Source organism: Melanerpes formicivorus, unplaced genomic scaffold, assembly GCF_026170545.1.
Source record: "Melanerpes formicivorus ecotype bairdi unplaced genomic scaffold, bMelFor1.0.p_v2 SCAF_5, whole genome shotgun sequence".
In the NCBI taxonomy this organism is placed as follows: Eukaryota; Metazoa; Chordata; class Aves; order Piciformes; family Picidae; genus Melanerpes; species Melanerpes formicivorus.
Window position 1 is genome coordinate 17,123,094 of NW_027142357.1, and position 63,383 is coordinate 17,186,476.

General features: G+C 37.8%; 1 protein-coding gene across 1 annotated transcript; it reads left to right on the top strand.

The window, feature by feature from the left end:
* The first annotated feature begins 28,464 nt into the window (after positions 1-28,464).
* Positions 28,465-60,681, top strand: CWC22 (CWC22 spliceosome associated protein homolog). The gene is made up of 20 exons (XM_068138442.1): positions 28,465-28,549; positions 29,052-29,161; positions 32,724-32,791; positions 33,643-33,759; positions 33,871-34,128; positions 34,565-34,693; positions 35,385-35,553; positions 35,915-35,968; positions 36,750-36,885; positions 36,976-37,182; positions 37,289-37,351; positions 37,690-37,788; positions 38,926-39,007; positions 39,834-39,894; positions 50,308-50,385; positions 51,912-52,064; positions 52,996-53,123; positions 54,086-54,187; positions 54,288-54,487; positions 57,604-60,681. The coding sequence occupies exons 2-20, from the start codon at positions 29,135-29,137 to the stop codon at positions 58,182-58,184; spliced, it is 2,712 nt and encodes a 903-aa protein (XP_067994543.1). The 5' UTR covers positions 28,465-28,549; positions 29,052-29,134; the 3' UTR covers positions 58,185-60,681.
* Positions 60,682-63,383: the final 2,702 nt, after the last annotated feature.

Sequence of the window (63,383 nt, forward strand, 5' to 3'; positions counted from 1 at the left end):
TTAGAGATGTGGAAAGCAACACTGACTTTCAAACACTTCTCCCATTCTCTGCCTTTTCCTGCTGAATAATAGAAGTATATTAATATGGGAGTGGTCAACAAATCAAGGGAGGTTTTCCTCCACCTCTACTCTGCCCCAGTGAGCCCTCATCCCCGGTATTGTGTCCAGTTCTGGGCTCCCCAGTTCACAGACAGGAAAGTACAGAGGGACATGAGGATGATAAAGGGACTGGAGCATCTCTCTTAGAGGAGAGGCTGAGAGACCTGGGGCTCTTTAGCCTGGAGAAGATTGAGAGGGGATCTTAGCAATGCATACAAATGCATAAAGGGTAGAGGTCATGAAGATGGGGTTGGGCTTTTCCTAGTGGTGGCCACTGATAGGCCAAGTGGCAATGGCTACAAACTAGAACAGAGGTTTCACTTGCATTTAAAGAGAAACTTTATTTTGGTGACAGGGCACTGGACCAGGCTGTCCAGAGAAGTTGTGGAGTCTCCTTCTCTGGAGACTTTCAAAACCCATCTGAACACGTTCTTGTGCAACCTGCATATTGAGTTAGTGGATGGGAAGTTTGGACTAGATGATCTTGGGAGGTCCCTTCCAACCCTTACCATTCTGTGATTCTATGACTCCAGATGGAACGGGGTGGGGGGGGAAGTTAGAATCTCAGTTCTGTGTACTTTCTTTCATTTCATGCAGAGACAGTATTATTGATATTAGTTGTACTTCCATTTAAAATAATGTTTGCCTGCTAAATTCAACTTCAAATATTTTATTCCAACCCTTTATTTTAAAATATCATATAAATAAAATTACTAAGAGTTATGCATACATGTAGAAAATTATTGCTCACCTTAATTGAAAGGGTGCTCTCAGTAAAACATTTTATACAGCTGGAATAATGGGTTTGTTCTCCTACCTCTCCTCTCTCTTCTCTTCAGAACACAGATCTCAGAGTTACTAACCAAACCAAACGACAGCATGCTCATTGCTAACCCTTTTCTTTGCACTGTCTCCTACCCAAACTGCCTAACAGCCTGCCTCTGCTGTTCTTCCCACCCCACCCCTGCACTTAGGATGATACCTGATAGGTACAGGTTGGTAGAAAGCCACAACTGTTATTAACAAAAGGTATTTTTCCCATGACAAGGAAGACAGAAATAAAAGTTAACAGCAAAAGCTTTCCTAGAACTGGGAGGTTGAGAGCAATTGAAAGTAGTTAGGGCAACCAGCTGTAAATCCATACCTTTGTGGTGCAAAAACATCTGGACTTTGGCATGGATGGTACCAGGCAGGTTCTGCAGGGAAGCTGTAGAACACTTCAGGACAATACTCTGGGATTTTATCCTTAGGATAAGAGTCCAAGTTTAAACACATACTGGAGCTGCTGATTGTTGTTTATCATGTAGGGTGTTCAAAGGTTAAATTGGGCTCTGGCAATGTAGGTCCTCAGTTCATATGGCTCTGAAGACTTGTCTTTATTGCCTCTGCAGCTTTGCCAGACTAGTCTGGCTGGTAGAGGGCCCCATACAGATTCAAGACATGCTGACAGAAGGAATTTTTGGTTGGCGTAGCTGCACCACATTCATGACTGACTTAAGCAAAAGCAGCATTTTTCTGCTGACGTAGCTGAGCATACAGAGGAGGCCTGCAAGTATAGCCAAGCGTGCATTTATTTTTAAATTTAAAATATAATTATCTGTCATGATTGTTCCAGAAATCTTGAAAATCTGAAGCCAAAGGCTCTACAATTCTAAAACAAATTTTTAAAAATTATAACTAAAAATAGAATCTCATTATTTGTAGCAATGTAGAAGCACAACCATCATTTTACATTTGCTTGCAATGGGGAACACTGCTGTTTGATTTGTGTGAGCCCTTCCCTTGTGCCCTGAAACCACTGCGGACAGTGCAGTCATGTGTTGATATCAGCCTCTGTTCTTTGGACAGAAGTAGGGTGTAAGTAGCATATAAGGATAGCTTAAAGTTTCAAACACTTTTATTTTATTTTATTTTATTTTATTTTATTTTATTTTATTTTATTTTATTTTATTTTATTTTATTTTATTTTTCCTTCTTTTTTATTCCCAGAACTTTGCGAAAATAAAAAAGGGTACATAATTTCTTAAGTACCTTTAGTGCTGTTTTATCAAGCAACAAATTTAAGTGTTGTTTGGGTTTTTTTTAGTTAAAATTTATGGTATAGAAAATAGCACGCTGTTGGTAGAAAAACACAGAAGAAAATTCTCTGTATAAAGCCACAAAACATAATCAGAAGCAACAATCTTAATAAAAGTTTTCTCAAGATTAAGAGGTTTTTAGCAATACAGAAACAAAGAGGAAATGTAGCCCCTTATGTCAGCCATTTATATAAGTAAATATATTCTTTAATTTATTAATGAAGATCAGAATCCTGTTTAATTGTTTATTAAACAGAGCTTCAGTATCTTTTGTGTCTGTAGCTGAATGTGTTTAAGAGTTAGGAAGTTAATGCATGAAAGATTAAAATAGCATTATTCACTAGTGTATCACAGCAGGGTGACCAAGTTGTTTCCATTAAAGCTATCATTACCACGTCACCTAAATACCTAAATTCAGAGACTGAGATAAATGTGCACATTAAATATTTTAACATTATCAACCAATGAAAATAAAAGTAGCAATTAATAATCTTGTGCATCAATGTTCTCCTGACAAACATCAGTCTTCTAATTCAGTACATTTCAAACTTCCTGTTCATAGATATCAAAGAATTTATGCCTGTCAGGTGTGCCACTAATGCAAACACATCTTTAAACAAGTTAACACTATTACCACATTGTGTGCCCACTTCACTTTAATGTACAGAGATTGATCAACATATTGCTGGTAAGGCACTCAGAGCCAGCTATATGTTAGACTACATAAAAAATATTTAAGCCCAGCACTGTTTCTTTCTGGATGAAGTTTTACTAGAGAGATCTTTTCCTTTTTGCACATTGTGTTTTGGCAATAAGTATTTCAGCCATTTTAAAGAAAGACTGAAATGCCATTTTAAAAAATAGAGACAAAGTATAAACAATTACAGCACTGAAGTAGTTATGCACAACTGGCACTGCAAACAGATCAAGTTCTCCCTTGCAGTTCTGTATTCATAACTTTGTTTTATATCTTTTATATAGAAATGTTGCATATGGAGGCCTCTTTACAAGGAAAACTTTGCCATGGCAGTAATTCCTTTATAGTACTTTAGTAGAATTTATAGTGAGGTGTCAAGTGAATGCATAGGTTAAACCATCACAGCATTTAATAGTATGTTGTTCGCCATTGGAATGGGCTGCCCAGGGAGGTGGTGGAGTCACCATCCCTGGAGGGGATTGGACGTGGCACTTGGTGCCATGGTTTAGTCATGGGGTCTGTGGTGACAGGTTAGATTTGATGATCTTTGAGGTCTCTTCCAACCTTGGTGATTCTGTGATTCTGTGATTTTGTATCTGTGTATTCCAGTTTGTGAATCTGTGTGAGTGTGTCTAATACATGGTGTACTTTAATATCTAGTTACCTGTTCAAATTCCTACATCTAACTGGCAATGGAGCATGATAAATCCTCGCATTTAACAACATTATGCATAAGTTCCAAGCAAGCAAGCAAGCACGGTGTCTGTTGTACCACGAGGGACTAAAAACATTAATATTGACATTACATGATGTGCCATAGCCGTAGGCACATTAGAGGAAATAACTAGCCAACAGCTTCCAAAACTTTTGAATAGAAGAACCACCTGTTTTCAAATTTTTCACAGACCACTGTGGCTCCGTATCATAAATCTTGACGAAACACAAGAGCTGTAAATTCATGAACATGTAATGTGTTCAAGTAATTCACACAAATTTATGAGCATATTGGCGTGTTTTTGTACTTAGAGCTCCATCTAGTGGGAAGTCGGGATAAATGAACATAGCGTTCCTGATTTCCAAGCGTCGAAGTAACACTGTAAAAAGTACGGTAGCGAAGATAGCTATGAAGTGAGGAAAAAAAAATTAAAAAATCTTTCCTCATCAAATATAAAAGGGAAACTGGAGTGTTGGAGTGAAATTAAAATCTTGTAGGTATTTAAAAAATTATTAGCCACAAATAACTATCATTAAATTACGTAACCACACATCTCATAACAAATCTTTACATATACAGTTTTTAAAATCTTTTTAGTAAAGTCATGGTAGCCATACATTGGAAAAAAAACTCTTACACTCCAAAGTAAGATGAAAGTTTATTCTTGACTGGGCTTTTTACTATATACAGTGAAACAATAATCCAATGTTATGATGTAACAATTCTCTGGGTTTTTAGGATTCAGAGTTTGAATGCACTTTTGTGTAAGGAAACCTTCAGAAAAGGAATTCAATGCAAGTCATAAAATGGCAAAATTCAACAAGTATAGAATAAACCCTTTGCAATATGCCTGTAATTCACAAGAATGATTACATGGACCTTACCTGTGAGTTAGTTTGCCATCTACATGCCCTTTTTGTTGTTTTTCTAGGACAGCAGAAGGTGGCAGGAGATTGACCATATTAAACATTTGTTAATTTATGCTCAGTTTATGTAAGGGTTGTGTTGTATGAAAGAACTCAAAAGTTAGATGAAGAGGGAAGGGTGTGTAGAAATTGACTTGCAAGAACTCTAAAAACTGCTGTGTGACATGCTAACAAACTGAAGGAGATAAAGAAGATAAGAATTATTCCATTTTATAGTTATTGAGTTGCCCACATACCTTTACCTACTGTTTCCTACAAGATCACACCTGGGCACTCTTTTCTTTCTGATTCATGCAGGTCAACTTCTCTAAAATCAGCTTTTTGATTCAGTAATGGTTGACTAAGTAGATGCTGCTGTCTCTCAATAGCCGTAGTTATTGTTGCCTTTATTAATTTGTGACTTGCTTTAAAAGCTTAAAAATTGCTAGCTTTCTGAAGGGAGTAATGTTCAGTTTAAACAGAATACAGCATAGTAAACAAACTCAGATGCTAGACCATTTCTGCTGCGCTTTTCAGCTGTGATGCTGCTTTTAATGACTTGTAGCATAGCTCATGATACCATTAATTTAGAAAGGATACAATACTGAATTGCTGAATCTAAATACAATTCTTTATAGAGTGCCTTTTTTTTTTTTTTTTTCCGGTCCTTCTGAAAATAAAACTGGAAATTCTTTTGTGAGTACAATGGGATGAATTGATTCAGGTAAAGGAAGCCAGTTGAAACATTTGACAAAACTGCAAAAGCATTATAAAGATTAAAAGGATTAAAATACCTACTGAAAAAAATTCAAATAGATCAAGTAATTTTGGGTTGGTTTGTTGTTGTTTTCTTCTGTTAGTAGTCTGTGTCGTATTGGTTGTGTGTTGGTGGGATTTTTTGTGTTTTTATAAACTTATTTTAGTGATACTTTCAGACATATTTGCCCAGGTTTTATAGAAAAATCTATCTGCAGAAATTTTGACCACTGAGGACATTGTCTGGACTGATACTGCTTGTACAGCTTGGGACACAGAAATCAATGGTTCCTCTATCTGGAAGGCTAGATATAGGTTAAGTTGTCTTACTGTAACTAAAAATAAAATGTATAGGAAGAAATCAGCAAGGGAAGAGTTAGCAAGAGATCAGGAAACACAAAGGAAAAGTCCAATAAATAGAAAATGTCATGATAATGAATAGATAGACAGTAGGAGAGAAAAAGGGGAATCTATAAAATGAGAGAAAACAGGGACTGAGAAAAGTTCAAAGAAAATACTAGCTTAACCTCAGTAACCCACTCACACTGGAAGGGCAAAGAATCTCATTTAACATTTCTTAGGTTTCAGAATTCATTGTACTTTGAAAGAATACTTGATAAATTATTTAGACAGTTTCAAGTGAGATTGGAAAAATCCCAGCCTGTCAGAAGCTAGGTTAAAAAAGGTTGGTGCTGTATAAATAATTTACTTCTCTGGGGAGATAAAAAACATACAAATGCTAGAGTCTGAAGCAGAGAAGCACTAAACCTGCTGAAGCTCTCTAGTCATATGGTGAATGTAAGGCAGCACTACAGAGTGCTGTCATTTAAAAGCAAAGGCTATGCCAAATGTATCTAAAGAAGGTCAACATTAAGGATTCTACAATTTGCTGCTTTTATACATTCAGCCTTTTTAACACCATAAGCATACTCCACTTAAAAAAAAAAACAAAAACAAACAAACAAAAAAGTTAAAGCCCCTTCTTTTCAGTGATTCTCAGAGCAATTTAAGTACAGCAAGCTTATCATAATTGTGTTGGGTTTTTTCTCAATTCATTAGTTCTCTTTCTATAAAGCTTCATCATAACAATCCACTGTTCTTAGCAGGTAGTTGCCATTCCAGTCATAACTGCTTGACATTTCAGGGGAACTAAAGAATGGAGTGAGTTTGTTTGGGTTTGTAAGGAACAGTTATTACATTTTATTATATATTATACATAGGTACATACTTTTTAAAAATTATTATTATGGCTTTTATTTCAGTAAGTACAAGTGCAGAATTTGGTCACAGAAAAGCACTTCTACTCCATCATACAAACACTGTAATATTCCGAGTAGCACCACTTGAGTAACAACAGACATAAAGTGAGTACAGGGGCTGTCCTCACTGCCAGCTTAGCTTTGCTGACTGTTGTGAGGCAACCCAAAGACACCGTTCCATGAAGGGGCTTTTGTCTTCCATTCCCCACTGAAGCCTACAGAAAATGAGGTGACTTGGCAGCTTAGAAAAGGTAAGGCTTTAAGTCAAGTCCTTATTTCTTTCTTCTGACCACTACAAAAGCACTTGAATAAATAACCGATCAACCTATTGCTTAATTCTGTGTATGGTCAGTACACTCAGTGGCAAGGACAATGAATGGTATTCTAGAAGTTTGACTGACACGTATCAGGACTCTCAGATTTGTGGAGTAGCAAGAGAAAATAAATGTGAGAGATCTGGTACATGATCTGCAGAAAAAAGTTTACCTACAAAATATTTAGTGTGTGCCCATATATTCCACTTGTCTGCCTCCTACACAGACCAGTCAGATCGCTAGTCACAGCTAGGATATTTGCATCTCAAAGTTTGTCTTGATACTTGTCAGCAGAATTACTGTGTCTTTCCTGTGAGAAGAAGACTTAATTTTCAAAATATTACCACAGTGAGAAAGCATGCCAGGGCAGCACACCCTGTAATTTGGCTGACCTGGGCAGGGAAGTTAGAGGAAGCAAAGTCATGGCTTTTTTAATTCCTGAGAAACTTCAAAGCGTATGGCCCACAGCACGACAACATTTACTGCAGGCATGGCTGTGATGCAGCCTTTTGCACCCCATAACTAAAAACATAATATTTTCCATCTATCTTCAGTGCCCTCAGCATGTTTTTTTACTAATTTATATAATTTCATTCTGTAATACTGATGTGAAGAAAATTACTTTGTTTTGATCTCTTAGCCCCAACCACCTTTCAGTTCTCAGAGGTTCTAGAGATGATCCTCCTTCTTACATCTAGGGCTTTAGCCTAGTAGCATGGCAAATCTCTGCCTTCCTCAGCTTTTTGTCAGGGATCCCTCTGGATTTTTCAGGGACTTTGGGGTGGAGCAGAAACAATCATTTGTTATCCTGATTCTTGTCAGCTCTGAGACCTGTATTCAGCAAAGACACACAATTCTCGCCCAAATGGGATGTGCCTGAAACGTGGGCTTTAACTGGGTATCTTTGTATTCCATAATAAATCTTTTAACTGCAAGAGCTTAATGATAGATGTGATAATAAAGGAGTTGGCAGCTTTCTCTCTTGCAGTTATCATGAATATGTTTTACATAACTAGTGGGCAGATCACAGATACCTCTTCCAGGTTGTCTAGAAGTGCTATGCATTATGACAGGTACAATCATCCTCGAAAACACAAAGGGCCTGATAGACACCAGACAAAGCGCTCAGTCTTGCTAGAAGCTGATGAAGATCAACTTGATGCCTAAAGATGTTAATTGGCACCTCTGGGCCCAGAATTTCCTTTGTGTAGCTTGGAGGACTCAGCCCTCCAACTAATTAAGAAATTGACCACTGCACACACTCACCAGGGTGTAAATGGAGTCCTGATATGGAGAGAGGGGTTCTCCACACATCAAGCAGCCTGGCAGTCAGCTCCTCTCCCCTTAGACTGTGACCTCATCCCAGAAGTCCACACACCCCCCCTTAGATAGTTTAACTGGTTATGCAGCAGTGTATTACCAACTGACATCTGAACCTGTAACTTTATTGTGTCAGAAGGAGTGCAGAGTAATTGCAGTAAATCCACAGTTTTCAGGTGGCTGTTGCTGTCTGTTTTGTGGGCACCTCTGTGACATGGATGAAGAAAATTACCACCCTCAGTTTTAGTAGCAGCATATTGATATGGCATGCGACAGCAGCTTGTAAAGTCATACGGAACTTGCAGTAGGGTGTTAAATGGGGAACAAGGAACTTTCCCTATTAGAGAGATTCTCCTAACTAAAGCAGCACATTTAGTGAAGAAAATAATGTGCAAAACAGAATTCCTCCATTTTCAAAGAATAAGCTAAGTTAGTTTGAACTTAATGCAAATCAGAATTAATATTTTGAATTTTGGGGGGTGGGGTGGGTTGGTTTGTTTGTTTAAAGCAAACTTCAGAAAAATCAAGTAATTCCCTAATATTTGTTTATTAATTCTTTTCCTTCCAAATGAAGCTTTATCCTCTGCTTGTCATAGGTCAGCATTTATCAAGGTTTTCTGTATTTATTTATTATTTTTGTCAGTTTTGCCAATAGTAGGATAACAAATGGAGAAAGGTAAATAGCACTACATAACTGCAACAAAAACTGAACAAAAAAATGGAAGATTAGTTTGCTTGTTAAATTTAATGTCATATTTACTTTCAGAATTAGGTGTCTTACCAATATTTCTGCTCTTCACATTTACTTGCATCAGCTACTGGCAGGGAAATAAATCACTAGTGGTTAAGTATCATCAAGGATTAAGGAAATCTACTTCAGAACAATTTTGTCTTATATAATAGTCACCATATGGCAAAACTCTTTAAGTACCTCAGCCTTTTATTAAACTTAATGCAAGCTGGAGAGCAGGCTCCTTGGGGAAGGGGTTTCAAGAGCCTCTGCAGATCCCTACCTTGAATAATATTCCATTAAGCTACTGGGGTGCTTATATGAGAATAATTGAGGCTCAGCTACTAAGAGGAGATGTGCAGCTTTGGGTTAAATTCTCTGAGTAAAAAGTGATGTAATGTCACATAGGGTAAAAGTGTAATTTTTTAACTGGTACAGTATATTACTTCATGTTCTTAATTGCTCATTGGTTGACAGTAGGAGGTAGGACACAGGAAGGAGATGGAATGGGACTTTGTGGTATGTTTGCAGCCTGTTCCTACAAGGTGGCTCTCAGAGGGTGGGTGTCACGAAGCATCAGTTTATCTGAACTGATGTAGCCCATCACTAACCTGGCACAGCACTGCCTTCCAGGCATCCCTCTGGGGCCTGCTTCAGTGCCAGTGCTCACTGTTGCCAAAGACTGAAATGGAAAAATGGGTACCACAGCTACCGCTGTGGTTATCAGAGGCATAATCATGGGGGCTGGGCTGGGGGAGGAGTATTTAAGCTGCATTTTGTTTCTGTTCTTGCATGGCTGCATAACAATTACTGCCTTCTATTGAATCTCTCCCTGTTTGCTCCTTGGCCGTGTAGCTACATGCAGTGCAGCACCCAGGCACGCCCCAGCATTGTTGCTTGCCTGTTCTGCACAAGCTGGGCCAAGGAGCAACTGCGTGGCCGAGGCTGCCACCAAGATGCCTGGCCAATGCTCCGATGTCACCGTGGTTGCAATTTGCATCTCAATGCCAGAACGGGGCCAATGTGCTGGGTTCTAGCTCGCTTACACCAGAGTAATAATTGATTTCAGGCCTGAGTAAGTCCATTGAGCTCAGCTGAGTTTCTCCAGTTTTACACTGATGTAGCTGAGATCAGTTTGTGACCTCTGTGTAATGTAAGATGAAACATTATCATTAAGCATTTGTCTTTTGTGTTCGTGAAGAGCCAAGGACACACTACCAGTAGTCATATGCATTAGCATTAGACAAGAGAGAAATAGTTTTGAGTGCAAATCTTTTATAGTTTCGAGACAAAGATGAACAGTGTTTAGAGAGAGATGGATCTGACAAACATTCTATATAGAGATCTAAACTTTCATTCCCAGGATTTCAGAATAGTTCTTTTCATCAAGTTCAAGAAAAGGAGTTATCCAATACTCATTTTTCTGTTTTTCTCATTGAACTTCATGCTTTCGTTTGACCATGTTCACCTTACTTCACTTTGTGGTCTTATTTGGAAAAAAAAAATCTTTTAATATTGTATAGTAACTTTGAAAATTCAAATGCAAAACTTTGGTAAGCATATATTGATTTGTGCTTCCATTTACTTTTGCAAAAATATCTGAATTTGCGATAAACCCAAAATTCTGGAATTTCTCTGTGAAAGAAACAAGCAGTTCTTTACCTGCTGACCTCCTTCCTTTGGCAGTACATATGTCTGTCCCGTCCAGAATTATTCCTCTGTCTTTCACTGCCTTCAACTGCCATTGGATGGCAGGAAGCCCCAGGTCTTCCTGTGAATGGCACACCACATCTACCTGAAACTCAAGAGCTTGCTATGTTTTCACTTTCCAATGTAGAAAAGAGCAGGAAGAATATCAGAAAAACAAGGATAATCTTTGTTTTGGAAAGACTGACTGTAGTAAGCACAGTTCAGACCCAATGACATACTAAGATCTAACACCTTTATCCTTCCACCAGGAGAAGGAGGTGAAGTCCTACATCATATCACTCCAATATTAGACGTTGCCTGTATCTGAAACAGGAGATGGGCAGGTGAGCCATGCTTGCAGGCACACAGGCTGCTGTCCCTTTTTTAGTTATTCTATCATCTTTTCACATACCTGTTCCTATCATTACCCAGTTCTGTGACAACCTTTTATATAGATGCTGGCAAGTGACATGACTAGGAAATACAATGTGAAGCATTTACAAATTATGTGTGTATAGGTGTAAAATGAGTATCTAAGAAGAAAGCACATTTCTTGGCAAAGTATGTTTAAAGCAAATCCTACAAAGTTAAAGTCTGTCATACAAAGTTCTGTCCTGCTGCCTGTAACTCATGATTTTTATTTTTTCTGCTTCATCATAAAGCAATTTGGTCAGCACAGCAAGCACAGCTCTCTAGGCACTAGTTACTAGCTGAAGCTATGATCTTGGGGGTGGGATCTGATTTACTATATATTACACTGATGGCATTTTAAGGTACCATACTTTTTCAGCTAGTGGGAAAAAAAGAGATAATCCATGCTTTTCAAAGGATGGACATGTTTTCCACACTAAAGAGTGGCTCTTAATAGCTGACTGAAATATAATTCAGACAGCACTTGAGAAGAACTGACTTTCAAAAGTCCCCACCATCCCTGCAGAGGTGCTTTTTTCCAACTTTTAGGAGATATTTCTGTTCCTAGTTTTGTTTAGTTTTAAGATGCTACTCACTTCAGTGCACCTTCTTCTGCATATCTCAGAAAAAAAAGAAATGTTGTACATTGTACAAGTCAATGCTGTTTGAAAAGAATGTATTGTAAAATTCCCTCAGCATTCTGTTTATGCTGCAAAGTGCTGACAGCACTTTGATGTGGAAAGGATGAGATTCTGTAATCTGAGGGGCTGCTGTGAAAGGAACTACATGCTTTAAGCTGTAACTATACAGAGAAACACACGGATTAATGACAGTTTCACACAACATCTAATTTGATTGCTTCTTTACACCACAGTGGAATCATTAACTACACTATCTGCTAATGAGCAGGCAGGCTTCTGAACAGAAGTCACCTTTCATATTTCATAAAATTCACTCCAGTATACAAAATGATCCATTATCTCCTTTTCTTGCAAGACATTTTGTCTTTGGTAAGCTTACTGTTGCATTGAAATCAAATCAAGAAACGGACAAATTAGTTCCTGCTTTGACATTTGAAATTGCTTCCTATTTGCTGTAATTACTTCTGTAGATGGGAAAATTAGTTACAAATATTCCTTAAAAAAATAAAAAGCAGACCTCCTCTCTCATACATACATACTCCAACTAAATAGCAAATGCAAAGCTGGAATATTATAGATTCAAGTAGGAGAAACACTACATGCTTGCTTGCAGATCATTGCTCTACAGTGAAGTGACTGGAAGTGACTCCCTTTGTGGATCACTTTTTGGTATTGCCAACTCAGATTGGCAAATGTTGACTACAATTGTCAAGCCAAGGTATTACAAAAGTTGCAGAACTATTTGCTGTTCCAAGAAATGAAATGTCGTACTCATTAATACACCTCTTCAACTTTCATATTTGACTGGATTAATGCTAAAAAGAATCAACTTCCAGATAAAGGCAAAAGCTGAATTTTGGATGTTAGAAAACAAATGCATCCAGTTATTTGTCTTTTTATGAATGTTATATAGTAAAGCATTTCCTAAATCTCAGAAATTTGTCATATTATTAATCAGAACAAAATAAATCCACTGAATTGCAAATAATGCACTGAATGCCTAGAAAAATGGCATACTGATTACCTGTACCACAAATTCCCTGTGCTTATACCAAGCACAAAGCACAAGCAACTCACCTCATAGTGAGTTGGCACCTAAATATTAAAAGAGTACTTGTTGAATTTTCTCAGAGTAATGATTTCCTTCTACCCCTTAAGGCTGTGCTGCAATACAAACAGACTGGAGAAAATAGAAGTGTGGTGCCACAGCTTTGAAAATCCATAAAATAGTAATTAAGAGAGTATATCTATATTTACATTTATTTGACCAGCCAGTACAGCCTTTACAATCTTGTTTACATAGATGCATTTGGCAGATAAATGTATTATTAGTATTAAGGAATCTAATTAGTTGTATTCTAATACTACAAGAATTTTATTTTTTTTTCAATCCAGTGAGATAAATAATGGATGCACTCTGCAACCCAAAATGAGTTTGTAATTTCCATGTAAAAGTATTGAGTGACTGTATAATGAAGACGAGGGAACCTGCAGAATCTGGACATATCCTGTGAAGAGAAAAAAGCTACATGTCACAGAGTTCAGCTTAATTCTGATGCTGTTCCCACAACCAAGGACATAATTTTACTCTTTGTAACTTGGGAGCATCTAGAAATGCTATTTATTTTTCCTATGTGTGTTTCATAGTACTTTGTCATACTTCATTCACACAGATCTGCACAGCTCAGAAATTACCACAGCTGGCCAGCTGCATGCTTGGTGTGAATAACATCATCTAGTATACTGCATTAGTGCTCTGGCACAAATATTATCACATCACAAGCCTTTAACACTTATTTGTCAATCTGAAATGCTTTGTACAGTGTCCAGCTAGAGTTCAAAGTGATGGCTTCAACGTGTAAACCTCTCAGTGGCCTAAGATCTGACTGGAAATCCTCTGTTGTTTAAATTGTTATACTCCTGAGAAAAAAAGATCACTCTGCTATTTAGGGAAACCATGCCTACTCTTTAAAATTCCTACTTCTGTGGCAGGTTATTGAGAAAACTTTAAAGAAGTTATTTGCATGTGTATGTTTTTTAATTTAATTTATAAATTTAAGCTTATGGCCAACCCATGCAGACTTAAAATTACCCAAAATCCTGTTTGTGGTAGATGTTTTTGAGGGTTAGGCAATAGTAGAGCACCAGGGTGGTGTAAGAAATACTGGAAGTGAACAAATTTTGTTTGCAGAGGCAGCAGCTGTCTTGAACTAGCAGTAAATAAGAATAACCAAAGTCAGCAGAGACCCTGCTGAAGCCAGAAGCTGTCTCAGCTAGACAGTGGAAAATCATCTGAAGTGCGTGAATGTGTGATTTTGATAGCCTTGTACTTGCACACTCCCAGCTCCTCGCTCTTGGTGTGAAATAGCCTGTATTGCTAAACATCACAGCATGCTGCAAAGCTCATTTGCCAGTGAGTGTGGAACATGGGACTGACAGTGGGTCAGGACAGGGAGTTCTTCCTTTCTGTTTTATGAATTTTATTTTGTCATGATTGTATAAGGTCACTGCTGTGTAAGGTGGATGCTTTCACCTTTCACTTATTTTCAATTATTTTGAAACAGGGTCTTTTGTATGTGGAGCTCATTGCCAGAATTATTGTTCTTGCTTTTCTATCCAGTAAGGTCTGTTACCCCAGAAGAAAACTGACCAGTATAGAGAAATGAAGGGCCATGCCCACTGCTCCTTGGCTGCTCCTCTCACAAACCCAACCTTAGCCAGTCAGCTACAATCCTCAGTCCCTTTTTTTCCCTTTCTCTTCTTTTGCTGCTCCCAGAAATGAACTAATTAGAGCAAGATGTTTAGTGCCCATGCCCAAACTTGTAGCACCGCTCCAGTGTACACCCTTTTAATTAACCATAAAATTTGCTGCTTTTCTATAGATAACCACAGTAATGTACAATCAAGCAGTCAGATTAGATTGACATCTTTTCTAGGAAAATCCAGTCTATAATGTGCCATCTGTGTATGGCAGGTAATCTGCAGACATCTTGGGATTATAATTAAATAGTTTGCAGATTGAAGCCAGTGACTAACTTTCAACAAAACCTACCCTTTTTTTTCTTATTTCCTTTTTGCTTATGACTCTTGTGCTCCACAGAGCTAATAATACATGAAGTTCAATTCTGCACTGAATGCAAAGACTGAAGAAGGGATTTTTTTTCCCCAATTTTCTGATTTCAAGCCCTCTTTTTCTTTCTTCCTCTTCCCCTCCCTCATGCTGTCTTTGACTGTAAAGGCTTATTGACAGACACGCTGCCATTTTTTTCATTGCCTAAACTAATTCTTGCCTAAACCAAATTTAGTTTAAAAAAAATTCCTTATTTGAAGATGATGAATTTACTGCATGATGTGTTGATGATTCCTCAGTTTTTCAACAGTCATAAGGCTGTCAACCAACTGTTGTGTAATACTCAGAAAACATAGTGATAACTCTTAACACTTAAAAAATGCTAATATTTTGTATCATTTCATGTTGCTATAAAAATTGCCTCTATGAGATTTAGAGGATATCAATGATTATTTTCATGTGTATTTACAGTATTTTAGGGAAAGTGCCCATTAGCCTTATTGTCTGTGTTTTTATGACTCGGCTGTAGCTAAAGATGTTCTTTGTTTACTCTCTTTGTTCTTCTTCACTTCATGCCATCTTTCTTCTCTGCTTATACACACAAACACAAACAAACAGTGCTTCCCACTGCCTCCTGGACCACTGCCAGATGTCCTGATGTCAACCAGCAAAGGACAAAAACAGCCCAGCAATAAAAAAGCTCACCAAGAAGCAATGCTCTGCAGCCTTGGCAGCCAATACATCCTCCCTTTCTTCAGAATGCCAGCAAAGATGTCCTCTGCAGGCAGAAGTCTCAATACTGGAAATATGAAAATAATTCAGCCATTTAGTTAACTTTTTATTCTTTGAATAGAACAAGAAAATCAAAGTAAACCATCTCTCAACTCTGGTTGCAACATTTAGCAGAATTTTTAAGTTTAGAGATTAACATACTGGTGAGTAGTTAATTGACTTAATTTTCTTGAACTGCCCCTTACAAAATAAATGTTCTTGGGGACAATCTTTCATTATGAAAAGAAGGGAGAAGAGCTGAGAAAACCAATACACTTTTGTTCTCAGAATCTAATTTCCCACAATGATAAACTGTCATACTATGCAGAAAGATACATAAGTGATAGAAGCAGTAGCAGTAAATTTTGGAGCTAGAAAAACTCCTCAGTGTCAAAAATTAGTAATTACATTCAAAGTAATTCATAACTGGAGCTGAGAAGCAATGGAAGGATTTCCATAAGTTACAGCTCATTATGGATGTAGCTGGAAGGTGGGGGAAAATCCCTATTGCTGGTAACAGTTAGTATAGTAGAAAATAACAACAGCTATTTAATTAGTTAGGGAAAAAATAGGAATACATTTTAATTCCTAGAGAATACGTGACTAAACCAAGAAATTCTATAAAGAATTGATTAACCAGACACTCTTTCTGCTCTTATACAAACAAATTACCCATGATCCAATACTTTAAAAAATGCAACAAACCCTCCAACACTTACTAATGTACACTGGCAGAAGCACATCCCCACCCCAAAAAGAAAACCTAATCAGCATTCATGTCAAAAACCAGACTACCTATAAATTTTAAGATTATTTCAAATGAGATTTTAAAATTACCTCTAGAAAGTAAACCCAGGTTAAAACTGAGTCGTGGTAGATCTGCTGGATGCCTCATCCAACCAATCGTTAAGGAATGTGTTTTTGTAATTCTTAGCAGTTTTATTCTTTTTGACCCCTGCTCTACTTCAGAACTACTCAATATGAAGTGTACTGAATTGGGTGTGTATTTGTGCTTATTTTCATCTCTGTTAATTGAGGAGGCTGTCTGTTCTTGCTTTAACCTACTTTCTCTGCTGAAGTCATTTTGCCTCATAAGCCCCATGGAGATTTGAGACGCAAAGCCAGTTTATTTCTACAGTGGTCCCACTTTGTTCAGATATACTGCCAAACGCTGATTTGGAAACCCTTCTCATAGGAAATAGGAACATTTGGTACTTTGCAAAGACTATAAGGACTCAACTCAAAATAGAAAGTTCAGTTAGCAACTGTGAGATGAGCATACTGCCTCCCTTCAAATTTAATATCTGAGAAGAATGCCTGTTAAAAAAAACAAACAAGAAAAAGTATTAACATTCATCAGGTATTAAAACATGGTGTGGCCTTCACTATTGGTGTAATTTTTGGTTAATTGCTTGACAATTATTATATATGACATTTTCTGATATGGACTTTACCACACATTCTGTAACCATGATGAAAAAAGATGGACATTCACAGCTGCATATTCTGAAAAAAAAAATCTCAAATTAATACAAATTCATTTAAAAAAAATTGAAGCATGTCAGCATGCTGTTAAGCAGGACATAGAGATAACTAGGAGTGTCACCTGTATTCAGAGGGGTTTTTTTGAGCATGCTTCATGATTACTTTGTACTTTCAAAAGAGAGCAGTACACAGTGAAGATGAAATATCTCTCTCTGGAAGGACTCCTGGGAAACAGCTTTTTGCCAGTGTTCAACAGCAGTCACGGTATCCCCACAAGTTTGATGAAATAGATACTCTAGCAGAAGTAGAACAGCAAAGTAAGTATAACAAAAGCAGCAGCTGAGCAGCTACATTTCCTACCCTGGTTAGCTGAGAGGAATTGTTTAAGGGAAAATAAGACATCTCTTCCTTGAGTGCAGTGGGATTCTGCCCTTCAGAATATCCCACCCATGTCATCACAGAGCCTGTTTCTATTTAGACCATGCAGCAAAACTGTTCTGATATTCCTCTTAACATGTTTTTTTGCTATGTATAGGAGGTCTTCATCAAAACAATAATGCAATTAATTTGGCATTACTCCATTAGCTGTGCCCTGGTGCTTACAGATCTTCTGATCTGCAGGCCATAATGATAACTAAATCATCAAATAACAAAATATTTTAGATCCTAAAGTTGCTATAGCATAGCCCTTTGAAGAAAGGCAGCCATATGCCATAGGGAAACCAGTGCCCATTTTTTAGCACATGCAACACCAAGATCACACCACACAGAGCCAGAGTTAATTGAGGCACCTACTGTTTGCCTGGAGTTGGGAACAGCTATTAATTTGAAGGTCTGCTCTAGCACTAAGAAAAGATAATTAACAAATGTTGCATTTTGTGACATGATGAATGCATTTGTAAAGGGGCTTGTTATGCTGACTTCTGGGTAACACTGCTCTCGGTAAAATTTTAGATGCTATACCATAGTAATTGTAAGGGGGGAAAGTGTTAACAGAGCTTATATCTGTCTCTAGGTAAAGTTGAAAAAAGCCAAGAGCTCTTTCTGTTGAATTTAGTGTGCAAAACCACACTACAACTGGTCAAACTATCAAAGGAGCATCAATATTTTGGCATTTGGTTTTGTTATTTTGAACACATAATTTTGCCAGATTTTGTGATTTTTTTTAAAATATACACTTCTTAAACATGACAGAAACTCTGTATTTTGTTTAACATTATAATGAATTACATAAATGCTGTCACTGTCACTTCAAAGCCACTGTTTTTATTTATTTAGTGCATCTCTGTTGAATGAAATAATTTCTTTTCTAGATTGAAAGGCTAACTTTTCCATTACATACAACCAGAAGATCAAGGGGGGGAAAAAGTATTCTGGGAAGGACTAAGGAACAACTGCTGTGATATGAAGTACAATTAAAATATTAGGATGAGAGACATGAGACAATGTTAAGGTTCTGTGAGGATTTAGACTAGCTACAATCACAAGTCAGATAAGGTGCTTGGATCGTTTCCATCCACTCTAAACACAAATGTTGATCTCACATAGTGAAGAGTTGCTCTTTAACTAAAATGTATCACTTCCAATAAAAGAATATTGGTATCACAAATCCTACCATTTACTTCAATACTAGTTAGCTGTTATATAGAGGAATTAAATATCTTAATACAAGTATGCTGAAGTTTAGAATTTGTTACTTTTCCTGTTACTATACTCTCTTGTCTTTATTTTTCAATTATGTTACTGTTCAGTATATAATAATGTTCCTTGTGAAATACTTCAGAGGGTCTTCCCAGCATTATTACTGTGTTTAAATGCTGAAGAAAATGTTTTCAAGCAATCTTATAGGTTTTTAAAATCTCTGTTGTGATGAACTTGCATAGCTGGATATGCTGTAAAATCCAAGAGCTCCAAGGGTTGCTCAATGTCTTGCCAACCTCTGGATATTCTGTCAGGACAGCAAGATCATAAGATTTATCAAGAAATTGAAGAGATTTAGAAGTGATAGATGTTTTTAATGTTTCAGGTTCACTAAGTGTAAGAAAAACTATATATAGTCAGGTCCTTTCCAGTACATTAAAATATACCATCTACCCTGATGTATTTATGCTTTAATCTCACATGAGATTCATTGCAAGCAGTCAGTAACGCCAGACCAGACAGTACCTCTCCCTCTTGATTGCCAAAGAAATGAATATGAACACAACATCCAAATGACAGTTCAAGTAGCTGAGAGACAGTTATGCTACCTTGTCTTTTAGTTAAAGGTTTGAGTAGATGCTTCTGCTTGATGAAATTACTATAGGAATTACAATGGAAAAGTGACAGAAAGAACAAGGGAGGGCTTTGGTTTTGTTGGTGTTTGGTTTGGGTTTTTTAACTGCTGTGAAAAATAAACTACAGGAAAAATACATATTTTCCATTTCTAGTTTGGAGAAGCAACAAAGAATTGTCTAACCATCTAGCCACATTTTCAGAAGCATGTATTAATTAATTAACCCCTCAAACCACTACCCTGCATGTTATGCTACACAATCTCTGGTTTAATGCAGATAGCCAAAAAGAAAAGTGCATTCAACATACTCTGACTTCTGGTTTCTGGACACAAACCCACTAGCACTAATATGTCCCCACGAGGGGGCTCTACTGTCCCAGCTCTGCAGAGGAGCTGAGGTGTTTTTTTCTTTAAAGGCCAGGAGGTATAAAAATACTTCATAGAGGCTAAATTAATCAGCACAAAGAAAAAAAAAAACACACATCTGAAAAGGTTTCAGTTGCTTTAAAAAAGGGATTTTATTTACTAATTAAGCTAAAGCTGTCAAATACAGCTCAATTCAAACATAGCTCAATTCAGGTATTGCCTCAGAATTTTAGACAGGCTAACTTAGGGGGCTGGTTGTAGAGTACAGCTTGATTTGATGAACTCTTTTAATTGTGGAAACAAACCAGTATTCCTCTTTAGTGCATAAGGATGAAGTGAAACTAAGGACATGAAAACACTAGTTCACACAGACCAGAGTGACCTGTAGCTATAGCACTACCTCTGGCTTCAGTCCACAATACAAAATAGGAGTTACTTCAAACAAACAAGCAAGCAAGCAAACCATTAACAGCATTAATGTGCAGAATGCGAGAGGAAAAGAAAGGCTTTTTTAATTTTTTATGTCAACTTGCATTTGCTGTGGCCTCCTTTTCTGAATAGAATTCTGAATCTCTACATTACTCTAAGGGATGTTGGTGCCTGAAGGGACAGGAAGTGTTTGCAGTCCCAGAAGCTGATCGGAAAACAGCATTGCCACAAAACTATGGGAAATTAAATCTTAGATACAGACTAAGAAACCTGCTTTAAACAGGAGCTGAGTAGATTTTTGACTAGTATGAGAAGCAGCTGAGAGACTGTCATTAAAAATAACAGAAAACATATGTGATGTTTTCACACAGTGAAAGTTCCACATATGATCAGCCCTACCCACTGAGCTTATGGGGATAACTTTGTTTTGATGAGGTTTCAAAGCATGCTACGAGTCTGATGGTGCTTTCTTGTAAATAATAAAATCTGTGATAGCATGTGTCAAGGGTTAGGGCTGGGTCAGCCACTAAATGAGTGACAGATGATCTCCATTAACCTGTGTTCCCTGCCAAAGGAGAAGAGAAAGGGAATAAGGGAGAGTTATGAATTAGAAAAGAAAACTAAACCAGCTTTTTTTTTTTTTTTTTGGGGGGGTGGGTGTGGGTGTGAAAAAAACAACAAAACAAAACCACTAATACATGTAAACTCAACATTGAACCCAGCCCCCTTGATAGCAATTGCATCATCATACCACTGATGCTGTGACAGAAGTCCCAGACTGGACTCAGCAGCAGATGGGAGCTGGATTATGGAATCACATTCAGGAACTCGTGGATACGGACTTAATGCATGAACGGACAAAGTCCTCCTCATATGCCAGCCACTGAAGAAGAAAGCCTGACTCTCATGATCTCTCACCTTTATACCATATATGACATACACGGAATGGAATGCGTCGACCGTCAGTTTAGGGCCACCTAAACTCTCTGCTACTCCCCACAGATGCAGTGTTTTACTTTCTTGGTACACAAGATTTAGCAGTGACCTTGGCCTGCACTCCAACCCTTGGTACTAACTAGAGCCATTGAGCATTATCACTACTGGAAGCAGACACTGTGAAAACCTGCCATTAACATCAGAAAGTGTAGTTATTTAGGAGAGACTGAACTAAAAAGAACAGAATTAGTCCTGTTCTTACTCAGACCAGGACAGAGTGTCACAAATATCACTAATTGATGTACCAAAAAGAGATGCTTTTCAGTTAGTATTCTAAATCCATATTCTTCTAGCATTTATTAAAACATAATGGTGATGGAACTTCACAGCAGAGATATTAGATCCCTCTGAATCAATGCTATATACATGATATAAGATCTTTCCTTTTTCCTTCTCTCTCTCCCATACGTTGCTTAACACCTAGTAGCAGAGATTGCTGCTGCCACTAAAATGGTAGCAGAAGGTATTGTACAGCCACATCTCAGTCTGGTAACCAAGCTGAGCTTTGTTGTCTTAGACCTCCTTTGCAGGCTAGGCTCAATTTATCTGACCTTGTACTGGAACTGTAAAGAATGCAATTTCTAGTCTCAGCAGCAGTGTGAAGTAATATCCTACGGCTGGCACACTCTAACAGCTGTGTGGAAATAGAGTGTGAACCTTGCTCAAAATTTTAAATCTACAGCATGATAAAGGTCACACTGATGAATTTTAATGGGAATTAGTTGTGTGTAAATGCCTTACACCTAATGAAGCAGTCAGGGAAACCAATCTCCATCATTCTGTGGTTAATTAGTAAAGTAATATTGACTGCAAAGAATCACCTACGAGAATAAGCTATTGGAGCAACTGTCTGCGGCTTTTCCAGTAGTATTGGGTACTTTCAGTAGCCTAGATGAAAAATTTTATTAAGTTTTAGAACACTGGAAGTTAATGGATCTACATCTGTTTATGCCAGGAGAGGCACCAGTCTAGGGAGTGCAATATGTGGATGATTTTTAACTTGTATCATTTCAAGCATGATGACAAAAACTGCTATGGGAAAACAACATGGCTAAAACTATGTTTCCTGTGGTGTACTAATGGAGTATTCATGCACATTAAGCTGGTGAATATGAATTTGTTGGACACACTATCCTTTCTCCATTTGTGCAGGTTTCAAACATTACAATTATGTTTTGTTTAATTGCTATTAGTCTCAGTTGAATTGTCACTTTCAGCATTTTCAGTGTGTAGCAATTTATATCAAAATTTGCCTTATCTGAAGCACAACTTCTCACGTTGATTTAATTTTGTATGAATTGGGTGTTACTGTATTTTAAGGTTTGTTCTATCACTGCACTCACTTAAGGAGGACCATTCTGTGTTGATTATTACCATTCTATATGCACAAAGCCACTTGACATGAGTTAATTTGGACGCCAGAAGCAATGTGATCCTGCTAGCTCATTGATAACACTGTGCTAACCTAATGAAGCAAAGGGTATCAGACAGCACAGATTTCTACTTAGTGTGGCTATATGATTACTGGTACCAGAACTATCTCATTTAGAGATAAATTAGCCCATTTATCTCCACTTGCCCTATGAAGCAGACATGCCCTGAGATAACTCAGAAATACACATAAATCCATATGAAAGTAATCTCCAGAGTTCAAGTTAGAACACACTCATGCAGCTTCTTCCAGTATGTGATTTTTAAATAATGGTCAGGAGTTATTCTTGCTTTTATGCATTTTACTGGAACTCGGGGGGAGGGGTGTCTTGGGAGGAGGAAAAGGAGCATGGTCAACTGTCCTTTTCTCTGCTAAGTCCAGTATTTCCCCACATAGAGATGTTTCATGGGTTTTTATAGCCTAACTCCATCTACCTCTGCCTTTTGTGTGACACTTAGCATGATTTGAATAATATGATCATATATGTTTAGCGTGTACTTCATTTGGCTCATTATCATACTGAGGGATTTCAACTTCAATATTAAAATTGCAGTTCATTAGACAAGGATCTTTACTCAGGCACTATAGCCTTTGAAATTGTTTTGAAGCTGTGTGTATTCGTTGTTTTAGCCTTGCTTCATTAGTTTTAGACAAAATATGGCAGTCTTATCTTCACAAGACTCCCTCCTTCAGCCATTTGGCAGGCCATCTTTGGGGAGCTGCACTTCCTGAGATAGCAACCTCATGATTCTAAGCATTTTGACCCCTCTCCTGAAGTGCATTAAATTAACTTGAATTCCTGTCCCATGGTAAGCTAGGCAGTTATCCCACACCTGCTTTCCCAGCCTCTCCTCTGCTTTCCACATGTAAGCAGAGAACTAAAGAGTATAACTTGTCACTCTATCTTATTCAGTTGCTTTCAAAACACAAACTTGTTTCTAGAGGTAATCAGTTGTCTCTTGGCAAAAGCACCTCGAAGTAGATTGTTTATTTCCTGTTCCTGTCTTCACAGTCCCTTTGATGTGAATGCTCAGCTGTCCATGTTTGGTCTCTCCCAGGGTGTTCGAAGGAACAGCCTGAGTGCTGATACATGCGCCATCAGCCACAGGACATCCTTCTCGAGATGCTGCTGCCACATTGATGCCATATGCCTTTTTATTTCATGACACCTGTTTACACAGTGTGAGTCAGGAAGAAGATTACTTTCACAGCAGAATGGGAAACCTGCATTCACAAGCAGGTGATGTTGTATTTGCTGTGGGTTCACAGAATATCTAGTGAAAGCATTTAAGAATTCATGTCAAGATCTGTAAAACCATCCAAATGCACACTGGATGCAGTGTCCTGGGTGATTGCCACACTTGAAAATCATCTTGAAAGCCAAAGAAATCAAATTCTGTAGCTACAATTTAGTTATAAGCAGAACAAAAAAGTAATTGTTCTTTTTCTCACTGTTATTATTTAAGAAATGCTATCCTTGTGTTGTTTTGATTAGAGATTTCTTGCTTTATTGATTATTCTTCTTTGTATTGCAAAGTAAATGGCAAGCTAACTTTTATGACTTTGTAAGTAAAAATAACTATGACTTCTGGAGCACAGAATATTTATATCTGGCATGATGTACAATTTTACAATAGCACTACTGGCCTTGTGAAAAGTTTGAAAACAGGTTTGCACTCATTTTGTTAACACTTGAGTGCTGGAGAGCAACGATTGTTACATTAGTTTAAGCCAAACTAGTTTTGATTTAAAGAGCTGTATAGCACACTCAGTGATCTCAGCCATGGTCTGGTATTTCCTTTCTCTCACTCTTCTGTGGCACCATAGTCTTGGACAGAGGAGCAGCACGGACAGTTTAGATCTTTGTGGCTGTCAAATCATGAATGACCTCTCCTAACTATATTCTGATTTGATTTGATATTTTTTAACACTGGGGATTCAAGCCTATAATACTTTTATGTTTCAATGAAAGTCACGTTACAAGTGTCTTACATGATGTGGCAAAACAGAAGCCATTAAAACTTCAGTCCTTTGAGACTCTAAACATAAAAGTCTGCTTCTCCCAGGTGAGCTATTTAAGTCAGATCCCAAATAAACTGTCTACCATTTAGCTTGTATCTAGGGCTAAACTATAGTAGTTATTCTGTCACCCAACAATCCCTCCCCAGCAGAGAAGGAAGATCAGAAAAAGGAGACAAAACCCACAGGCTGAAATAAAAGTGGATTTAATGAAAATGCCAAACTCACATCAATGTCAATATAAAATACATCAAGTTATACAGGTACAGCAGTCTGACTATACAGGAAACTAGCCCTTGGGAGCAGGAGAAGAAGGAGAAGCATGATCAAGAGGAACCCAGAGAAAGCCCAAGCAAAAGGCTCTCACGTAAAACATAAAAATTCCATGAGCAATCAAGCAATAAGGTCCCAGTCAAAGTCAGCAGGTTAAGCCCATGATGTTTACAAGATCACAGCTGTTAGGCTCCTGCTCTTCAAATTTATCTGCCTGACACTCCACTTCAAGCAAGAACTGGATACAGATGATGTCATAGTCATGATTTTGCAAAGCAGACCACAGTGAGGAGGTGGTTTGCATCACTGGGATTTAAAAACATTTAGTTTCAGTACAAAGAGCGGTCCCAAGAGAATTCTCACAAAATACAAACTGTATTTCCACATTGACAAGAATGAATAAAATGTGAAATGTTAAACACGTAAGCACAACTAAAGTTTTAATACTTTCATCTAGTGCTCCAGATGTGTGTATTTAAGCAATGACAATTTTTTTCAGAGCATGTACAAATTAAAGTTTCCTTATTATCCCATCCATCCAGTAACTACCTTTTCTGTTTCTTTTCTGCCTTTTTTTTTTTATTAACATAATCTTCCAAAAGCAGAAGCTTTGTACCATTCCCACAATGAGAACTGACTCACATGGGTATACATTAAGAGCTAATGGAAGAATAAGACTGCTGAATACTGAAGGAAGCAAATCAGGTCATTTTAAAAATGGGAGCTATTCCAGCAATTGTGTGAGCTGCTGTGAACAAGAAAAAAAAAATTCTGGGATTCCTGACAGTAGATAGAAGACACTGAGAACTATGCTTTCCAAAAAGTGTGGAGCTTAAAATTTGTAGCCTAAGTGATAAGTCAACAGATTTCCAATAACTCTGTATTGAGGGATTTTCCTCAAAAATAAGTACCGAACAGAACCACAGTCACTATAACTAAAACATTGGCTCACCAGCCTGGCAGTACTTCAGGGATACAAAACATATGGCAGAGGATGGCTACATGGCCTGAGTCACAACCAGGAGGCCCTCAGCTTCCTGCCACATGGGCTGACCTGGGAGCATAAGACAGGGCAAAGACTCTACAGTACTGTGGAAGAGACCTACCTGTTGACAGCTACCTAGTTGCAAGAAAGGAGATATTTTCCTACTGCCACGACCAGAACTCATGATCGAGAGTGCAGTTCTTACAGGAGAGGAAGGGGAAACAGGAATAAAACACTTAAAATTACATGCTTTCATGCCCTGGTCCTTGCAGGAATGATGCAGGCAAATACCTGCTGCTCCTAGGAAACAATCTTGTGAATTGTTCTACAAACATCACAGCTGAGTAAATTTCAGCTGTAGGAACACAGAGACTGCATTATCAGGTAACACTGTGATTTGGGCTTGGAGTCAGCATAAGGCCAACGTACACTGCAGCTCATCAGAATTACACTGCTGGTGGTGCATTTCTCCCTTCTGTCTGAAAGGGGAAATTGTGAGTAGTGTTTTTCCAGCACTGCTTCCACATTGTTATTATCTTCTCCCTCTCAACAAATGCTGTGTCCCAGTGCATACACACATACAGGGACATGCACAGAGATGCTGATGGGCACAGCACAGCAGTACTGCCTCATGGCTCAGTTACAAGCATCCCTGCAGGAACCATCTGGCTGTTGGCTAAATTAATGCCTTTCTGACCCTGATCTGTTCTGTCCTCTAAGAGTTTCATTATCTCACAAGAGCTGAAAATTAATCATAAGCATCTGAAAACCTTAGATAGCTTTTTTATTATTATTTTTTAAATGAACTTAATTAATTTCCACAATCCAAATAAATTTGAACTGATAATAAGACACAGGTGCTCTATAAGTGTAAATCAGTGGTGCACAATCACTTAAAGCTTTCAGAGGCCCATACCCCACCTCTAAGAAACAGGCATCCTAACATCATTTTAATACATAAGATGGCGTAATGTGTGTCTTGGTCATCCTTCAAATAACGTTTAACCAGCAGCTCATGTAAGTGTCAGAAGCGTGTCCTGCAGGTGATATTCAAGGTGTCATTCAAGGACCAAGTACACTAAATTCACTTAGTAAATTCACTAAGTTTTACAGAGATGCTGGAAGACCCTGAACAGCTTCTGATCTGTAAGGGAAGTGAGTTGACTTCTTGTTTGCTTTATTTCTGACAGGATGCTTGTACATTTTGTAGCAATGAGGTTGTTTTTCCTAAGACTCCTCCAGATAAGATGAAGTCAGCACTAGAGAAGTACAAGCTGAACTGAAAGATGCATCTCTCCTGCTGTACAGCTACTCACAGATTCATAGATTCATAGAATGGTTTAGGTTGGAAGGGACCTTAAAGATTACCTAGTTCCAACATCCCTGCTGTGGGCAGGGTCACCTTCCACTAGGCCAGGTTGCTCAGGGCCTCATCAAAACTGGCCTCAAACACCTTCAGGGAGGAGGCATTCTTGACCTCTGTGGGCAACCTGTTCCAGTATCTCACCATCCTCACTACAAATAATTTCTTCCTAATATCCACTCTAAATCTACGCTCCTCAAGCTTAAAAGCTTAAAGCCATTCCTTCTCATCCTATCACTACAAGCCTTTGTAAAAAGTCCATTCCTTGCTTTCTTGTAGACCCCTGTTCTGGTACTGTAAGGCTGCTATAAGGTCTCCCTGGAGCCTTCTTTTCTGCAGGCTGAACAGCCCCAACTCTGTCATCCTTTTCTCACAATGGGAGATGCTCCAGCCCTCTGATGATCTTTGTGGCCCTCCTCTGGACCCACTGGTGCTGGGGGCACCAGAATTAGATGCAATACTCTGGGTAGGGTCTTGTAAGATCAGAGGGGCAGAATACCCTCCCTTGTTCTGCTGGTCACGCTTCTTTTGATGCAGCCCAGGACACAGTTGGTCTTCCGGGCTGCAAGTGCACATCGATGACTCATGTTAAAATTTTTCATCAAGTGAGACCGCCAAGTTCTTGTCCTCGAGACTGCTCTAAAGCCGCTCCTCACCCAGCCTGTATTTGTGCTTGGGATTGCCCCAAACCAGGTGTAGGACCTTGCACTTGACCCTGTTGAACTTCTTAAGGTTGGGTTGAGTCCACCCCTCAAGCCTGTGCACATCCCTCTGTAACTCTGGAGTCACCCTTCCTATTTCCCACTGAGCTGTTTTTGCCCTCTGCAACAACCACTACAAACATTTTTATATACTTTAAGAGTGTGGCTAGTAGGTTGAGGGAGGTTCTTCTCCTGCTCTGCTCTGTCTTGGTAAGGCCTTATCTGGAATACTGCATCCAGTTCTGGGCTCCCCCGTTCAGGGACAAGAAACTACTAAAAAGAGACTAAGATGATTAGGGGCCTAGAACATCTTTATGAGGAAAGGCAAAGAGAGGTGGGTCTAGTTAGCCTTGAGAAGTCTGAGGTGGATCTCATTAATATTTATAAACACCTAAAGGGGGAGTGTCAGGAGGATGGAGCCAGACTCTCCTCAGTAGTGTTTGGTAACGTGGGACAATGGACACAAACTGGAACACAGGAGGCTCCAGGTAAACATTCTGTGATGCTATAAATCTGTAATTCTATGAAAAGGAAAAGTACAGACGAAGCCGGGGAACACAGGCAGCAAAATGGCCGCCGGCCGCGCCACCACCAAACTACGTTTCCCGTCGTACAGCGGCTCCCGGGCGACAAAACCTCGCGCTGCTCCCGACGCTACTTCCGTCTGCGTGCGCGCGCCGAGCGGGGCCAGGGCACCGTGAGCTCGCGGTGTGCGCCGCGTCCCGCCGGAAGTGATGCTGTTTGTGGCGGTGCGCGACTGTGGGCGCTAGGTGAGGAGCGCGGTGGGCCTTGGGTGGTAGCTGGGTAGCAGCAGTCCCGGGGGCAGGGCGGCAGATTGCCTCCTTGCACCTTCCCCGGGAACCGTCTCGCCCACCGATTAGGTCTGCTTACAGGCTGGGTGGTTGCGACCTCTCCTCCCAAGTCGCATCTCAGGAGCGGGCGGAGGGGCGCGGGCCGGGAGGTGAGGCAGCCCCATGGAGAGCACGGTGGCCTGCTGGGGCTAGGGTTGGGTGCTGTGTAGTTGGGTCTGTGGACAGAGCTTCGGCATCTGCTGTTGCGGCCTGGCCGTTGGTTCTCGTGTCTGGTAGTGCCGAGTAGCCGCGACGGTGGTGCTAGAGAACTGGAGGCTGTTTTGCAGCCTTAGTCTCATCCGCTAGGTGCTGTGTAACCGTAAAAGACTAGCCGGGGTGGGCTGTATGGTTTTTAAGAAGTTACGGAAACATAAGCAGGTTTCTGTGCAGTAAGAAGTTGTTGATTGTCTTTGTGTTATAGATGACATGTTTTTCATATGCTGAACTCCTTGGATTGTTTCATTGCTGCACATTCAGAGCTTCATAAAAAAGTAGGAAGTCAACATGAAGAGCAGGGTGACACAAGTGAATGTAAGTGTTCTTAAATCGTAGGGTTTGATTTGGTTCTTATTACTGGTGATAAGGTTTACAGTTAATATTATCTTTAAAACAAAAACCTCCCTAAATGTAAAAGTTATCTGTATCTGACAGCAGCTGTTTAGAAGAGAAATATTTCTGTGAAGTCAGTGAATTACAGCTATTTCTAGCAAACGTTGTCCTAATGATAGACATTTTGAACATTATTAGCATATAACAATGAAGTAATTGGTGAAAAGTAGCTGAATGGTGGCTCAATAGAGAGCATAAGCATCAGAAGGAATAGAGAAAAGAAGCATTGAAAAATTACCAATGATGTTAAACAGGAAGTAGCAGTTAATGTGACAGGTATTTCTTTCTGTGAAAGTTAAAGGCTTCCCGGTTAAAAGCTCTTTTCAGGTTGTAAAATAATTTGGGGTTTGTAAAGTACATTATACTTGGGACAGGTTTGCAGAGCAATACTCTTTGATACATTTTCAAATATGATATTAATCTGGCTATATTTCTGTAGACTTCAACCTCATACAGGCTTCTTCACTTTTGGTTCAAACTTTGGTGACTGAAGTGTTTTCTAATAGGGGTGTTCACAGAATAGTTTGATATCATCTCATATTTTACCAACATGGCAATTATGGTAGTACTCCCTCAGTTGTCAAAATAAACCAGTTAGCAGAGGCACAGGGTGTGGACACTTTCAGTTAATTATTTGATTGAAATGGACAAAGAAGAGAACCATAATTTGAGGCAGAAAGCCTGGTAATGAAGAACTGAGAGTGACCTGGGTGCTTTTGTGAGGAGATATAAAGAGACATCCATACCGTTATTTTATTTTTGTGACCACTTGTCTTTTGGGGTCTGCGTGGTCAAACACAGATGATGTAGAACTAATGAGAATGGGTCATCCTAAAAAGACCTGCTTTTTCCAGTCTGCTGAATAATATTTAAATACGGTAATTGTTCTGTGTTTTTTAGCACTTTCTTGGAATCATAGGATACAGTCTTGCATTATATTATTTTTGGGGAAAAGGCAACAGCTTGAAGACTTCTTCTAAACCTTGAATGATTTCAATACTTTTCTATATGATACAGGTCCACAAATATGTATTGAAAAGTAAAGAAAACCTTGGTGAAAATATACTAATTTCTTGTACTAGTTTAGCCATCATAGATAATGTTACTGCAGAATTAAATTCTCAGATGAGCATGACCTTTGTAGTGATGCATGCCCCCATTAAAAAATGCAATGCACTTGTTTTCTACCATTGTCTTGATTCAGAGAAGACAATATAGGGAATAATTTTAACAATGTTAGAAGAGTACCCAAGGAAAGGCATTATTCTAGGTTTTTATGTTGTAGTGGCCTTAAAAATATAACTATATATATACATATATTTACACACATGGATTTGGGTGATAGCTATACAACCTCTGTTGCTAGTATGATGGTCATAGAATCATAGAATTGTTAGGGTTGGAAAGGACCTCAAGGATCATCTAGTTCCCCTTGCCATGGGCAGGGACACCTTACACTAGATCAGGTTGCTCAGGGCCACATCCAGCCTGGCCTTGAAAACCTCCAGGGATGGGGCTTCTACCACCTCCCTGGGGAACCTATTCCTGTGTCTCACCACACTCATGGGTGAAGAACTTCTTCCTGACATCCAATCTGAATCTATCCATGTCTATTTTTGTTCTATTCCCCCTAGTTATAATCTTTTTGTTGATATTGTTTTGTTAGGAAACATCAGTTGATTTTGGTTTTACTTGTGTAGATCATTAAAAACAGCACATTTGTCATTTTGTAAAGATGCTTTTCTTTCTAATTTGGAGATCATTTGGTATAGCTGTCCATCAGAGTCTGCTTGTGAAGGTGGTGTCATTCTTCCAACCAACAATTTTAAGTGCTGCTTTGGTGTAGCAAAAGTTACTGTGCTAGCATGTTAACAGATAGAATGACACTTCAACAAAGAGTATTTGTGCAAAAAGGTTAGCTAAGGTGCATAAGCAAGTCCTTCTGTAGAGTTTCTGCATCAAAGTGAAGTATTACCTATTTCTCTTCTGATCAGTGGATGGTATCATGAGATCAAGGTTCTGGAAAAACACAATACTTTAAGGAAAGAGAATACACTTACAACGAAGGTGTAGAGCTTATAAAAGCTGTTTCCTAGCGGTACTCAAAGTAGTTTTGAAACATCTTGATGAAGGGAACATCTTTGTGTCTTAAAGATGCTGTCATTCTCTGTTTTTTGTGTATGACTCTTATGTTTCAGTCCACAGGGTTTGTTGTGAACTATTTCATTGTGTATCGCTTGAACAGTCCTGCACACTCACTTTGAAAAAACCCATAGAATTAAATTTACTTCCAAGATCTGTTGATTGGAGCAGTATAACTTAGGTGTTTATAATGTACAAATCGAGGAAAGACTTGTGAAAAATTACATCATGGTTAGTGAAAAGGAGGTACATAAGGGGAAATTATACAATAAAGGAGATTTTTAGGAGTGAGGAAAGGCACTTTTCAAGAAGTGGTAGATTTCTGTTAAGGGTATTGCATGTGATGCAACAAAGTACAAAATGGTATATGGAGGAAGCAGAAAAAGCAGACCTAGTATCCAGCAGTAATTGACAGCAGATGGCTTGAAAAGTTAAGGAACAGGGTAACCATAAAAGTGTTCACCCACACATTCTCCCAGTCTCTGCCTATTTATAGCTTCAGAGATAAATAACTGTGGTAACCCATGTGAATTTTTCTTATGTGTTTGTTCAGTCTCTTAAACCTATGCAAGTTTTAGCTACCTGCAGCACCCTGTAGCAGGGAATTACATAGAATTACATAGAATAAACCAGGTTGGAAGAGACCTTCAAGACCATTGCGTCCAACCCATCAACCAATCCAGCCCACCTAAACAACTAACCCATGGCACCAAGCACCCCATCAAGTCTCCTCCTGAAAACCTCCAATGACAGCGACTCCACCACCTCCCCAGGCAGCCCACTCCAATGGGCAATCACTCATTCTGTATAGAACTTCTTCCTAATATCCAGCCTAAACATCCCCTGGTGCAGCCTGAGACTGTGTCCTCTTGTTCTGGTACTGGCTGCCTGGGAGAAGAGACCGTCATCCTCCTGTCTACAACCTCCCTTCAGGTAGTTGTAGATAGTGATAAGGTCACCCCTGAGTCTCCTCTTCTCCAGGCTAAGCAATCCCAGCTCCTTCAGTCTTTCCTCATAGGGCTTGTGTTCCAAACCCCTCACCAATTTTGTTGCCCTTCTCTGGACACGTTCCAGCAAGTCAACATCCTTCCTAAACTGAGGGGCCCAGAACTGGACACAGTACTCAAGTCCAGCTCATTAGCTACTTGTTATTTAGAACCATCACTCCTTGTCAAAATTGACTGCCATTAGCTTTACTTGATAATCCTTATTTCTTGTAAAGGAGTAGGGAAATTGAAGACGTGGTGCACTTTGTTCTCAAGATAAATGTACTCCTGGTAATTAATATATTATGTTGAGGCTTGATTATTTATAATTTTTTTTCATTTTTGTTTTCTTAAAGCATGGTTCCAGTTATGAAAGGAAAGAAGGCTACAGTTCACGACAAAAAAGTTTGTCTCCAGAGGACAGGTAGAATGATTAGTTTGTTTTTTTTAATATGCTACAATTCTGTATGTATACCTCACATAATGACTTAGATAAGTTTAAAAAAAAAAGAGTAAGACAAATCATGTTCTGTTTCTTTTTATGTATTGCCATACCTGAGCAGTGAAAAAGCAGCACAGGTTTAATAAAATACTTGCATGTCAATGTAGCAGAAATTAGATTTGTTATTAAAATGAAATCTTTAACTGAATGCTTAGGATTATTTTTCAGTTGTCACAGGACATGAAAATGGAAATTAGATGCCAGCTTTTTGCTTTCACTCATGTATTGCTGAAACCACAGTTGTCACTTTAGGGCAAGGTCATTGATGCCAGCAGGAGGTGAAGGAGTGTTATTTGAAATGCCGTCTACTGAGGCATGAGATGAAGTGTTTCTATTTTACTTTTGATTCCATATTTTAATTGGAATAAAACCTCTTTTATTCTATTTTTATTCTATTTTATATTACTTAATTTTTTTTTCTAATGGTGTCTATTATGTTTCATACTGTACAGGTAAAAAGTAGGTTAAACAAATGGATGCATATGTTCCAAGGAATGCACAGTGCTGAATTTATCTTTGGTACTCCATTTTATTACCTTTTAGCATTTCATTTGAAATTGTAGGAGGAGTTTTCTTTTACAGTGCTGCTTTGATTTTATCTTTTTTAATTACTTTATTTTTTTGGTGACAAATTATCATAAAAGCAGCATCTGCTATCTGAATGATGCTTATATTGAAACTCAAGTTGCAGAAGTGTAACAGTTGTGTATCATAGCATTGTATTGCTTTTCTGAGCCTGCTACTAAGAATTGTTTGTCTTCGATTGTGAGTAGGGATATAGAGCGTGATAGGTCTCCATCTCCCAGAAAGAGAAGATACTCTGATGACAGCAGATATGATCAGGAATATTCAAGAAGGGAATACTATGATGACAGAACTTCGGAAGGAAGGTATCTAGCTCATTCTTAATCAGTAATAAAATACTAATTTTAAGGAATAAAACTTGGAGACCTTTTATGAACTGTTGGGTGCTTAGTGGGTTCTTTGGGTTGTTTCTATAGAAGAGCAGAAAGAGGGAGAGAGCGACATCATGAGAAATGGGAGGAAAAGGAATCTGATCGAAGGAAGCAGAGAAGATACTCGTCACCTGATCGTAGGAGTCCAGAGAGGTCAATGGTCCAGAGCTCACATGCTCATGATGAGGCCACTTCAAAGAAGAAGAAAGAAGAAGTGGACCCAATCCTTACTCGCACAGGTGGTGCATATATTCCACCTGCTAAGCTCAGGATGATGCAAGAGCAAATCACTGATAAAAACAGGTGAGTTGAAAGTAACAGGCTGGTATTTTTACTAAAAAGCAAAACAGTAAAGGACTTCAGTAAATGTTGGTGAAAATGGGGTACCTTTGGAAGACTCTGATCATTCTTTCAAAGGTCTCTTTTTTGAGAAGAAATCAAATTGTGACTGTACTTTCTGCTGCAAAATGTAAATGGAACCATGGGATATAGTGCATGATGAGGGATTTTTGGGAATATCTTGAAAAACTGAACATGCTGAGTTACACTGTATCTGCAGAGAATTACATGTTGGTGTTGCATGTTGGTTTAGTGATTTCCTAGTAGTTCAGTGAGCTAGTCTTGACATGCAGTGAATACTTTTTACTCATTACAGCATACATTCATGTTTTCATAAATATGTAAAAAAATTCACTCAGTGCTACTGCAAACTTACACATTTGTTGTACCTTTGTAATAGCTTGGCGTATCAGAGGATGAGTTGGGAAGCCTTGAAGAAGTCAATCAATGGTCTTGTCAATAAAGTGAATGTTTCTAATATAGAAAATATAATTCATGAGCTTCTTCAGGAAAATATTGTTCGAGGAAGGTAAGTTCAGTATTTTAAAAACAATTTTCCTGCCCTTCTGCTAATATGTATAGAGTTCACGTGTACATCACTGTGTGCGCTGTATGTAGCGTACAAATACTGGTCAGATCTTAAAATTAACTTCAGGCTGTATTGTTCTATGCAGAGTAGTCCCCCTACCTGGGGAAGGGACCAGAGGGAAAGATGATTGTATTTGGGAATAAAATGCAACAGATGGTAATTGTTTCTTTTTCTTAAAGGCTTTACCTGCGTGTTATACTTGAAAGACGTGCGAGTTACAGGTTTCTCTATTTCTGTATTCCTAGATTTTTCACCTAGGACAAATCATATTTGTAGCCATTATTTAGCAAATCGAAAGTTTTACTACTGTTATCTACAGTGGATTGTTGCTCTACTGTAGAGACAAGATTATTATGCTGTTTTGCTCATTGCTGGGTCATTGTGACTGTTCCAAGTACTGCGTGATGACTTTGGTTTAGTTTTGATGTCAGAGGCTCTGTCCCACAGATCTTAAAGATTTCTTTGCATTTTGCAAAATTCTGTTTGTAGTGTGGTAAACAAAGGTTCAAAAATGACCAGCTGTATTTTCTAGCTATTCCAACTATACAATACTATTTTATGTGATATGTACTGAATGAAAATATTCAATGTTGTATTACTAGAAACATCTTAAACTTACATATTTTTGCAGGGGATTGCTGTCTAGATCCATTTTGCAAGCTCAGAGTGCCTCTCCAATTTTTACTCATGTTTATGCAGCTCTTGTGGCTATTATCAATTCAAAGTTTCCAAATATTGGTGAGCTGATTCTGAAGAGGTTGATACTAAACTTTCGCAAAGGATATCGCAGAAATGATAAGGTATGTAAAGCATGAAAAGGCAGAAAAGTGTGTTTAAATTACGTGCTTCAAAGTAACACACCCAACACCTGTGCATCAGGACATGTCATTAGTACACTAATTACAGTAGTATTGTTGTATCAGGAAAGCTTGACAACCTGTTTTGCTGTTCTGAGTGGCTACTATAATACTTTTTCTTTTTTTCTTTTCAAACTGCGCAGTCCTAGTTGTGAACAGTCGTCAGTATCTCTAAATTGTTTCAGAAGCTTATTTGATTGAGAGATGCACAAATATGTGTAATATGTCTAATCTATGTTTTCTTCCATTTTTGCAATGTATTTAAACTTTCCTGTTTGTTTATTTTCTTTTTTTTTTTTTGCAGCAACTCTGTCTGACATCTTCAAAATTTGTTGCACATTTGATGAATCAGAATGTGGTATGTTACTTTGTGTTTCTACTTGATCCAAACCCTATACAGCTATTTAGTTTCAAGAGAGCAGCAGCCTAAACAAAGATACTCTCCCCATTCTAAGTTATTGAAAACCTGACTTCAGGTTTCCTTTTGATGCCTGCTTTAAGTTGTTAGAACCTTTTTAGAAAAGACATGGTATTTGCCTGTATGCTTACTGTCACTTGCACAGTCAGATCAGATGCAAAGCAAGTATCATTTAATGAGTTTTTTTGCAACGTTGTCATCTGACTTAAACATCTGTGTAGGCAGAATTAGCCTCGGTTGTATCTAAAACCAGCTCTGTGGCACTTCTTTTACGTTACTGGATACTGCAGTTTATGTGGTGGTAAGAAGCAGTGCTTCAGATATGCATTGGGGATGTACAGCATTTTGGTAAAGAGCAACCTAATCTGAGATGTGCTATTTGCACTTGCAGCTATTTTCTGTCATGTGAATGCTGGTTTTGCTTCTTGCAAATGCATCCTTTTTTTTTCCCCTCTTAATGGCAAAATGTTTTTCATTGCTTGTTGTTTATTCCAGTAGCATAGTCACATTCACTACAAAGTAGGTGTAAATGCACATGCTAAAATTGCACTTGATATTGTAACTTCCTGTTAATTAGCTTTGGCCCACTACTTTTGCCTTATGTGTATAAACGATCAAGCATTGTGGCATCTTCAAAGGCTGGACTGCTCTGTCAAGTAAGTTACCATAATAATTTCATAACATAGTGTGTTCTAATTCTTTGCTGCCATTCTTTCCATAGGCTCATGAGGTTTTATGTTTGGAAATGCTCACTTTGCTCCTTGAAAGGCCTACTGATGACAGTATTGAAGTAGCTATTGGATTTATCAAAGAGAGTGGTCTCAAATTAACTGAAGTTTCTCCTAGAGGTATTAATGGTAAGTGTAATTAGCTTTTTAGTTTTGTCTTTTTAGTGTTTGTATTAGTAAACCTGTTTTTTGTATTGACATTCCTATCTTTCTCCAAAGCCATCTTTGACCGTCTTCGACACATTCTGCATGAATCTAAAATTGATATGCGTGTTCAGTATATGATAGAAGTCATGTTTGCTGTAAGGAAGGACGGCTTCAAGGATCATCCAATCATTCCAGAGGGATTAGATCTAGTGGAAGAGGAGGATCAGTTTACTCATATGTTACCATTAGAAGATGACTACAACCCAGAGGATATTCTCAGTAAGTTTAGAAGATAATTCTGTAACTTTGCTCCTTGTGAAAACAAACTTAATTATTTGTTTCCTTAATTCTATTTTTAAAGTAAAGGTTCTCTTTTATTCTCTAGATGTTTTCAAGATGGATCCAAACTTTATGGAAAATGAAGAAAAATACAAAATGCTAAAAAAAGGTAGGGGAGTGTGTATTCACACTTTTATACATATTATTTATACGTTGACACACTTACAGGGTGTTTCCTTATCCAACTATTGTTGCTAGCCTTTATTAATGATGGTTGATACTTGTGACCCAGATAACTGTCAGTTCATCACAGACCTTTCCAGTGTATTCCTGATATTTTCCTCAGTGGTGTTTCTCCATGTACATTTTCATTTGATTATGACATACCTGTTTTTCTGACTTTGCCACTTTCTCCACCCTTTCACTCATATGTGTTTAGATCGAGTTGTTTTGGTAATGAAACTACTGTGGTTTGTATTCCTTTAATGTGGGATACTGCTCTTTCAGAAATTCTTGATGAAGGTGACAGTGAATCTGAAGCCAATCAAGAGGCTGGAAGTAGTGAGGAAGATGAAGATGATGAGGAGGAGGAGGAGGATGAAGATGGTAAGCATATGACTGACACCTTATTAGTGATTGTTTGTAGGTGAAATGGGAAAGAACAGTTTTAGTTGTTACACGTTTTGCAAAATGAAATTTCAAACGTTAAAGGATGTTGTTATCTTAAATTGTTTTCAGGTCTAAATGTTTACTAGCAAATAGTATAAAAGTAACAGTCTAAAGGGAGGCATGCAGCACAGGCAGAAAATTGGAAGCTACTTTGGCTGATTGTTCTTGACCATAACAGCTTCATGTGAGAAAAGTCTTGCAAACATGGGTACCAAATGTGAAAACAATCCTTTAAAAACTGGTGAAGACAGCCTTTCCAGACACCTTCTAGTGCTCTGTCACATTTTTGAATCACTTTCAAACTCCACATGCGTTTTCTTAAGAAAACTCTGTTGACTTTCTCTATATCTCACTTTGTAGTTCAGTTCATCCCCTTTCTTGCTCTTTAGTGGAAGCTGTCAGTTTTCACACATTTTCAAAGAACTTACTTGATTCCCAGGAAATAAAAGTTATAAACAAAACTGACATGTTTGTGCAGACTGCACAAATAATTGAAAAGCCATTCAAGTCTTATTCTTGTAGAACGCCGGGAACAGACTTCCTCACTGGTCTGCTGATGTATTTCACAGAAGAGCAGAGTTTACAAGTTGATGAAAACTGAGAATTCACCTAACTTTTCATCATTTATGCTCCTACCAAACTTTACAAGAATGAAGGAATAGTGAACACCTCATTAACTAAGGTGTTCCAAGAAACACAAAAAATTTCCTGTTACAATCAGGGAAGCTGTATAATGTTCTGCATCATTAAATTATGCAGAAAATAGCTTGATAAGAATGTAGACAAGCGAAGTTAAATGCAGAGGTTGCTGTGACTAAATCATATGTGAAGTCTTTAATTTGCTCTTAATTGTATGTATTTAGCTGTTAGTTACAGGTGAGGCAAATAATAATTTTTTTCTTCTTTGTAAAAATAATTTTTAAAAACCCACAAACTTGCTAAATAGTCCTTAATATCTCTAGAAAAGAGTATTATATTGTGTGCTACAAACTTACAAAGGCTCTGTTTATTTAGTGATTACTTATAGCAGCTTTAAAGCTTTGCTGTATTCAAAACCATGGTTTTCTCTTCCAGGTCAGAAAGTTACTGTCCATGACAAAACAGAAATTAACCTGGTCTCCTTCCGTCGTACAATTTATCTTGCTATTCAATCAAGGTAAATAAAATGCAGTTCTGACACCTATGTTCTCCCCCCAGGGTCAGGGGCCATTGGGGCACAAACCCCATTGCCATACAGCAACGAGATTCCAGAAATGCAGGGAGCAGAGAATCTCGGAAGTCCTTCATTACTGTGTTGTAGAATCTCTAGCATTACATAGTCTGAGTCCCACTTAGAAAAGAAGTCCCAGAAGCCCTTAACAGACAAAGCAGCGAACAGAAGTCCTGAGCATATCCCTAGCAGTATCCCTAAATCGAAGTCCTGACCAGAAGTAGCTAACAGAAGCAGACATCCCTAACAAAGCCCTAACCCCCCCAAGCCATTCCTAAGTCCCTAACCCAAGTGACTGTTGCTCAGAGTGGCTGTTTATATACTCTTTGTTATCAATCACCTAATCAGTAACATCCAACAACACATGCAAGCTAAAATCTTTTCCCAAGAAGAGGTGCCAAGGTCAAGGACGTGGCTTCTGCTGCACGTTCCAGTCAAATGGTGCCAACATGAGGATGTTGTTCTTGGCACACATGGAATGTTAGTGTTTTGCTCTAAGCAACGTGCTAAGGAATTGGTCAACTAAGGAGTCATTGACCCTGCACATGACCAGCAGCTGCCCTCAGAACAGTGGCTGAAATTGCTTCAAATGTATTGACTTCGGATTACTATTCAGGTATAAACTGGTGAAATACAAAATGGTTATTCTAGTGGAATTTTTAAATAAAAAATACAAGAGTTTCAGCATCAATGATCAATATAATTCTGAAATGGTTTTAGCATAGCATATATGGCACAGATAATGAGAAGTGGGTTTTTTCCATTATTGCAGCTTAGACTTTGAAGAATGCGCTCACAAGTTGCTGAAGATGGACTTTCCTGAAAGTCAGACTGTAAGCATTGCTTCTTATTCTTTTTTAATAACATTATCAAGAAATAGTACTATGATAGTATCTAAAATCCTTAATCTTGTCCTGGGGCCTAGTTTGTATAGCAAGAAGATGAAAAAGAGTGATTCCTCATAGCTGTTGTTCCTTCAAATGAGCCTTAAAACCTTTAGAGAAAATAGGCTCAAACATATTTCATAAGAGATCTGTCTTGTGATTGCTTTTTTCTGTCCAGCAGTTCAAGTGTTTGCTCATAGCCTATTTGAAAAGGCTAATTTGCTGGACTTGTGAAACACCCATGAGAGAAGTACTGCAGTGTGGCATCCATTCTCAGTGCTCTGTATGTAAGGAATTTGAAGATCATATTTGCAGGCAGCTGTAGACTTTCTCAGAGGGGCTTGAAATTTAGCATAGTGCTAAAGGAATGTACCGTTGTGTTGCTTTCACAGTTCTCTTTGAATAATAGTGTATTTAATTAAAGCAGTTGTAAGTATGATTGCTTTGTTGTAATATTGGAGATCATCAGACAAAATGTTCAATCTTCAGACACTGTCTGTAAGATCAATACAACTGGAATGTTTTCAGTTAAGGGAGACTGTCCTTCAGCTAGTGTTAGATCCTGGTAGAATATAAATACCTATCTAATTAGATAAACAGCTTTTCACTTAGCTGCAAGCTATGATAAGAGTTGCACTTGAGAGAGCTGGTAATTTTCTTGTGGCTTTAATTATCACTATTCTGGTTTCTTTGATATAGTAAGTGGAGATCTGGACTACAGTTAAATGTTCCTTGAAAACTTGGTTTAATCTAGTAATCAGAAATCAGTTTGCTGATAAGTTTTTTAGTTCTTATACTATTTTGTTGCTGAGCAATTTACATGGAAGTAAATTAAGAATTCAGGTGATTGCTAAGTATTTTCTTAGTAATTCTTTAATTCTGTGCATGAAATGCAGTACTAAGCATGCGTGAGACTGTAATTCTCAGTGAAGCATAGCCTGGAGAATTCTAAAGAGAAAAATCCCCAGTTTACTAGCAAATAATTCTGCTGTAAAGAATAAAGAGAACAATCTTGAATATATGTGCTAGATCATACAATGGAGATTTAACTTGTGTAATGTTGCTTGTTGGGCAGCTATTGATATTTAACACCATTGCCGTCTCTGTCAACTATTAGCTGTTCTATGGGCAAGAACTACTCAGAATAAATTTAATGAAGAATCAACCCCAATCCATTAGTCAGAATCTTAGGTGCATGAAAAAAAAGCAGATTTTCTTTCACCATTTCGACTTTTTTGAGATTTGACTTAAATATCTGCTTCCAGGTTATTGGTGGATTTTGTTTGGCTTTGTTAGTTTGTTTTCAAATAAAAATAAGCAGACATAGACAGGTGAATCTAAGCTGTTACTTTTCATATACCTTACAGGGTGCTAATTTACTGAATATGAATCTTTTGTTATGTAAGCCTGTGAAGGGCTTTATTTCTGTCTCAGCTTTGAGAAACTGTATTTCCTCTATCAGTTACAAATTAAAAATACATGGATGTTACCATGCACAAAAATAAATGCACTAACATAGGTTGTCTTTTCCCTGCTGCGCTGTGAACACCAAAATTCTTACTCCTAATTTTGTAGGAAAGCTCTCAGAGCAACTCCCAAGTCTGAGAGTTAAAACAATAAGGGTAATTCAAATGTATATGTAACTGTTGGGAATCAATTAAATGCAGTGCTCACTAATTTAAATTACAGTAGCTCTGTGGCTAGCAGCACTGTAATCTCTGAAATACTTCCACTGACTTTCATGTCTCTTCAGAGAGCAAGTAATTAGAGGAGACAAAATACGGTATCCCAGTAGCTGTCTAGTCAAGTCTCTAGACAATATTACTTTGTTCCCTCAACAGCTCATTCCAACAGATTCTCTCTTATCACTTTGTGCTTTGGAAAATGTGAAAATTCACTAAGCATCACAATTTTTAATTAAAATTTAATTTAAATTTGTAATTTATTTTTAATTAATGCATAGCATTCTTTGAAAGCTGCTGCAGTTAGATGAATAAGAATTTATATGTTACAGTTTCTGATGCTTAGATGACTTATTTTGGTTAGCATGCTACCCTATTAAATAAGAGTCTGAGGTGATGTAGTCATGAGTCCCATAACTGCTATGAATTAAATGCTTTAAAAATAAATGCAGAAGTGTTAATTTTGGCATTTTGTGTATGTATGCTAGTATGTATCTATCTAAAGAGATGATGAATGAATGTCAAACTATGATACAGGAACTAATATAATTAAACTAAACTGCATCTTATCGCCTAAAGCATCATCTCTGTGCAGACTTCTTTGTTTCCCCTAACCATTACTTTTCACCTCACCTTAAAGATGTGAGAGATTTGACTTGCTCCCTGTATAGACTTACAACTTGAAAGGAGTATGTATGGGGGCAAAAAGAAAAGAACTATGAGGTTTCCATATTGGTGTGAGAGCAGAAAGGAAAAACAGATACAGAAATTGAAGTTACTCAAGGATTTTTGAGACTCAGGTGTGTCCATGTGGCTAAAAACCTGAATGATTTCAGCAGGAATTTCTGGTTGAATTTACTGCCAGTTTTGAAACAAGAAAAATATGTTTTATTCTTCCAAGCTAATATCCTCTGATCGAAGCCTGGATTGAATTGATTCCCACTGCCTTCATTATCAAAACAAACCACAGGATTATTCTTTTCATCACAAAATACTTTTTTTCTTTTTTCATCTGTTTGACTGAAAGCTTCAGCAGCCCATATTGCAGGGTGTTGTGTCTTCATCTATATTTTTTTTTGTTCTTTGATTCAGAGCTTTAGCCAGTCTTGAGAAATTCCTGGAATATTTGCTGAACTCTTGGTTGAATCGTTGAAGGTTATTTATGTTAGTAAGACGATTACAATTTAGGTTGAGTGTAGGAGAGGTGATAACGTCATGGCTGGTTGTTTTTACAGTGAAGGCTCTGTAGGTAAGAGGTCATTTGTTATGCCAACTCTTGCTATGAATAGTGTTTATCATGAGAAACAGGTACTAGAGTGTTTGAAGTAGTTAAATGATGTTTCTATTTCTTAAAAAATGAGGTTAGACTTAAAATTCTTGTTGCAAAACTCATGTTCAAATTAACTGCAATTTTACAGTTACTTACTGTTTTTCTTCTCGAGGGCTTAACAGAATTAAAGAAAGGCTGTTCTCCACAGGTTTTGAGATAGACATGAACAACAATTTTGACACTAATATAGTGCTAACTTTCTTGGAGGTTAATTAGTTCTGAATTCTTTATATATAGAGATTTTTGTTGTGGCTTAGCGGGGCTGAATTTAGGAATATATTTAGCAGTTTTTATCAGTGGTTGAATTATCAGATTATTGTATTACATTAACTGCTGTGCAACACAAGTGTTCGTGTGCTTAATACCCATAATGGATCTGTCGCACAGCTCTGACTCACAGAAGAGGATTAAGGTTCAAATGGATAATCTGTAGAATAGGACAATATAATACTGCTTTTTGGCATTGCAGTGGTGAGGGGAATGTTGGCAGTCTCTCATTTACTAACCTAAAATGGTTGTATTCTGACTGGAGATGAACAGACTGCCATGAACTGAAATGCTGCTTTTTTGGAAGAGAATGATGCTGTTAAACCGAAACATCCATATTCCATTTCCCATCTAATTTGCATGCAGTTAACTTTCAGTCTTCAGCTACAGATCAAATGTTGAAAAGCTTTGCGTAGTCTGTGCTACAGCCTGTGCAAAGCTGTAGTACAGCCTTAAAATTGCTTCTTTGGGCATACGTTCACTCATGGCAGAGCGTGTTATTTCTCCTTTTTTTTATAAACTAATGTTATTATCTGTGTTAAAGCTGCATTAATCCCATGCATTACTGAAGAACATTTAAATCAATAAAAACTGGAGTCAGAGGACTTTGGTATTAATAGTCATTCTGGCCTCTGAACTGTGAGGAAATGAAACAAGCGAGCTCGACTAAAATGTCAGAAATAGATTTTTCACTTGATGCTTTCCCTTACTGAGTTCTTGTTCTCTGTAATTGGAAGAGTGGAGTACATTTCAGTTTCATTGTTTTCAGTTGAAACAGAAGAACTTGAGGGTTCACACAGTAACACAAATCTAGACAAGAGTCACGACTGCTTAGCTAGAGAATTGATCCTTTAGAAAAATATGAGGAATATCTATTTTTTGTAATTATTTTTTTTCTTGAAATATGCCTACAGAATACTTAATTTAAGTATTTTTTAGCAATATTTAAACTGAGAGCAGAAAGAAAAATGCCTTACGTTGTTGCTTAGTCTTCCTCAACGGCAGACTGGGGAGACTTAACCAAATGCACCACCAACCGTGCATTGACTTTGATCTTTGAAAATGTGTGTCATGGATTGAACTGAACCTGCCACTGTTATTCTTAACCATGCGGCAGTCATGCCAGCTTCAAAAAGTGAAAGTGCTGACTGGAGCAAAGTATTATGGGGCTTGAAGTTCAGATTGCAACACGGGAGGCCTACTGTTCCAGGTTCTGTGTCTTGGTTCTGGGTTCATTGGGTGTTGTTTTTCCACTGGAATGGCAGCAGGACAAGGAGGGATGGGGGCGTAGAATCCTGGCTTGGGCTTTTGGCTTGTTTGCATCTCCCTCCTGCTGCTTTGTGTTTTACTTTTTCTGCAAATAGGCTAAGGTAATTACAGATTTTCTACCATGTTTATCTGAATTTTGATCAGTAAACTCTATTCTCCTCTCATTTTTATTTGTGTCAGTCCCAAGATTTTGTGTTACTTTTCCCTCACTTCTGTGTTGGGAAAATAGCAAGTTAACCCACTGGTTTGGTTTGACATGCTTTGTTCCAATTCAAATCATGACGACAATGTGCCTAAAACAGATTGGGTTTTATTTGTTTGTTTGTTGTTTTTTTTTTTTAATTGTGACAAGAACTGAACTTTTATACAGCAATGCTCAAAACTTTGCTAGATTAAGTTGGAGCCTCTTCTATAACAATGTCTTCCCCTCAATGCAGTTGTCCCAGACAAAAGTAATGGGTCACAGGATATTATTTTTTTCCACTTGGAAAAAAAAAATGTTACCATAGGCATGGCCTTCTTGGAAGAATTATGCATGCACTTGACACTTTCAGTTTTACAGGATAGAGTCACACTTGCTCAGAACAGTCCTAGATGGAGAGGTGGGAGTGTCAGTGTCTCTTTAGCTATTTATGCATCGGGTCTTGAAGCTAACAGAAGTACTTACTTTGACTTGACATTCAGTGAGAATGTAGTCCAGGAAACTGGTATAGAGGGGGATGGTGTAATGATGATAATTATGTTCTGATCAAGTTGTTGGTTTCTTAGAATCATTGGTTTCTTTTGTTATGGGACATTGCAACTGGTAGGTTTGGCAGCTACACCATTAGTTCAGACTTGCTACTGCCTGTAGAAATTGATCCTGCTCAAATAGGTTTTGCAGCAGGACTTTTTTGTGGGCCTGAAATACTGAATTTTCATAATTTATCATTTTTTTTAAAAAAGTGCATGACAGTAATTCTGACACAGAGGTTAGAAGTATATTGAATTATTTGAGTTCTGTTAATGCAGAAACTTCAGTTATTTTCCTTCTTTTGTTGTTTTTAATATCTTGAAGTACAAGTCTAATGACATGGATACACCTAATTTTCTGTAGTTAGGATATAAAATTTTACTAGACAAGTCTTGCTTCTTCAGTGGCTTTAATTTGTGCAACAAACAGTGCCCTTGACATCAGTGTAGTCCCTGAAGACACCGAGCATCAGGAAATGCCCATGTAGGGGCAGGATCTGGATGTTGAGTTAAAATTTGGAGACACATTAGTGGAACCAGTACACTGTCTTTCATTCTCTCCCAGTTAATAATGTAAACTACATAATTGAAAACTACATCACTTTTTTAAGTATTTTGCTTAGGTATGAATGACCTAGTTGCTTTGGCTAACCTGAGGTTTCTTTAATGGCCTGAAGAATGGAATAGAAATTGCTCCTGATAGGCTTGTGGATCACACAAAAGAGCTGAGCTTTGACAGGAAGAAGCGTCTAGACATATAGTTGGATCATTCAAAGTATCACTTGAAATAATTATTGCAAGAGTAATGGAATATAAGAGGTCTTTTAAACCATACCTATATGGCATGGAATTCCAGAAACAGAACTTAAGTACATGACATTAGATAAGATGAATTTAAGCATATGCTTATAACTTTTTAATGAGTTGGAATTTTTCAACTCCTATTGATCTATTTTTACCATTGTTTAAAAAAATAAAAATAATTAACACCTGAGACTAATTTTGATCTATCTTGAATGCTTAAAGCTTAGCTGTGTGTTTTGCAAAACAGGTTTCATGCACTTTATAAATGTGGCAGGTGGTATCTATGTTAAAATATTTCTAGTAAGCATTAAAAAAAAGTTTTCTGAAACTGCTTATCTTTATGACATTAAATATACCAATAAAGAAAAAATAGCTAATTTTGTAATATAATTGGGAAGATTGTTGCCTTTTCTATGCATGGTGTGGTATGTGTTGATGTCTACAAAATGAAGGTATAGAAGACCTCAGATTACCTCAGTGACATCATTTAAAATTTAAGTTTTACTCATATAGCGTTCAGGTGGAAGGGAAACTAGTACTGAGGGGCTTTAGTGCATTGCTTTATCAGTCTTGTGTGTGTGGTGCAGACTTGTAGCAGCATGATAAAAAGTATGTCTATATTGTATCCTGTGAATGATTCCTGTGGAAAATGTTGTCATAGGTCTAATTTATGCAAAAATTTATATAACCCTGTTCAGCTCTAGGCATGCATTTCTCTAAACGTAAAACAAGCTGAGGTAAAAAATGGTAAACAAAGGGACCATAAAAGTTAAGACAGACCATTAGCTGACCAGACACAGCTGGAGACAGTATAGCAGCTGCCAAAAACACTGGCTACTGAAACACCTTCGATAGCTTTGCCAGCCTTCACTCTAGGTTGTAATTCAGTGGATAAAGAAGAGAAAGAGGAGAGATGGTGGAAAAAATGTATATGCATGTGATAATTATGTACAGTCAAATACTCAGCTGTAGAGAAAACTTTAAGGGTAATAAGCAGAAGTAAAATACACTTCTGCTGAAATGGAAGAGGAAAAATATACCAATTGTGAAAACAATGCAAATGTACTCAGTGAAAGGCATTAATTTCACACTAATTTAAACCAACTGTGCCCTTTACTAGGTTTGCTTCTAGCAAATCAATTCCTTTAGTTCCTTGAATGATTGTAGCAACCCAAGTGGTGGCATTGTTTATTTTGTATTTGAAGAAGTTACATTAGCTTATGAGGTGGGGATGTTTCATGATTGCTTCAGCTTTTTTGTGCAATAGATGGAATGGAGATGTGTGGCTGGCAAGGGAGTGGAGATAGAAATGACATTGCTTCCAGCTAGGGAGTGGTAAGAGACCTCCTCTTGGAGGCAGCTCTAAAATTGCAATTTTAGCTGAATGTAAATCTTAAGAAACAGCAAAAAAATAAGGGAAGAAAGAGGGGAAAAAGAACCCATAATGAGAAGGGAGTGAGAAAGTAGCTCTTGTATCTGCAGTGAACATAGCCTTTGAGTGAAGCTGAGAGGATACAGAGTGGGCTTGTTTTTCTTAAACAGTAAAGCTGGGGGCAAATGTGAGTACAATTTTTCTGTCTTTTCCTAGTTTATCCTTTAGGATCCTTGAATGTAAGATGATAATTGCCATGTTAGGTTGAGCCACAGTCCAACTAAACTGTTATCCTGTTTGGATAAGAGCTAGTAGGAAATGTTTAGGGAGAACTGTAAGAAATGCAGTATATTTAGAGGGAGCTTTCTCCTTATCTTCTGAGGTGCTATTTTTATCCTGTGACTCAGTAATAAATATCTTTAAAAAGATCATGCACTCTTTCTATGGGAAATCAGGTATTTTCAAAGCATTTTACTTCATGATTGGGTAGCTATACATGATTTCTTAACGAAGGTGAATAGTCAATGCTATGAAAACTGTTGAACACAGAATATAAATTGTCTGTAATACTACAAAAGAAATTAATTGCATTTTTTAAAGCAAATGATGGATTTAAAACCACAGGCTTTCCCTACCATAAACATCACCAGAAGCATTATCATTGCAATGCAGAAATTAGTTAAGTAACCTTTAAAGCTGTATGTGAAGCTGGAATTGCCATGTGAACTTGTTGCAGCTCTCAAAAAAAAATAATTAAATCATATTAAAGTTTGCCAATTTTTAATCTGTACAGTTACTCTAGACCTAACGTCAAGCTCTTAAGATAACGCTACCAAGAATGTCTTTGTGGGCAAACCTCTTCTCATGCAACGCAGTTATTCAAGATACCCTCCTGGAAATCATTGTAATATTTAATTAAAATGTTAAAATACTTAATTACTGTAAACCACAGGGGATACAAATGTTGGAAGTACATTTAAGATGAGAAAGAAAAGTAATTTGATTTTCAAGTCTTGATGATGTTATTAGCAGTAGCATCAGCACTTTACCCTTTTTATTGTTTAAAACCTGATTAACTGCAGCATTACTGTAAAACAAGACAATATAAAAAGTTAATAGGCATTTTAATACCTCACACTAATACAATCTGACAGTGTGGAAATGAATGCCTTTAAGCATATCTGTAAGTTTGTTTGCTATGTTACTGCCTCATTATTTGGAGGGATTTTTTTAATTACTTTTTTTGTTCAGCGTGGTTGGCTTTTTAGTTTGTTTATGATAGGCGGAATGTTTCCTTTTGGAATCCGTGCTTGGCAGAATAGTACGAGAGGGAGAACATGAAATCTGGTATATTTTTCAATAGACCGATGTAAGGTACAGGGAGGGCAAGATGCTTGAAATGATCCAATATTTTTATGGGAGTGTTACTAGTTTAAAGAGAAATTAAACTGATCGCGGAAGATACAGGACTGACAGCCAAAAGCCTATTTGGGAATGTTATAAACTGGTTTATGCTGCTGAATTGGTCTTTCGAGAAATTAATAGTAATTAAAAAAAGTTAGAGGGGAAAAACTGCAGGCCTGTTTAAGCACTGTGTATTTCATGGCTCTTAATTCATAGAAAAATGCTTGCTCCGCTTGTCTTAATTCATGTTTCAAAATGTGCCCTAAGCTGATTCATGGCTGTACTACCATCTGTAACATATGTGTCAGGTCAGAGGAAGAAGCATTTTGAAACTCATGTTTGCATACTTGTCTAGATCACTGCTGTCAGACTGGCTCTGGTCCTAGGGACAGGGTACAAAGCAGAATTCACCTACATGTGTTTCTCCTCTGATTTTGGTGTGTGTGAAGGAGCAGGAGGAGGCGGCAGCTACCAGTGAATGATTACTGAAGATCTTGGTGTAATGGTATTGGGGAACAAGGAGGAAGGGGGCCAGACAACCTGTATTCCAAGGAGACTGGGGATAACTGTTCTAGATAGTTGTTGTCAATGGAGTACATCTTCTGTAGTACTACTATAGCATCCACATCCACAATGGAATCAGAAAAAATTAGAGTTGGCTATTGATAGTAGAGGATGCACAGAAGTTTTGGGAGGCTAATCTATATAGGCTTCCTCCTTCCTAGCCAAGGACGAGATGCTCTTTTAGAGAGTCATGGAGAACATGAGCCTAAACCAGCTTCTTCAGAGAAGTTCTTTTAATTTTGGTTAGAGGAAGTCTAGACACGTCAGCCTCCCAGGACTGAGTTTAGTCTTTCTGAACGTAACCCTTTGCCCTCTCTGGTGTTCCAGTGATGAAGTTGCAGTGAAGCACTGCCTTCTGTTCACTTACGGTAAGCAGAACTCATTGTAAGAATTACAGCTGAATGATGGATGAAAACATGCAGATTTTTTTATTTTGGAAATGCACTGCTAAGTATGAGCGTTGTATTTGAGCTTCAAGACGGGCTGTTCTGTAAGCCATTTTGACTTTTGGGAGTTGTGAAGAATCTTAATTTTCTACAAATACAGAGGTTGGTGCTATTTAAACAAGACCCAAACCCTCCCCACAAAAAAGCCATCAACCTGCCCTTTTTATCTCTCACCCCCTTTTTGTACTATGGTGAAGAATTCAGTTTGTAAATTGTTTTCGAATTCTCCTTGCTTCGAGTTGCAGTCTGTCAACTCATAAATTTTAGGCTAGGCAGAAGAGGAAGTTTAAATAGCTGAAGTTTATACTCATATTCCAGATAATGTCTAAAAGATGAGAAATTCAGAAAGCTATTGATGTTGCCTATAAAGTTTTATGTAAATGCTCTTGTTCCAAAGCTTATGTCAATGTAAGGCTTTCTTTAGTATTTTAGTCCTTATTTTTTTGATGCTACATTGAATTTATCTAGACTTTTTTTTTTCTCTTAAACTAGAAAGAACTCTGCAATATGATACTTGACTGCTGTGCTCAGCAAAGAACATACGAGAAATTCTTTGGCTTACTGGCTGGGGTGAGTTCTCTTTTCAGTTTTTATATTTTATGAACTGCTTTTCAGATTTTACATTCCAGGACTGCACATAAAGTACTCTGTCCAGCTCTGGAACCCCTAACACAAGAAGGACATGTGACTATTAGTGGGTCCAGAGGAGGGCCATGAGAATTATCAGAGGGATGGAGCACCTCTTCTGGAGAGAGTTGGTGTTTCTCAGCCTGGAGAAGGTTGAAGCAGCTTATAGCAGCTTTCCAGTATTTGAAGGGGGGCTACAGGACAGCTGGAGAAGGACTTTTTACAAAGGCATGTAGTGACAGGATGAGGGGCAATGACTTCAAACAGGAAGAAGCTAGATTTAAATTAGGCATTAGGAAGAAATTCGTCATCATGAGAGTGGTGAAGCACTGGAACAGGTTGCTTAGAGAAGTTGTAGACACTCCACACCTGCCCATGGCAGAAGGGTTGGAACTAGATGTTCCTCAGGGTCCCTTCCATCCTAAACCATTCTATGATGCTGTGATAGACCATTTTCATTAGTTTGCTCTCTTTTTTATGTCAAACTTAAACTAACAGTCTTTTTACCACTATGAACATGGTTATATTAGTTGGTTGGTTAATGGATTGAATTAACATTTTGATTGTAATAAACATAGTAAATGCAGAATGAGAGAGCACATTTTTCACTTTATATCATTACTATTTTTGCCCCACTCTGTTCATTATGGTAGGACAATAAAACACTGCCAAAGGATGGTACTAAAAAGAGGTAAAAACGTTAGTTACCAGAAGATAGCCTTTCAGTAGTGCTGAGGGTTAATTTTGGAAACTCTTGTCTTTTATCACTTCATTCAAAGCTGCTTAGTAGGTTTTATTTAGAGCACATGAATGAATACTTACTGTCCCAAGGTTGTGGGTGGCTTCTTCTATATCTTTTAACAGCTAGCTCTCTGGTTTTGTGCAAATAATTGCTAATTTAGTTGCACTTAAAAATTCCCTATCTATGGTATTGACAGATCTGAGTGGTTAAGATAAATCAGTTGTCTTCACCAGGGAGCATGTTATGCTTAAATGCTTCTGGTGACAGTCAGTTACAAAGCACTAGCTATATGAATCTACACATTCAATAGAATATTAATGTTAATTTCCATGTTCTTTTGGAATATTTATGTCCAAAGTGTCTTACTTCTGTACTGTGTGCTGCCTATCTCGCTTTAAATAGCCATTCAGTGATGCCATGAAAAAAAAAATTGTCTGATGGGGTTGCATCAGGTGAAAATACTGTGTCTGTGGAAGTACAAGAAATTGCTGGTTAATTTGCTCTAGTTCAAAACTGATAATTATGCTTTGCAATGCAGATGAGTTTCTTGTTCTGACAAACTGCTTAAAAAAATGTATCCATTTGAGGGTATTTTCATCTTCTCCAAGGGTTTTTTTCAAAAGGAAAATCTTGTGGTAAATATTTGAACCATTAGGTCACTTAGAAGTAAGTTTTTTTCATGTTTAATATGTTTAATCTGTGTTTTTCAAATTGTGCAATTTCTCAGCGTTTCTGCATGTTAAAAAAAGAATATATGGAATCCTTTGAAGCTATTTTCAAAGAACAATATGATACCATTCATCGTTTGGAAACAAACAAACTGAGGAATGTTGCCAAGATGTTTGCTCATCTACTGTACACGGATTCAATTCCCTGGAGCGTAAGTGAAAAAGACTATGGTCCTACACTTTTTCATTAATTAATCTCCAGTGTTCAGAAATAATACATAATAAATACATTAGCTTTGGTATTTATTCTTTAATTTGGAACTGCCTGTATTTACGTCAACCTGGTTTAAGTATCTTCTCAGACATTGAACTCTGTTACTCCATCTCTCTTGTGCATCATTATCCTACCTTCCCCCATTTTTATGTAGCTGATTTGTTATTTTGTGGAACACAGATGGAACTGGTTGATTAAAATGTACTTCCTTTTTGAGAATTTTGAGCTCCTAATCAGCAATGTTGACAGCAGAACTATCTCTAAAAAATCAAGCCCAGAGAAAACTTTTAAAATTGTGTATCTTACGTTTCGTAGAATTATAAGAAATTTTAAAATGCTGCCGTTTTGTGATTTAAGTGCCAAACAAATAAAAGCAGCCTTGTTTTCTGAGATGCAATAATGTAACATTACAAATGAAGAAATATTAAAGTAATTTTTCATACTGTTTTATTCTTGTTTCACAGCCTAATCTCATTCTTCAGGGACACACAAGTCAGTCCAAACATTAAACCTCTTTAGGACTGAAGTCCCAAATCTTTTAACTTCTCAGAAATCCACCTGATTTTCTAATAGGGAGCTTTCCTGACTGATACAAATCTTAAAACAATTACTAGTGTAACTGTGATCTGAAACTCTCTTCACAGTAGAAAAGGATTTTTTGAGAAAGAGAGCCTTGACCAGCAATTAAGTGGTTTATGTTTTTGAAGTGGGGGCAGGGGGCAGGGGGGAGGGGGGGGGTGAGGGGCATTAAAAAAATACCACTCTCTATTAGTTATTTCAGAAGGGCAAAAACCTTTAAGATAAATGAAAGAATGTATGCTTAAACTTAAACAATTAGGAAACACTCTTAGTTTTCTAATTATTTTCAGGTCCTCGAATGTATAATACTGAGTGAAGAAACTACAACGTCGTCCAGCAGAATCTTTGTCAAAATATTCTTTCAGGAGCTCAGTGAATATATGGGACTTCCTAATCTTAATGCAAGGTTAAAAGATGAGTAAGTTGGAATTTTATTTCCTGAATTATAAATTTAATTAGCTTCTTTATCTGAGGAAGTACAGATAAGAACTCTTGTTTTCCAGTTCAAATAAAACTGCATTTTTGTAGCTGCAGTACTTCAGGAATAAGTTCATGTATAGAGATAGTCATTGCAGAGTCCCATTAAGCGTTACTTTAAATTTTGGGTCCGGTATCTGCATGACTTTGCAACATGTATCTTATTTTTTTTTCCTAATGGTACTCAACTTGTGTAAGAGTGTTCCGAGTGCAAGTCTATTTTTATGAATTGTCAGCTCTACAGCTGTGTAATAAATAGTACTATAGCTTCTTTCTCTGACCAAAAAAGCACATAACTATTTGTAACAGTGGTTCCAGGATTGGTTGTTTATCTTTAAGTACAGTGTAAATGACACTATTTTTAAAGCCTGTACAAGATTTAATGTATTGCATTCTGGCAATATTCCTTTGAGTTGCTTGAGCTATTCTCCTGTAAGATGGGATTCTCTGTGTGATGAAGAACTTAGTAGATGCTCTAGCTCCTGTAAACTTATATTTGAAGCTACACATATTGAGTCCTGTTTGATGGGATTTCAGCATAGATACCTAGACCATGGAACCTCTTGGTCAATAAATATTATTCTTTGCTGGCACAGGATATTGTGATCTCACAGGTCTCTTCAGGGTTTCACAGAATCAGGCTTTCTGTTGTCATAATTTGACAGTATGTGTGGAATTCTTCCATGTATGAGAAGGTTTGGTTTTATAAAATAGCCATTTTTTAAATAGCATTTTGATCACACATATCAGATAAAAACAATTAACGTATTGAAAAATGTATAAAGAGAAAACCTCTGCTGTCCTGTGGAGATCCATACAGTTTCTTTTCCAGTCTATTAATATCAATACAAATTAGTGCTAAGATGGCATGGTCTTTAATTGAGATATTTTTTTTTCTATCAGAACACTGCAGCCTTTCTTTGAGGGATTATTGCCTCGAGATAACCCAAGAAACACTCGCTTTGCCATCAATTTCTTCACATCTATTGGCCTTGGAGGACTAACGTGAGGAACACATTTCTGATTTGATATTTATTTTAATTTCCTTCTCTCCCTCTTAAAAAAAAATTAAAAATTGAATTTTCTTTTGTTTGTTGTTAATTAGGGATGAATTACGGGAGCATCTTAAAAATGCACCAAAGATGATAATGACACAGAAACAAGATGTCGAGTCATCAGATTCCTCTTCATCTTCAGACTCAGACTCTTCATCAGATTCTGATTCTGATAGCAGCAGTAGTAGTAGCTCAGAGTCATCCAGCAGCAGTGACTCCTCATCTAGCAGTGACAGCAGCAGCGACTCAGGTACTTAAGCACTAGATGTAACTGTATGCTTCTCTGTTATTCTATACATCCATTTATTTTTATATATATAGAAATATTTACTTGTTTTGAGGCAAAAGCATCTACAGACTATATTGGTTGCTCTGCTTTAAGGAACTAATAACTTTTTTTTGAAAGTAAAGTTAGAGTTTAAAATATTAAACATTGCCTATGGAAATTGATTTCATGATTTAGAAAACCTGAGTTCCATTTGTAGTCTTAAGTGTGTAGGTGTATATATATAGTTATAGGCTACTTTGTTCTCGTTTTGTTTTGTTTTTTTCACACAATACCTGTTGCACAGTACTATGTTTCACTTTAGTGGAGGATGGAGGGATTAGAGTCATACTGTATTAATAATCTCTATGAGATGCTTACCAGTGAACTGTAGAGAGTAATGTCTGCAAGCTTTTTTTTGCTTGGCTTGATTGAGTGAGGTTGATATTACTTGTGTCCTTCTCTGTAAATATGTGCTGCTTCATGGGTCAGAAATTACATTCTGGCAACGTGTTTAAATTTTATTCTTTCTAAATAGCCATTTCTAATTCCACTTCCTCAGGAAGACTTTGTGTGGTGGTTCTTGTCTGTAGAGAAATCACATCAAGTGTTGCAAGCATGGCTTAATCTGTAAAGTGCACGCAAGTACAAGTTGATGCGTGCAGTCTCCCCCATTGTATGTAACATGAGCAGATGATAACACAGCATGACTTTCTATAATACAGAAGCTTGCTGACTCAAAGTTAATTTGATTTATTATATGCTGTTGAAATGAAAATATTGATTAATAAAAGCAGTAAGAAATTTTTATGCTTTGGAAATATCTTTTTGTTCTCCTTTGCAGACTGTGCAAAGTCTGATCTGTGTGTCATTGCATTAATCGCATTAGTGACAACAAAGCAGTCGAGGAGGGCACAGTTAAACAGGGTCAGAGAAGGCATTACTGGTTCAGCATAGAGCCAGATGGCCCCTGCATAGACAGCTGCAGCTCTGCTGAGCTGCTTGATAGGAACCAGAGAGGGAAGTCCTTAGTGACAAACCAACTGAGCCTGCAGTCTGCTAGCATGAACACTTTATTTCAGTAAATTTAGGACCTTCCCTTTACTGCTTGTCCTTTCTTTATTCAGGAAGATATTGATTAAAATTTGCATTTTGATATCTTTGCAGCCTGGTTTCACTATTTTCCTGGGTCTGGTCAGAACATTAATTGCAAAGAACTGTATTCTTTACTTGGTTGAGGGCCATTATTTGGTAGAGCTCCAAGTCTTCCTTCATTTGCAACTTTTGAAGTCTTTAAAATAACTTGGTAGAGTTGGAAAGCGTTTTTCAGAAAAATACTTGAATGTTTTTAGCAGTGCAGGGTATGAGAGAGAGAGAAAACCTGTTGAGTAGAAATTGAGTACAGACCTGAATTAGAGATTACTGTTTCACCGACAGTTCATGTGTGGAACTTCACCAGCTAACTGAACTCAGCACTTCTCTGGAGTGGTCTGTTATCAAATCAGCTTGTTCCTTTGTACTTACTTTCTGAGTTCATCTTCTGCATTCTGGTGGATGTTAAATAATAGGGAAAACACTTTAAAAGAACTTAGTGCACTGGAAGTATCTGAATTGGTGCATCATTATGTTTTACCAGAATGCCAGGAAGCCTTAGTTCTGACATGATGCTAGCCAACTGCTGTAGAATTTGGATATTTGATGTACTACTAAATCAGTTTCTGGCTATGGTATTTTTCAAAAGGTGATTAGAAAGAGTTAGTTGATATGATACTATAGTTTGTACAGTAAGGTGAATTAATGGTTGTTCCAGATGTTTCTTGACAATAAATACTGCTGTGTGAGAGCGAACAGAAGAGCCTGTTCCACTGAGATGAGCACTGCTGGGTATTTAGAAATAAGAAGTTAGCTTTAATCTTAAGTTGTTGACAAAGCTGTCACTGTTTCTCCTGAAAAGGAGCCAGAGGACCATTGTTACACTGCTGCACTACCGCTGTTTCAGTCCCTTTCAGTATGCCTCTCATTTCTCATAGGATAGTGATGGAGATTTTTCCCCATCTGCTGTGTTTAGTCTCCACTGACCGATAAGCTTTTCCAGGAAGTAATTTGGAAAGTAAATTATTTTAAGAGAGTGGATAGTCTGGGAAAAAGTGGTATTTCTGAAACCAGCTATTTGTCAGAGTGCTTTAATGTATGTCATTGCAGCCTGTGCCTGGGGTTTTTGTATCAATTCAACAAGAGGATGATGATGGGTAGAGGTTTAGCAAAAGTCAGGCATCGCTGGCAGATAGCTAGTGGATAAAAAACGTGTGATGGATACTTGTCAGTGGCAGCCAGATCTGTACAAATTTGAGGTGTTTGTTCTTGAGTAATTAACTGGGGAAGAGAAGTCCCCATTTTCCATTACAGAAGTATATCTTACATACCCAAAAAGTTCTTGGGTTGACAGGTTTGCAAATTTTATGTCAGATTCTCATTTAGTGAGTTACTCTATTGTAACAGTGATATGATTGCTTAGTAATATTTTGCATTCAAGTCCAGATTTCTTGAGGTTTTTTGTAAGTCGAGGAAGAAGTTTTATTTTGGTTTGAGCTGCATCATATTTTTGATGTGTGTTAAGCACTGTAAATGGATGAAATGCAGAAGGCCATTCTCTAATTTCTTATTTGTGTGCTTTTAAGGTTTTGTGGTGGTGCGCTGTGACCTTGCTTTTTGTTATAATATGGTTCTTGTGTTAGTAATAGCGTAGTTACTGAGAAATACTGAAAGCATGGAGGAAAATGGAGAATAGTCATGGTCTTGGTAGTCCACACTTCTATGAAGAACTGATGAAAAACAAAAAGCCTGTAATACAGACAGGCATTCAAAAATTATCAGTACCTGCTCAATTAAATTGTGGGTGAATTTTCCCCCATTTCATGAGACTGTTGGTTATGGGTGGGGAGGAGCAGTAAAATCACACTCATTATTTTGAATCCTTTGTCCAGGTACATCCCATGAAGAAGGTTTTCTGACAAATAAATAAATCTAGAACTTTCTATGTATGTTAACAAGTTTAATAAATGAGCATTGAACCTTATTCCTATAATTTGTTATGATTTCAGATGTTCCTAAAGCCAAAAGAAAGAGAGTGCAAAAGAAAAATAGAGAATCTGATAAAGTTTCCAGGAAAAAACAAGAAAGGAAAAGGAAATCCCTTGAAAAGAAAATGGGAAGGAGGCAGCAAGAGGAAAGAAGTGATACTGAGAGCAAATCAGAAAGAAATCATCAAAAATTGAAAGAATCACACAGGAGAGATGATATATCAAAGTATCACAGAGATGAGTCCAATGGCAGAGATGGTTACCACAGTGGAAAAGATAGACACCATGAAAGAAGTAAGGATCTAGAGAATAAGCACAGTAATTCAAAATCGAAGAACGCAGAGAGAAGAGCTTCTTTGTCTGACGATGAAAATTACAGACAGTGGAGCAAAGATAATGGACATCGCAGCAGAAAAAGAGAGAGGTCCAAATCCAGAGAGAGAGCCCATAACTCCAGTCCAAGAGAGGAGGAAAAAGACAACCGGTACAGAAATGGTTCCGGGAAGCACCAAGAGAAGTACAGCCGCCACTCCGAGCACTACAGGGAATCCAGAAAGAACGAGGACAGGCGAAGGGAGAATTCCCCACACAGACGAAAATAGTACCTGACCAGAGTGCGACATAAGTGTGCATTTCTGAGCTTTGAAATCTGTTGCTGAACTTTCTTTTAAAAAAACTATTTTGTACAAAGTGATAGTTTGCATTTGTAAATTTTATCAGACTTTTTCAGATTTTCAGTACCCTTTTTTTTTTTATAACTGCTGCCTTGAGTTTTTCTGTTAAATTCTTCCTTCAGAGAAATGAAGCTGTTTATTTTGTGAATAAAACCATTATGATCTCAGCAAAATGGGTGTTTCTGTCACTTGGTTTACGAATATTTGTAATTGCAACTTTCTAGTCTAAAATGCATTGTTTTTCAACTTTGTTAATTGGAAGTCAGTTACTGAGGCTGGAGTGATAAATGTTAAAATTTCAGATTGCAATGTAAATGTCACCTGAGAAGGCTTACAAAAGTTCTCACTCAGCACAAGTGCTTCAGGCATTCTGTAGCTGTATATTCTTTCAGCTTCACGAACATGAAACAAGTATGACCAAATATTTCAGGTTGATATATGTTTTGGCTTTTTTTGTCTTCAGGAGTTACAAATTTTGGAAGCAGTTTTAAATGTCACATTTGAAAGTGTGTCAACTTGTTCTGTTACTTTTCACAGTGTTTTTTAATATTGTAACATCCTGAGCTAGTTACCGCTTGGCATCTTAGGGTAAAAAACGGGTGGTTTGTTTTGTCGGGGTTTTTCCATCTATGACTTTGATTTTGAAGTCATGGACTTCAACTCTAGCCCTACAAAAGAAGTGTTTAAGGAACATGTTTCCCAGTGTATTAAAAAAAAAAAAGAAATCAAAGAGAGGTGTTTCAAATCTTTGTAGATGGTTTTGAATTACATGGCTTGAAGCATTAATGTTATTAGAAGCAAAATTTACCCAGAAAAATCCAGTTGCTGCAGTAGTTCATAGTACAACTTGTCTTATCAGGAGTCATTTGAAGCAACTAGCTCAACATTTGTGTATGAATAATGAATCAAAATCATCTGGTTAATACTGAATCTCTGTTAGTAAGTAAGGAAAATATTTGAAGGCATTGAGCCTGAAATTGGAAGTAGTCTGGAAATGGTCAGTAAGAACGACAGAGGTGATAATTTTTTTTTTTTAAGCTTTGTAAAAAGAACACCATTGCAGGGGATATGAGAAATTACACATTTCATGTGTAAATCATAATACATCTTGTATAAACAGAAAATATTTGAGCTGTTTTATAACAGAAAACAGAACAATTCCTAAGGAAATAGATCAGTTTCACCTGAATCTTGTCACAACATTTTTCTAAGAAAAATGTCACATTTTAGAATTTTTTCTGTATTTGACAGAATTTATTTCTGCAGGCTCTCATGTAATATAAACATTTTCAGTCGACAACATTCGCATGAAAAATGAATTCATTGCAGAGGGGGAAAAAAGGGGGTTTCTATCTTGCTGTACCACAGCTAGAAATGCTTTGGTGGCATTATTGTTTAAACTGTGGTGGTCTTTTGTTCAAAGCATTTCTATTCTCAAAACGATTTATGCATTTTGGCAGTGTGTGTTAATTCCAGGAGAAATTCATTTTAAAGAATGCTTTCTAAAAAGAACGTTGCTGGTAATTGTTATGCTTCTTTGATAGCTCTCTATAAACTATTAGAAATTATCTGTACTTCATAATGGTTTAATTGTACAAACTTACATAATTTATCTAGAGTAACACTTTCCTTGCTACATTATGGATTTAATAGCATAAATTTTAGTAACCCATAACTTTTGAGATATTATTTTCAAGTTTAAAAGCTTGTTAAGTACATTTTTAATAAATGGAAATACATGAAAAGAATAAATGTGAAAACATGAAAAATAAAACTTTTGATCTCATAAATGCTGATTAGAAAATGCCAGCTTAAATATCTCTAATTCTTTGTTATTTTGTACTGGCTGCTAAAAACATTGTCCTCTTTTTTTGTTTTGTTTTGTTTTTTGAGGTGGGGCAAAATAGGGTGAGATTAGGACTTGAGCTGAAGTCTTAGCTGCAGTTATGATTTTGTGGTGTGCTTTTCTGTTTTCATTTCCAGAAACATTAATAGGCATTTATTTGATAGAATAACCTGTTAAAAATACATGTTATTTTTACCATTACTAGGTGAATATGTGCATCTTAACAGATGCATGCTCAGAAGAAATGCTGCACTGCAGCAGACCAGAGAGACTGTGTCTCTTCAGGCCAGAGACACAGTGGTGAGTAATACTGAGTTCAATCCTAGTTTTTACCAGACTAGTGCTTAATGACTTCCTGAGCCAGAGGCACTATGTGCATCTTTGAATAAGGCTAATTCTTTCACTGATTTCCAGGGGATCCTGCAGCATCTTCTGCCAGTTCTAGTATTTCACTATATAGCACATGTAAATGTACGTTTCTTTCATAGCTTCTGCCTAATCACTTTAATTTGCCACTTTCTAGTGTGTTTTCTGAATAGTGTTGCATAGTTGTTTCCTGCTTGAAATCTTGGGTGTGATTTTGTATAGACTTAAACATCTATATTTTTTGCTGTTTCTTTTCCAGAAGTTAAAAAATTACTTAAAATCGCTCCTTGTGTGGGACTACTTTGTAGCCCTTGTCATTCTTTCTGCCCTTTATAATAGTTTTGCTCTATTCTTTACAAGGGAAAACAAGTCCACAGTACTATGTAAGTTGATCTTCCCTTATCCGCCGATGCTGTAACTCTGTGTCATCAGGCATGATTTGCCCTTGGTGAAGCCATGCTGGTTAACACCAATCACCTCTTCTTCATTTTCGTTATGTCTTAGCAAAGCCTTCAGGAGGATCTGCTCTATGATCTTGCCAGGCACAGAGGTGAGATTGACTGGGTTTTTCCTTTTTTGAAGATGGGGGTTATGTTTTCCTTTTTCCAATCAGAAGGGACTTCATCAGATTGCCATGACTTTGAACATGATGGACAGGGGTTTGGCAACTTTATCTGCCACTTCCTTCAGGACCTGTGGGTGGATCTTGTCAGGTCCCATGGACCTGATTTTTGCTAATAGTGTGCAGATCTTCCTTTTCCCGCTTCCTACCTTTGTTTTCTGGAGCTTGGGCAGGACAGCGAGAGCCCTTGCTCATGAGCACTGAGGCAAAATAGTTACTGAGCACCTCATCATTCTCAGTATCCCTCATGACCGGGTCTCCATTTTCCCTCAGAGGCCCCGCATCTACTGTAGCCAACTTTTTGTCACTGATGTACCTGAAGAAATTCTTACACCCATTTATGTCCGTAGCTAAGTTTAAGTCTATCCACACTTTTGATTGCCTAACCTGATCCTTTGCTGTTGAGGCAGCTTCTTTGTAGTCTTCCCATGTGGCCTGTTCTTGCTTCTGTGCTTATAGACTTTCCTTTTTTGCTCCGGTAAGTCCAGAAGCACCTTGTTCATCCATGCTGGCCTCCTGGCACTCTTGTCTGCCTTCTCCCTTCTTGGGATGGACTGTTCCTGGGCTTGGAGGAGATGGTTCTTGAATATTGACCATCTTTCTTTGGCCTCTCTTCCTTTCAGGGCTTTATCCCATGGCCCTCTGCCAAGCAGGTCTGTGTAGAGGATGATGTTTGCTCTGTTGAAATCCAAAGTAGTGGTCTTGCTTCACACCCTCTTTGATGCCTTGAGGATCTTAAACTTTATTATTTCATGATTGCTACAGCCAAGGCTGCCCTTAAGTTTCACATTGCTCACCAGCCTCTCTGTGTTGGTGAGAATAAGGTCTGGCACAGCACTTTTTCTTGTGGATTCTGTCACCATCCCTGGAGCTGTTGAAGAAGCATGTAGATACAGTGCTTCAAGATACAGTTTAGTGGTCATGGTAGTTGGATTATGGCTGAATTCTGTGATCTTAAAGGTCTTGCAGTACTCCAGTCACAACAGTCATCCCACCATGTTTCTGTGATGGCAACTGTGTTATAGCTGCCCTGCTGCGCAATGGCTTCTAGTTCCTCCTGTTTGTTGCCCATGGTGTGTGCATTGGTATAGATGCACTGGAGTTTGGCTATCAATTTAACCCCTGACATGGGCACATCACCCCTAGGCTCATCTCTGGTGAGCTTGGTTTTATCCCCTTCCCCTTTCAAACCTAGTTTAAAGCCTTATCAATGAGCTTCGTCAACTCATGACAATCCTTCTTCCCTTTTGAGACAGCTGAACTGCCCCTGTCCTCATCAGGCCTGGTGCTGCATAAATGTCTTCAGGATCAGAGAAACCAGCCCCTGAGCCATGTGTATCAGCTTTGTTTTCCTGTTCCTTTCACTGTTCAGTGCAGTCTTCTCTGTCACTGAATGTATTGAAGAAAACATTCCCTGTGCTCCCGATCCTTCAACCAATTGCCCCAGGGCCTTTTTATTTACTTTTGCACTTCTGTACTTAACCTCTTCAGTTCCAACTTGTATGACCAGTAATGGATAATAACCAGAGGGCTGTACCAGAGTAGGGAGTTTCCCTGTGGGATGGAACTGGTTGGCCTATAGGACACTGTTTCCCTCAGCAGGAAGTCACCTAAGACAATTACTGCCTTTTTTTTTTCTTAACACAAGTAGTTCTAAAGCGTGGGGCTAACTGAGACACCCCAGGCAAGCCCCTGGGTGGACCTTTATCTCCTTTCTCCATAGGTAGGCCATACTGGTTGTGTAAGGGAACTGGAAAGTGAGGGAAGCTGGGAGATTTGTCTGCTTCCCTGAGCAGGGACCTATTTCCACTCACCCCTATCTTTTAGGTCTCTTGTTGCTCGGTGGCACTCCGGAGGGGAGGAGATCCTCTGCTTCTTGCTGTGAACCTCCATCTGCTGCCTTTGCCTCAGGGTCTGGATCCACCAGTCTAAGATTAATAATTGCCTCACAGTGGTGGCATTATGTGTTCTAGAGATGAGCTGGTGACTCACCCAATGAATACACCATTCATTCATATAGGAATAAATCTTGAGTGAAATGTTTGTGGTATTTGTAACAACCATAATTCTGTTGTGTAAAACTAATTTTGTTTGGAGCAAGATCTGTGAAGCTTGATTAATTGTAGACTGAAGTCTGAAGAATGAATTTGTAAAGGAAAAAGATGACTATTTAGGCCACCTTGTTATATAAATCCTCTAACTTTGACCTCCATGTGAAAGCAGTTAGATAAATTTGGGGACAAACCTATCCACCCTCTGTTAAAATACTTTAAAAGTGCTATTAATAGATAAT

What these genes read in the sequence shown, in the direction of transcription:
- CWC22 (XM_068138442.1), top strand. Translation starts at nt 29,135, where the DNA reads ATGAAGAGCAGGGTGACACAAGTGAAT. An exon ending in CAACCCAGAGGATATTCTCA is followed by an intron (nt 37,183 to 37,288) that starts GTAAGTTTAGAA and finishes TTTATTCTCTAG; the next exon opens with ATGTTTTCAAGATGGATCCA. An exon ending in TCTTTGGCTTACTGGCTGGG is followed by an intron (nt 50,386 to 51,911) that starts GTGAGTTCTCTT and finishes GCAATTTCTCAG; the next exon opens with CGTTTCTGCATGTTAAAAAA.